The sequence below is a fragment of the Mesocricetus auratus genome, unplaced genomic scaffold (assembly GCF_017639785.1).
Source record: "Mesocricetus auratus isolate SY011 unplaced genomic scaffold, BCM_Maur_2.0 Super-Scaffold_100029, whole genome shotgun sequence".
In the NCBI taxonomy this organism is placed as follows: domain Eukaryota; kingdom Metazoa; phylum Chordata; class Mammalia; order Rodentia; family Cricetidae; genus Mesocricetus; species Mesocricetus auratus.
In genome coordinates, this window is record NW_024429210.1 from 8,805,847 (window position 1) to 8,877,935 (window position 72,089).

Genomic DNA, 72,089 nt, shown 5'->3' on the forward strand with positions numbered 1-72,089 from the left:
AGCCAGACGATCTTTCAAGGGACCATGATCACCGCAAGAGCTGATGAGACCCCAGTCATGGCACCAAGCCTGCCATCTCTATGAGGCCCACATAAGACCTGCGGGAGAAAGTGTTAAGATTACCTCACAAAAGCTGTCTGAAATGGTAGTTTTTAAGAGAAGTGTGAAACATGTACTCCAGAAGCAAGATGTGTTTAAAAACTAATTAACTCCTAAACAGCCCCATGGAGGAGGAGCACAATTGTTCTCCAGTGATTCAAGGACAGGAGCAGAGCCATTGAGGGCTCTCAGGCCCTACTACTGCGATTTACTCCTGCCCCTGGCACTCACTTGCACTGTGGAGTTTGGGGGATGCCTTAGCCACTCTTCATGTCAGAGTCTTCAGCTATTATCACACATATATTCTTTCTAGGCTTAAATTTGGGGAAAACATACATTAGAATGTAGTGCACACACTGACTCATTCAAAGATTTAGTTCCATGCGCCTTCTGCCTTGATGCAAACCCGAGGCAGGAAACTAAAGAGGGCAATGCCTGTCTCTTTCTAGATGTGTTGTTCATAAGTATCTGTAGGAACCAGGCTCTAGAATTTCTCCTAGCATCCTCCTGAAAAATGACCTGAGTTTCTCTAGAAGTGCATTCTGCCTCTGGCAGAGGAGACCTGTGAATGGGATGAAGTCTGCTGTTTGCCTTACAGCACAGTGACACTTGTGTTTAATGACTTTTTATTAGACTGACATTGGTAACAATTAAAGAACTAGAGGAGCAAAAACATGACACCGCCTAGCCCAAAGGGTAGCACAAATGCTCCACACAAACCTAAATAAAGAGACACAAACCTTACCCTGGTCTTTTCTCTCAGGCTTTCTCTATAAGCTGAGCTGTCCCCAGACAAAGGAGAGAACTGCTCATGTAAAATGATGGTCTCCATGGTGCTGCCGACAGAATGCATTCATTTTCCTAGAATGGAGTGCCAGCTAGGCCCAGCCACCTTCTGCTCCTGGAGAATGATTGCTCAGCCCAGCGCTTGGGAGGTGCTCCGGAAGCCAGCAGCAAGTCCATGCTCCCTGGGCCTGGGCTGAGCTCCTGCAGCCTCTCTCGCTCCCCTCCAGCGCTGGAAACCTTGGCAGGCCCCAGTCCTGAGCAGGCACTTCCCCACTGATGTGGAAACTGTCAGATGTTATGGTAGTTTAAGTGTGTTGCTGAAGCTTTCACCAAAGTGTCATGCTCCCAGCTCATGCTAAAAGAAGCAGCTGGTGAACGCTATGCTGTGGCGGCAGATGGATTGGTGGTGGCAGGCCCAGAGCTCACCACCTCCACCTAAACAGGTGTTTGACTCTGTGTTTTCCAGGTGGCCAGAAGGAGCCTGATTATTCAGTGAAAGTAGAAGCTATGTGGGACAGGGACAGCTCTCCAACATTGGCAAGAGGGAGCAGCCAGCCACCTGGCTCTAATCCATCTCTTCACATGGCGTGGTGGTCTTACAGCCAGAACTCTGCCATCGGAGACTTCATACTCACTTTGAATTTTAATGGTGAGGCCAGCAAGGGGATTGTGGTGTCAACCCCCATGCTTTATCAAGAGCCTGGTCTCATTGCCTTTGGAGGCACTAACTAGGTCACCAGAATTGGAGGCCACTGGGGTTTTCAGGCAGGGCATTGCGGCTTCATCATCCCAGCTACCAGGTGGAGCACGAGAAGATAAAGTTGCCACACCATGTTATATTTTTCCATACCAGGGCCCACCCTCGGAGATCCTCTATAGTCCCTGGGAGTGACAGGCACCATCAACAGCTAGCCACAAAATCTCAAAGCAAAAGCAAACAGCTGTGTGCTGGAAGGGCAGGATTCCAGAAAGCACACAAGCACCTTTAGCAACCAGAAGATTCACAAGTGAGATTCTGACACAATCAGGGTAAAGTGGATTGGAACCGCCTGTCTTTTTGAGGGTTGCCTGAGATGAGGGACAAGGGGCACTGAAGGACTCCTAATTGGATAAACTTTAAGGGGGAAATAGCATGATGTCACGAAGAACCATATTCAAGCTGAGAAATAAATGAAGATCAGAACAGTCCCCAGCAAAGGTTCCTCAACTAAACATGAAGAAGCAAGAAAGTCAGTCCATTTCCCTCACAGCTCAGGGCCTGCAAACCCCAGGGGATCCCCTGCACATTAACCGGGGCCTCCACACTCCTATACATGAGGAATGCATGGGCAGGAATACACGGCTCTCGATCCTTCCCAAAGACTTGAAATAAGTTGAGTCAATCTGTCATGACTTGTAAATGGGAGACAAGAGGGGGAATCAATCTTCTCATGGGGCCACCTGCCCCAGAACTGGTGCTGTGGGTGTCCCTGCTTTTCCCTGGCTCCTGTGACACAGAACATTGGAGGGGACAGGAAGACAGCTGACAGATTTCACATGACACTCATTGTTGGCAAAGAGACATGTCTAGCAGCAGCCAAAACCTTGTCATGATCCAATCAATCCCACAATGGTGGGACCTCTTCTGGCTAGTGGCGGGTCACAGGAGTGTGGGAGCTCATCTGACCCCCACATCTGACTCCCTAAATCATACTGCTTTCCCTCCAGAAAAGCCTGTGTGAGGAATTTCTTCAGCAGACCTTGTTTATACAATGAAGAAATGTTTCTGGGATCACAGGCAGGTGTCCTCCTACTATTATTTATTTATAATTCATAGCCTAACTTGCTTAGAAACGGATTAAGGAATAATAAAGCCATATATACTCATATAAACAGACTTGTAGTCTTTTTTTTCTACACCAGCATTCTTGAAATTCAGGTTCAGATGACTCTCATTTGGGGGTCCCATCCTATGAAGTGTAGGATGTTTACTACTTCCAGCTTCTACTCATTGGATAAACAGTACACATCCCCCGTCAGGGTGGCAGTGAGAACGGCCCCAGCCAATGTCAAATATTCCTGAAGAGATGTCCAAATAGTCTCTGGTTGAAAATTGCTATGTAAAAGCAAAGTGATATAATACAGAAATTAGTGTGTGAGTGTGTGTGTGTGATTGTGTGTGTGTGTGTGTGTGTGTGTGTATCAAGAATTGTGGAAAGAAATTGCAGCTCTAATTGATCTTACTCTCAGCAAGTTCCAAAGGAGCCCACTCAGGAACTTTTAAAAACCATCTTATTTTATGTACCAATCCCAGTTCCCTCTTCCTCATCCCCTCGCTCCTCCCACCTTCTCCCCACCCCATCCCCATCCACTCCTCAGAGAGGGTGAGGCTTCCCGTGGGAAATCATCAAAGTCTGTCACATCATTTGGAGCAGGACCAAGGCTCTCCCCCCTGTATCTAGGCTGAGGAAGGTATCCCTCCATAGGGAATATGGACTCAAAAAAGTCAGTTCAGAGGCTAAGGATAAATACTGGTTCCACTGCCAGTGGTTCCATAAACTGCCCAATCCTCGCGACAGTCACCAACATTCAGAGGGCCTAGTTCGGTATTATGCAGGTTCCCCAGCTGTCAGTCCAGAGTTAGTGAGTTCCCACTAGCTCAGGTTAGATGTTTCTGTGGATTTCCCCTTAACGGTCTTGACCTTTTTGCTCTTATTATCCCTCCTCTCTCTCTACAACTGGACTCTGGGAGCTGGGCCCAGTGCTTAGCTGTGGATCTCTGCATCTGCTTCCATCAGTTAATTGATAAAGAGTCTGTGATGGCAATTAAGGTCATCATCAATCTGATTACAGGAGAAGGACAGTTAAGACACTCTCTCCACTGTTGCTTAGATTCTTAGCTGGGGTCATCCTTATGGATTCCTGGGAATTTCCCTAGTGCTGGGTTTCTCGTTAACCCCATAATGGCTCCCTCTATCAAGCTATCTTTCCCCTTGCTCTCCCTCTCTGTTCTTCTCCAACCTCCTGAGTAAATTGGGAGCATGGGTGGAGGCGCATGGTAGGAGAGTGGGGAGGGGAGGAGAGGAGAGGAGAGAGGAGCACATGAGGGATCAGGAAGGTCAAAATTCCTTGAGCACTTTCTGGAAGCTAAGCTCCATGCCATGGAACAGAACAGATTCCATTTCACCAAGTGTGGTCTTAATGAAGGACAGACAGATATGCTGTGAGACAGGAGGAAGACACTATTATATCTATCAAAGCAGAAGATAAATATGATTAAAACAGAGAGATGATTCTGGAAAGAATGATATTTACAAAACTGGCAAAAGGCCAAAGGAACGAAAGATGGTTACCCAGTATCAATGTACAAGGTCACCAGCACTACACAGTCCTCTTCACTGAAGTCACATCATGTCTGTTAGACCCCACGCTTCAGTCCAGGTAAGGCTGCTACTGTGTCAGCTTACACAGACCACCATTTCCTCTGTCATTGCAGTGGCCTTACCTGCCACCCAAGCCTCATCTGCAGCAGGGCCATTGGTCCAAGGCAAAGGCTGGTGTGGGTAGTTTGAATGTAATTGGCCCCCATAAGCTCACAGAGTGTGGCATATTAGGAGGTGTGGCTTTGTTGAAGTAGGTGTGGCCTTGTTGGAGGAAGTGTGTCATTGTGGAGGTGGGCTTTAAGGTTCCATATGTGCCATGCCCAATGTCTGAGTTCACTTCCTGTTGCCTGTGGGTCAAAGATGTAGCACTCTCAGCTCTTTCTACAGTGCCATGCCTAGGTATACGCCACCATATCTACGTATACACTACCATGCTCCCCGCCATGATGATAATGGACTAAACCACTGAAACTAAGTCACCCCAATTAAATGTTTCCCTTTAAAAGAGTGGCTGTGCTCATGGTGTCTCTTCACAGCAATAGAAACCCTAAGATAACCGACATCCAGCTACCTTGGGCTATATAGTTCTAGTCACTAGCCTTTTCTGCAATTACCATCTTTTTTGGTTTTTGTTTTGTTTTGCTTATGATTTTACACAGACTTTTCAGAGAGGACTGATCTTCAGGATGAATTTGGTACTACAGCCTATGGGGGAGCTCACTGGAGCAAGGTGAGAGCTTCCTAACCCTTTAGACCCTAGAGGCATCAGTTGTCTCCTGATTTGAAGGTGAGCCAGTCTCGCACACGGAGGTATCCACTGATGCTCCCATCTGACCCCCACATCCATGCCCTCCTCTCTCAACCTTTGCACTTGAAATGGTGGCAAAGAGCAGACCCACAGGGCAGCAGCAGTGCAGCATGGGAAAGACGCTTCTCTGCATTGTCAGCAGAGCTGAAGAGTAACTCAGATCATCCTGCAGTTTAAAATTAATGGGTTCTGGGACAAAGCCTGGGGATTTGTTTCAAATCGGTAAATCCCCAGGAGAGGAAATCTGCAAAGCGGGCATGGGAGAACACATCCAGGAGGAGAAAGCAGTGGGCTTGTTTCAAAGGCCTAGGGCAATGGATTTCATCCCTGCTCAGAACTGTGCCTTACAGTGAAAAACCAAAGCAGGAGTCAAGCTGGAGACTGGAGCACAGGCAAGCCGCCCTCCAGTCAATCACTCAGTACTTGGAGATGAATGAAGGTATCCCTTGGGTCTTTCTACTTTGCAACTTTTATGTGAAGGCTTGATAAACGATGCCAGTGAAAGGTACAAGAAAGTGATTAAAACCAGTCCTTGCAAGAGCAGGAGAGCTACTCGGGGTTGGAGTCTTCTTCATTTCTTCAATTCTATTCTGAACCCCCAATCTCACCACTGTTTTGAGTTTTCCAGAATTTTTCTACACTCTTTTTCTTTGTATCCAGACATTATCTGCTTGCCACTTTTCCTTCATCCTTCCCTAATTCATGAGTTTGTTGGTGGAGATTGTTTTTAAACAATCAGCTGGTATTTAAAGTATTTGTTCAATGTGCTAAAGTGTGAATCCACTTGCTGCAGTGGTGGTATTTTCAGCATGGATTAAGCAACAAGATCCTGTCCCACAACCCTCACAAGGGATCTTTGTTGTTGGGAAATAACCCAATAACCCGGGGATCCTGTTAAAAAGCAATGGTCTATGGTTAAAGGAAACAGACAGACTAGGGATCCCTCTGAGCAGAGAAGGCAGCCGCTGAAGCAATGGTTCTCAACCAGTGGGTCGTAACCCCCTTAGTTGTCAAACGACCCATTCACAGGAGTTACATATCAGATATTTACATTACGATTCATAACAGTAGCGAAATTACAGTTATGAAGTAGCAAGGACAATAGTTTTACAGCTGGGAGAGTCATCACATGAGGAACTGTATTAAAGAGTCATAGAATTAGGAAGATTGAGAGTCAATGACATAAACAGACCAGGTCAGTCTCTGGGATAACCCATGGAAACTGCAGAATTTCTTTACGCTGTGCCCCTGGCAGCTGCTGTTCCAGGGGTAGGACAAGGCAGGGAGCAGCACAAATGACCCCTGATTTCCAGGCTTCGCCTTTGAGTTGGCTGCCTGATTCATCAACTCTACAATCAAGGTGGTGACCTATAAAAAGAACCAACCCCATCAATCGAAAAACACAGGGCTCAAGAAACTCCCAGACACTGACGTCTCATGCTAACTGGACTAAATCAGAGGAGCTGTAATCACACAGGGCTCCGTCCCCAAAGAGGCCCCAGATGAAGTGAGAAATATCTGAAGGCATTGAGAATGGCAGGGAAATGAATGGTGCTCAGAAACAGCTGCTCTCCACTTAGTCTCAATCTCACCTGCATTACTCAGAGCTACTGGGAGATGTCACCCTGCCCACTGGAAAAGATGAGGCTCCACTTCCCTCCGCCACACCCAGTGGCAGGAAATAACGCAGCAAAGTGCCAGTGAGGTTCTGGAGGGAAGATTAAGACACAGTCGCTCATAGTGTGTGTAAGCAGGTTATGAAGATGCAGCTAGGAATCCAGGACTAAAATAAGGAATGATTCCATTTCGCATAAACGTTCGGCTTCTCAGGAATCCAGCATCTCCTCCCTTTAACCCTGCATAAAACGAAATATGAGTTATTGCTAATAAACCATCCTTTTGTTTCTGTCCCATCTGTTGGTCCTTGAAGACCATCACTCTCAAGCCATGCCAGCATTTGTTACCTGGCATATGCCTGGTGAGTGAGTGTAGCTGAAACCACAGCTAGGGTTAGCATAAGTTTGTTAATACCAGTCATACAGGTTTTAGAGAAATACATGTTATAAGCTCTTTAATCCCTATTTACAACCATTCCTATAACATAGGTTGTTTTAAAACGAACTCAGTTATTAGTGGCATTGTTACATCTCTGTTCATGTTCAATAAGACTATGTAGGGAGAATGGGAAGGACAAGCAGACCCCCTTTTAGGGTGGCAAGTGACAAATGTTTGGACTAAGGAGATATGAGTCTCTTCTAACATGCAGGACAGCTTCTATCAACAGCACTGTGTATGGTGACGTGGAGAGTACTAACAGACAGGTCATATTGCAGAGCTTCCCTTGTTGGCAATGACAGCCGTCATTAATACAAACATCTATTGACTCCTCAGAAGACACAGGAAGTACTGGATGTTAGAGTGCAGAGGACCTGAAATACCAAACAATAGAGATATGTGGATCATGACCCTACTCTGCCCCAAAGACCAGCATGGCATGCATGAGGCTCTCAAAGGAAAATCCAAAGAAATCCTCTGGACGAACACTCTGGAAGCACAAGAACGAGCTTGGCAGTACCTACCTAGTCTCTGACCTTTCTCTCTTTCCTTTCATTTTTTTAAACTGTCCTTCAAGGGGGATGAAAAGCAATTTTCATGCTATGGCTCTAAATATCAGTTTATCCCTCTGATAGGGTTCTGGGCATGCCCAGTGGGGATGATTTAACACTGCACTGATGGCTTGCAACAGAAGAACGCCATGTGAAAAGGTAGTATGCCACAGCTAATGGGCTCTTGTTTCAAAGGGATGCTGTGTGTACATTACCAGTGTGGAGAAGGTGCGGAAAGGCCCAGGCAGCCATTAGGAATGGAAGGTTGCTGATGATGAAAAGGCACTTTGCTGGTGAGGGAATGGCGGGAGAGAGAAGGCTTATCTGTCTTTTTGATTAGAAATGCATGCTTCCTTTCATCATCTGAGCTGAAAAATTGGCTTCTGCTCTTGGTTTATGAAACCATTTTTCTTTTTCCTTTCTTCCCAGGTTTGCAAACTGCTTAATAAATTAGTTACTGTGAGGTGTATGGGTGCCACAATAACCTTAGAGGCTTTTCCCAAATGCATCCTTAATATTTTATAAGTATTTAAATAGATTTATTCAATTTGAAGCCGCTGATTTATTAATGTTGGCATTCTGGCTCAAAACAGGGGTTCTATGCAGATTTAATTGACCAAAAGAAACATCGAGGAGGTGTTTCTGGTGCATTGAAAGGTTTTAGAAAATTAGAGAAAAATGTTTGGTGCAACTAATTGAACAGAGTAATGAAGCGTCTAAAGCACAGACGCTTGAAATGAGTGTATCAAGTCTAGGATTACACATGTGTTCAGATGGTTCATTCATTTTCTAATGTGTTCGCTCCTCCTTGCATCCAACCTGTGTTGCAGAGAGTATCCGTTACTGGTACCCTTCTATCATTCTGTGAAACACAGCCTAAAAAATAATAGAACAAAAACATCAGTGTCTATTTGGCTTCAACAACAAAAGTCAAGTCACCATATGTACGTTTTCATTTCGAATTGCGTATAAAAAAGTAACCCACCGATCCTCTTCAAAATCTCCTAGTATACTCAAGATTTGGGGCTCCATTGGGTTCTTCTCTCCTGGAGAAAGACTAAGTCCATGATGGCTTCCTAGCAGTGGCCTGTATCAGAGGTCTGACCAGGCTGGCAGTCCAGACATACCGAGGGAGTCCATTGATCTCTCTACTGAGGCAACAGTGATTTAAGGACCACCTTGAGCCACTCATCATTCAGCCCGAGTTCAGGAAAATCAGATACCAGACTCCAGTGGCATCAGGCATTCAGACAGAATCCTTGCTGTGTGTCCAGGCCATCTGTGAAAGCTAAATTCTGTTCCATTAGACAATGGCCAACCTGAGGATATAGCTCAAATCATGGAGCTTCAAAGAAAAGTCTAGGAATTAAGAAGAACATAAGTCATCTTTTAAAAACATGTTTTTCTTATTTACTAGGTTCTTCATGCATAATACCTGTTGAGTATTAAATCTAAATAGTCAGACAGACAGTCCTAAAGAGGATGGAATATGCTGGAACATTCACAGTGATCAGTGTTTGCAGCTTAATAGATAATGCCCCCATGCTACCTAGGAGAGTATGTGAACAATTATGGTAATTATCCATTCTGAAAACTATTTCATAGAGATATGCTACAAAGGAAAATAAATTAAACCAGGGACTAAATGATCCGAAGACAGCAGCTCATGTGCCTCTTTTCTGAGGCCTTTTCTTTCCTAGTGTCTCTTTGACTAAGAGAGTTGAAAATTATAGCATTTGTGTTAGAATCAAATGCAAATGGAATAATTGTCCCTTCTCTAATCAAAACACATTTGTGGATTGAAATACCACATGGGGCAATTTTCAGTTAATCATGGATGTTAATAAATATGACTCTAAGCTCATAAACAAACATTACTTTGGATAATATAATATAGGAGATGATTGTTAAGCTTGATCAGACATGTAACAAAAACTGAACTTTACAGAAAGTCAGCAAATGAACCCCGAGAACAGAGATGGGCATCAACAGTAATGAAAGATTAGATTTAGCTATGATGCTTAGACTCGTCACACATTAGCATTAGGAAATGTTCAAGCTGGCTCTGCTAAAATTGGAAATATTAATATCATCTGAGTATTAGTTTCTTCAAAGAGAAAAAGCTAGAAGCTTTGCCATCAGTGATAGAAGGGACTAGAAAAATCATGTTTACCACCATTAAGATCACCGGAGCCTGAGTGGTATCAAAGACATTGTAACAGATGATAGTGCTCACAGGGAAAATAGGAATGTTCATACTTTCTTCTTCCACCATTGGGCTTGTAAGCCAATATTTGAAGTCATTTGCCACCCCTTTCTCTAGCCTATCCTAATATAATGTGTATGTTTATTTTGGCAACAAAATACCTCACTGGGGATCAAAGTACTTCAATCCCCTGTAAGAATGGGGCTAGAAAGACCCACAGAGCAGCAGAAGTGCACAGAAAAGCTTTGGAGCTTCCTGCCACACAGCTAAAGTAGACACACTGGCCCTGGAGAGACGGCTCAGCGGCTGCCTTTGCAGCCATGTTGTGTGTCAAAGGATAATTACTCCTCTTAAATAGAGCTCTCCATGCAGCTGGAGGCTCCTAACTTGTTCCTTCATTTATTCCAATATCAAGAAAAAGAAGAAAAAATTAAGTAGGCTGTATGCAGACAGGTCCTTTTCTGAACCCACTGGACTCCTTTTTTTTTGTAGAACTTGCTCAAGCGTTTATGAATGTCCATGTTTTCAATTCTAAACAATAATGAATACAGTGCACACAGGGCACTTCAGCCAGACCCCGAATCACTGCCTGACTGACAGGCTGAGGACTAGCTGTGATATGCTCATGCGTGTCAGAGCCTATACGTGGCTCTTTTTTAATATAACCAGGGTCCATCAAAAGCATTAGATGTTCTGAAGACGACTATTGGAAGCCCATCAGGAAAGCAATGAACTTTTCATGGCACAATATCTTTTTTAATTTATTTTTTAATTTAATTTAAATTAGAAACAAATTTGCTTCACATGTCAACCCTAGCTCCCTCTCCCTCCCCTCCTCCCCTGCCCCCCTTCAACCCTCCCCCAACCTCTTCCCCAATCCACACTCCACTCTCTAAGGAGCTTAAGGCCCTTCTTGGGGATCTTGAAAGTCTGTCATATGATCTGGGGCAGGGCCCAGGTCCTCCCCCCATGTGTCCAGGCGGAGACAGCATCCCTCCACACGGAATGGGCTCCCAAAGTCCATCTGGCTGACAGGGCTAAATGCTGATTTATTGCCTGAGGACCCAAAGGATGCTGAGACCTCCTCACTGACACCCACCTTCAGGGGGTCTGGATCAGTCCCATGCTGGACTCTCAGCTATCAGTCTGGGGTCTATAAGCTCCCCCTTGTTCAGGTCAGCTGATTCTGTGGGTCTCACCCACCAAGTCGTAACCCCTTTGCTCATCACTCCTCCCTCTCTGGGTTCCAGGGGTTCAATTCAGTGTTTAGCTGTGGGTGTCTGCCTCTGCTTCCTTCAGCCACTGGATGAAGGCTCTAGAATGGCACACAGGGAAGTCTTCAATCACGTTACAGGGAAGGGCATTTAATGTAGCCTCTCCACTATTAGCTAGCTTGCCAGTTGGTGTCATCCTTGTAGGTCTCTGGACATCTCACTAGTGCCAGATCTCTCTTCAGACCTATAATGGCTCCTTCTATTATGGCATTTCTCATCCTTGTCTCCTCTATTCTTCCCCCAACTCAACTTTCCTGCTCCCCCATGTCCTCCTCTCTCCTCCTCTTTACCCTCTCTCTTTCTTCCAGATTCATCACCCACTCTCCCTCATGCTCCCAATCACCTCAGAAGATTCTGTCCTGTTCCCCTTCTCTGGGTTGCCATGCATATCTCTCCTAGGGTCCTCTCTGTTTCCTAGACTTTCTGGCTGGAGATTGTAGGCTGGCACTCCCTGTTTCAGGCCTAAAATCCATATATGAGTGAGTACATACCATGTTTGTCTTTTTGTGACTGGGTTACCTCACTCAGGATGCTTTCTTCTAGTGCCATCCATTTGCCAGCAAATTTCAAGATTCCATTGTTTTTTTTTTCCACTGAGTAGTACTCCATTGTGTAAATGTACCACATTTTCTCTATCCACTCTTCAGTTGATGGGCATCTAGGTTGCTTCCAGGTTCTGGCTATTACAAATAATGCTGCTATGAACATAATGGAACAGACAACCTTGTTGTATGAATGGGTATCTTTTGCATATATGCCTAAGAGTGGAATTGCCGGATCTTGTGGTAGACTGATTCCCATTTTCCTGAGGAATCTCCATACTGATTTCCAAAGTGTCTATACGAGTTGGCACTCCCACAGCAGGAAGAGTGTTGGAAACTATAAATGAAATAGGTCAAGGATGAGGCCCATGAGTGGCTGGGGAAAAAATTCCTATTTAGTTTATACAAGTTTTCTTCCTGTCTGTAAGGATTCCATATAAGGAATAGTAACTATTCAAGCCAGCAGCCTGAACATATTTCTTGGTCTTATAATTCTCACAGTTACAGACATTCCAAGGTATAGGGTCATTCAAACAGAACTGCAACTTCTTGTGTATGTTTATTTCCAAAGTATCTTATGCATAGTTTCCCAATGAACTCATAGATGGAGGCTGCGGGAACACTAACTGGATAATTTTTCAAGCATTCTGAGAAGCAAAGCTCATAAAGAATTGCTCCGGGCTTATTAAGCCAAGTGTCGGAATCTAGTTGGGGCTTTCACTGTGAGGGTCACCTAAACTTTAGCGTTCATCTTGGAAATTATATTAGTGAAGGGAAGAGGGAAAATGCTGATGAGATCTGAAGAATCGCCTTCTCTGTGGTCACAAGGACAGCATACATAACCGATAGCCAAGGTGGTAGGGCAGGGTGGCAGAGGGCAACAAGAATTTGCCAGGAAGTCAACCATCAGCATTTACGTGTCTCCTCCAAATGCCACCCACTAGGCAGCAGCACAGCCATGGGCTTGTGACCATCACGTGACACGCTGATGTCTTCCTTGTCTTTGAAATACGATGGACAGACAATGCTGACAAGACATCCTCTATGGGGCTGACATCTCAAAGTCAAAATTTCAAAATTTGTTTCACTGTATGCACAATAAAACCAGGTAGCGTCTTGGAATGAAAATTTGAAAGGCAGACATGAAGACAGCCTAAAAGAAAAAACAAATCATAGCTGATTGTAGCTAACTCCAAGATAATGTGAAGAATGTCATCAAAAGAATTTCCTTACAGAGGTCGAATTATCCATGGGGAAAGGTGGTTTGCTGAAAAATCCAAGTTTTTTAGTTTTTATGGTTTCATTTGACCTTTATAAAACAGAAATACTCTGGGCGTTTGGAACACATAAGTGAAAAAGGGCAAATCCAGACTAGAGCTTCCAGTATAAGGAAGAGAAAACAAAGATAGATAGAAAACAAGCAAAGTATCTCCCTGAAGTCAGAAGCTGTTACACTAAAGGAAAGAGGAGTGCAGAGTCAGTGGGGCAGGAGTTTGGGATCTGGGGTGGCTTGGGTTAGGTTTTCCTGCTAAAACAAACCCTGCCAGAGTTGACTCCATTTAGATGACCGATGTCTGATCTATGCTACTATCAAGGAAAGTGAGCCCTGGTGGTCTGGAACAGGAGAGACATACAGACAGCATGACTCTGCTAGAAGAAGTTGCTGGACCAATCCATCAGGAGTAGAGCCCAGGGCTGTTTCTAAATCCAGAGACCATACTAAAATTCATAAAGCCTTCCTCGGACAATTAAAAGAATCTTTATGTGAGTATATCCCAATTTTGTTAATGCCAGGCTCTGACCCTTGCTTTTATTTTTTTTCAGACAAAACAATAGAAAACCACCAGGCATTGGTGGCACACACCTTTAATCCCAGCACTCGAGAGACAGAGGCAGGCAGATCTCTGTGAGTTCGAAGCCAGCCTGGTCTACAGAGTAAGTTCCAGGACAGATTCCAAAGCAACGCAGAGAAACCCAATCTCGGAAAAAAAAAAAAAACAAAGAAAAAAAGAATAGAAAACCATTGCTGTATTTAAATTAATTCACCTATTAACCTTAAATCCTGTCTCAAACAACCACAAAATTAAATTCTAGCATTGATGATAAAGTTCTTTTTTAGTTATCAAAAACTGGACTTGGAACTGGGGAGATGCCTTGGTCACCAGATAAAGCACTTGCCACCCAAACTCAAGAATCAAAGTTTGGGTATCCAGAATTCATGTAAAGCTGGACACTTGGTGGCAGACGTATGCTGTCCATTATCACTCTTACGATACAAGGGGAGGGGGAGCCAGGAGAATATCAGACACCGGCACATGCAGCTGGGAGCAAGAGAGCCTGTCTCAAACAAGGTGGAAGGAAAGGGCTGCCGCTTAAGTGAATGAGGCACAATTCGCAAAGGAAGGTCCCGGGGAAGAGAGCGTGAATCACAGCTCACACGTAGATGCTACAGACTTCATCTGAATATGGAGTATCTTCTATGTCTCAAGGTTTGGGGTGGGATTAAATGACACCGTGGAGCATACAAAGGGTATGGTGGATACTCAACAAGGACTGCTTGTCCCTGACCTGAAACAATGGAAGAGGGTGTTTTAACTAAACTGCAGTGAAACTAAGGAGTATAAATCAGTTTGCCAGTGGAGAAGGTAACCCCCGCCCATGCTCCATCAGCAGAGAAGGCTTCAAAAAGGCATTTAGAAGAAATGTAAAATGGTTTGGAAGAATTTCAAAACTTCATGTCCTATAATTTAAAACCAATTAAATTACAGGATTTGGGGGTAGAATTCCATTCAAGAAATTCTAGTGTCCCTCTAAATATGCAGATGCTCTACAGCACCCACTGAAATCTCCATTGGGTAAATTCTAGGAAAACAGACAATGACTACAAGAGATCTAGACTCTTAAATTGTTTGTTTGTTTTTATCTTAAATGCTTTAGTCAGAGAGGGAAGAGTTGTAACCTATGGGAGAAGATGAACTTTGAGGACTTTTGTTTGCTGTTGTATCAATGAACTCACTCTACCTACCCTCAGAGGACTCAACACCTCTAATACCACAGGAGTCATGGCAGCCCTTGTACCTTGGTTACTGTGTGCCAGGAATTTTCTCCGATAACATGTTTTGTACAAACTCATTTAAAGTCAACCATTCATACAAGAAGCTTCTACTACTTCCCCCATTTTACATACTAAGGAGTGTAAGTGCTTCTCCCTTAACCAGAAAGTAGCTCTAGATCCATTCCCTGTTACTAACATACGCAGTAAATTACCTACTTCTTTTCCTCTCTCCTCTCCTCTCACTTCTCTTCTCTTCCTTTATATATCCCCCAATTATTGTCCTTCTTCATCTTTTCATCTCCTTCCTCTCGTGTGTCTTTTCTTGAAACCTGAAATAAGGATTGGGGAACATGGTGTTGTTGACTGGTATATATGTAAGTCCTGGGAACAAGGCATTGTTGACTGGTATATATGTAAGTCTTGGGAACAAGGCATTGTTGACTGGTATATATGTAAGGGTTGTGAGTGTGATGTTGCTGACCAGCATATATTAAAGGGCTGGGAACATGGTATTGTTGACTGATATATATGTAAAGGTTGGGAACATGGTGTTGTTGGCTGGCATATCTGGCCTGAGAAAGTTTCCATGAGCTATTGGTCTCTTTTCCTTGTCTCCTGCACCTACTCCCTCTGAGCATCTGCACTGCATCTGCTCCCATCTCTTCAAATTGTTGACTATATCTATTTGAGGTACTCCAAAGAGCAAAGGCATTAAGCAGATGAAATGTGAGAGCACATTTATATGCTATAGCCTGCCTAAGTGTGTGTATATTTGTTGGTGCTCACAGGAGTGTAATGTAAAGCAACTGTTGTTATCTGTGAATCAGTTCAAGCCACAATATGGATAGTGATAAGAGCCCTTACACAAGGTGTCTCGCACCCCCACAACTGGGTCTATGGTCAGAGACCTAGTCTTGAAATCCAAAGTCAGGTGCCATACTCCTGGTTCAGCCATAATCAGACCAATTTTAGCATGAGCCACTCTACAGAACCTCACCCTGTAATCTCATAAGCTTGTGAGATCCAAGGTGAGAATTCTTCTTGGACAGAACTATGAGAGAACTACTTTAGCTGAAAGCAGGGATCTAGTGGAGCCTGAAGGCAATATAGCTACAACACTCAATTAGCAGAGAGGTCATTTAGCAAACACAATTCCCTTTATTTGATGTACTCTTAGTGTTGCTTATGAGCTGTATTCTGCTTAGGAGTATGAACTCACCAATTATTTACCTTGCATTATGAATCATTTATCTAGTCAATCTAATATTCTTCCCTTATGCATCTTAATACCTCAATTAACTATTATGAGTCATTTGTTATTTGTATACCAGAAAACTGTTTTCCAAGTTATTACTTATTGGTCATAATCAATTAGGGAAATTTTTTGACTGTGGCTGTCTCATATATAAATACACTGGTAAAGTTCAACTCCTACAATTTCTGAAAATTAAGTTGTTTTGTCACTTGGGGACTCTCATTAATCTCAACTTGTCAGCCTTGTTTATGCAGGTTCTAATGGGCTGTGTGTGTGAGTGAAATGAGATGCTGGAAGGCTTTTCCTCTTAACTCTTTGCTGAAAGTAAGATTGAAATACTTTATCAATGTGGTGACTTTGATTTGTAGAATCTGGAGAAACTGGACTAGGGGCAGTGACCTGTCTGTTCCATTTCAACCCAACAGAGTCCCAACGAAGATTTGCAATTAAGAAGCCAGAAAAACGCAGGCTGATCCCTTTAGCAAAATCTCTGGCAAAAATTAAGTTATAAAAGGCATCCGAATCAACCGTTTAGAAATCTGAACAGAAAATACAAGGGCTTTAATAAAGTCATACATCACTATAAAGGACATGGTAGGTGTTGCTGCTGCAATATGAACAAGCCTGTGGAGCTGTTGAAGAACGGGTCTAAAGAACAGCTTAGACACCCAAAAGGGCTGCTTACTAATCAGAAACCAACCCGAGAAATAACTGTGGGGTGGAGACGTCAGTTTCTCTTAAAAGAAAGAGGGAGAGAAGCGAGCAGATGCACTGCTTGTGAATTTTCAAGCAAATCCAGGTGGCCTCAGAGCCACTGATTCCATATGGTAAGGCGCCATGTTGAGAGCAATAGGAGGACAAGGTCATTGTTGAATAAAATATTAAACAACTTTGAGTCTTCTAGTGGTAAGTGTGCTAGAGCTGCTCCTGGAAGGCAAAGAAACCGCTGTCGTACAAGGAAGTTTCTCCAAGGAACGGAACCAGATGTCCTTCCCAATGGTTCGGATGCCAACATTGCTTCTTCCCAAAAAACATCAGCCAACTCCGAGTGCTTGCTCCACTGCAAACACTACATCACAATTGCATTCCTGGGCTCAACACCACTAGAAAGTAGAGATGAGCATTCTACACCGAAGGGGCAAATGCAGTTTCTATGACTTTCAGGAATTTAAGGCAAAGGTGTAAGCTCAGTCTTCCTGTCCAGACTCCTACTTGAATCCCCACCAGTTTAGCTTCATCTTTGAGCCTGAATTTCCTTGATGTTAATGACAGACCAATTCATCCTTCACCCCCCACCCAGGGAATCTGAAAACCACAATGCGGCTAGGGGATCTGTGGTACCAGCATCTTGTTTCCAGTCTCTCACAGTGGCTAGCACAGAGCAGATAGAAAAGGAAGATGTTGGAAAAGAGAGGCAGAGAAATTTCTGAGTTAGGCTGCTTATGTTAATATAGTGTGGAAGTCACATGATAGGGAATGCTGTGGAGTGGCTAGCAATGTGTGCTTAAGCAAATAATCTAGTTTATCTGAACATCTCTTTCTCCATCTATAAAACAGGAATTTGGATCCAGGAACCACTCTGAACCCTTACACAACCCATGTTCTCTGACTTTATATTCCCATTTTTGATGTGGGTTGTATGTGTGCATTTGTTCATCAGTGACCCTACTAAACTTTGTTTGCACTAAAGCTCCTTCTGTGTGCCAAGCATCTTGTATACCTGACCTCCTGCCATCATAACAAGGCTGTGAAAGCAGAACTATCATCCTCACTCAGAGGAGAGCATAAGGCATAGTGGCCTTGCAAGTCCAGCATAAAGCCCAGGAAGGGAGACCTTGATCTCTCAGGCACTCAAAAACTGACAAGTCTTCCAGAACTCTCGTATTTGTTGGAACTCTTAGCTAAATGACTTCTTAGAAGGCATAAACTGTGGTCCTGCACAGTTTCCAATATAATCTCAATTAACAGAGCCCAGAACATCAGAAAACAAGATCATCATCTAGTCATGATTTTTAGAATCCCTGTGTTCACAGTCACAGCTACGTCTCCAACCCCGGGCAAGAGTCTTACAAAAATATCAGATCACTGCAGACCTGTCAACACTTGGCAGTCTCAGCCAACTCTCCCAGGGCCAGGCCTCCAGAGCACTTTCTGTCTGTACCATTCAGTTGTCACTTAATCATACACTCCCACAGCTAGCCTGTTGCTTCATGTGCCTTAGTTCTGCCTTGCCAACACAAACACAAGTTCCTTGTGTCCTGAAACTGAACCTTAGATTTCCTTCCAGCAAGTCATATCTACACCAGGGAGAGACCCATTAAGTGTCCTTCCCTTTCATTAAAGCTATCCAGCACACTCTTGGTAAAGGTTAATCAGTGTGTTCTTTCTTTACTCAACTCTGGTGAAGATGTTTTAGCAAGCCTCCAAGCAACTGTTACTCAAGGGAAACCACATGGGAGGGTCTCCCAGACCACATCATGCCTTACAGTCTGGCATTTGTCCACCAGAAATAGTACGGTACCAAGATGAAGGCAGAAATGTTGCCCTCTTCTAGTGAGAGGTTTGAATCTAAGCTCTTCAGAGAATAACTAGCTCCCGTCCAGATGCCCACACCTCTTCTATTGCTAACAAAGAGCAACAAATTAAGACTTCCTAGAAATACAGATGATTAATTCTGGTCTAAGAAGTGTTACGTAGCAAAGTCTTTAAAAATTTCACAGATAAGACCCAAGTATTATAAGATTTGTTATCATAAACACAAATTTATCCATGTAGACCAATTTTGTCCTGCAAAAAAAATGGTCTTTATGCCCATTTAAGAACCTGTGAACTTTGGGAAACAACTATGAAAAGGCTACTTACAACTTGGCCCTGAAACCTGATTGTCATTTGCACTGTTGTATAAGTGACATGCTGTCTTAGTTACTTTTGCATTGCTTTTATATGACACCATGACCAAGGCAACCTATAGAAGAAAGCGTTAATTTGGTGCTTAAAGTTTCAGAAGGTTAGAGTCTATGATAGCCATGTGAGAAAGTTCCAGACCATCACACATATAAGACCAAATCAGAGTCCTTTATTGACCAGCAACTGAGATACGGCTCTTGGCACTGAAGCTCAGGGAACAGAATTTCTATAGAGTATTCAGTGCTGCCTAGAGTTTGAGCTGTATACTTACCAAAGTTTGAGGAAAGGGAAACAATTGCCGGCTGTCTCCAGCTGGGCTCCATTGAGCAGGTATCCTATGCCCTGGAGATTTGCTGCTAACAGCTAGGAGGTCAATAGAAAGTTGGTGTCAAAGAGGAGTTTCAAAGTGCTGACTTTGAAATGTCCTTTGAAAGTGCTGTTATTTGAAGACTTTGCAAAGTGTCAGAGCTGAGCAGGAATCTAGCTGGGAATAGTGTTGATGGAGTCTAGGCTGTCCAGATGTGAGGGGATCTAAAGCACTTAAAGAGGTGACAAATGTCAGAGGCTTCCTTTGGCCCCCTCCAACAACTGCCGCTGACAGTAGAAACTACCAAGGCAGCCAAATACCACAACCAGACACCCTCAGCCTTATGCCTTGTCTGGAGTCTACCAGGACCAATCAGGAGGGAAGACAAAGCAGACATCAATGACCAGAGTGGCCCTGGAAGCCTCAGATAAGAGCTGAAACATCAGACTACCCAGTGGTCTAACTCCACTAGGGAGATGCAGAGGTCCAAGCTATAGATTCCTCCATTTTCTCTCCAAGGGCAGAGGGAAGATATATATATATATATATATATATATATATATATATATGTGGATGGGGAAATGAATGGGGGTAGAGATGCATGACATGAAAGACACAAATAATAAATAAAAGGGAAGTTTAAAAAAAAGAACATTACAACTTCCTTTTGGAGTTCTGGCCAAATGTGGGTGAGTTAATTTATAAATCAAAGATATGTGGTCAAATCTAAAAATGTTAACTATCTTAACATCATTCCACACATACACACAGTAACAAAAATAGAAATTCTCATTAAGAAATTTCATGAGGTTGATGTCCAAGAGCATCTGGCAAAAACTGTAAGATATGAGTAAAGGCCATGACATACAGAATAGAGGTGTCATCGGGGTGACCAGGTACATTCAGCATGAGAAAAGATGTTCAAGTGCTCCCAAATCCCTCTCCAGTCTTGACTGCCTCTGAGGCCTAGAATTACTTCAGTGTCTGTGTACATCCAATGAACAATAAGTATGTCTAACATGAGCATCTTTGCATCTTTTCTTTTACCTCACCTTGAAAAGTGTATTTAACAGTCAGATGCAGGTTTGTATGTAAATACACATATTTGAAATTGTGATGATACTGAGAAATCTGTGAAGACACTATCCAATCTTTCAGGCCTCATGTCTATTACCTGTGCTCTGTCAATCTCTCTGTGACAAGTGGCAGAAAACATTCTTAAGATGAAAATAATAATAATAAAATGTGAGATTATAGGTAGCTAATAATCTCGATGATATTCAGTTTGATACGGCCCTAAACAATACCTGAAAGGTCCAGGTCTCTACTCAGTTAGACAGTTAGCTGCATTTGAGATGGTCAGTAAAATCCAAGCTCACTTTGTCACAAATCAAGGAAAGCATTTGGAGAACAAGTTAGAGCACTATGCTTCTTGGTAAACCAAAGCCAACTTGTTGAATTGCTTGCATTGTTAGCCATCTATGGCCATGAGATTGTTCTAATGACTAGTGCCTTACCATGGTTGGTATCTGCCTTGAGGGCAAGGAGGTCTTGGACCCCACAGCATGAAGAGCCAGTATGGTTAGAAAAACCATCTAAGGTTTGTTTTCATTCATGAGCTGTGGAGAACAAAGGCCTTTGCAGCATGACATGTTAACTTCTGTGTTGTTTGTATAGTGCTAATGACATCCAGTTTTACATGTGAGATGCTACTCCCTAAGGACTGCAGAGAAGAAACAAGATTTGAATTCTTTGTTTCTACCAACATTGTTTGTCACAGTGCATTGACCACAGTGAGTAAATACAGGGATGCTAATGGAAATTAACACATTTAACACACACATTCATTGACAATGAATGACTGACAGTTGAAATAGTTGATCTGAGAAAGAGATTAAGAGGAAAAATATGAAATTATACCACTTTCAGAATAACTCAAGAAGAAGACATAAAAGGTCATTTATTGAAATCCCTACCTTCCCAAAGAGATTGTTCAATGAGAGTGAGAGGACACATTGCTCATGTGTACCCAAGAACCCCACAAGGAAAATATGTTTGAACTGAGAAATAACTAAAGGGAAATTACATGAAATGAAGCGGCAGTGAATGGATTGGAGTGAAGAGGCTGTGTGACAGACATGGATTCCAAACCAAGGAAAGTGCTTTTCCAGTGTGTCGACCACCAAGACTTTGGAAGAGACACATCAAAAGTTCAGATAGGAAAATTCACAAGTGAAATCACCTAAAATGTCTTTCTTAATGATTAAATATTGTTTCCATCTGACCTTATGTAGAGAATGTCTTCCCTGGTGAGGTATAGAAAATAGATTACTTCTGGCCTTTTGGTTTTGGTTTGGTTTTTGTTCTGGTTTCAGAAATCGCCAATTTCACTTAGTCAGGACTACACAGCATACAAATGGATAAAGGGAATTCATTATTGCCTCATTTAATAGGTCTTGGATGTAGGATTGTAAAGCCTGGCTAGGACTGTAAAGCCCTGGGGTTCATTTCTGCCTCAAAATTTCTGTGAAGGAAGTTGAGGACACTGAACGTCATTGGGTCAGAGAAACATATAACAACATAGAATAAGATATGGCAAATTAGCAAGCAGGCCAGATTCAGCTTTGTTTCTTTAATTAGATTTATTCATTTTATGTTATGTGTGAGTATGTGCGTTAGTTTGTGTTTAGTGCCCAAGGAGGTCAGAAGAGGACATCAGATGCCTGGAAAAAGAGTTGTCAATTGCTGTGAACCACCATGTGGGTGCTGTGTGACTTGAAACCAGGTCCTTTACAAGACCAGCAAGCACCAAGCCATCTCCAGCCCAGCTTTGTTTGTTTGTATAAAATGTTATGGGCACACAGTCATACACAGTCCCATGCTATTGTCTAATGGCTGTTTTCTGAGCCTGATAGTGCAGAGTGGAATAGTTTCAATGATTGTATGGTCCACAAAGTTTAACATAGTTAGCACCAATTAAAGCCCTTTACAAAAAAGAATTCTGGTAATCTGTGGCATTTCAGCCCTCGGGAAACAGGAAGCCTTTCTTCCAGTTCTCTGTTAGGTATTTCAGTGCAAGAGAGTGGCACACGGTCGCCATCATTAAAGAGTAGACAAGGAGAGAGGAGGGCAGCTGGCTGCAGGAAGGAGGCTTACAGAGGAACCAAGAAGAGCCAGGAGGAGCCGCAGCAAGGTCCTCCTGGCGTCTCCCTGAAGGAGCGAGGAAAACAGCCCCTAAAAACATCCCGTGTCTTTGTCTGCCTCCAAGTATTCCTTACGCATGCCACTGCAGCCCATTTTAATGTTTTATTTCTTCAACCCTCGAAGCATTACCAAACAGTTATTATCTGAGCTTCTAACAAACAATTATTCCAGCTCCTAATTTATATTTCAATCATTTTAACTACTGATCTTATGATCACAATCCAGACGCTGATCACATTAGTGCCATTAACTATGCAGCAACCAATAAAATCTGCATGAGAGACTTACTCCGTATATACTCCCTTAGCACAATTTATTAAAATAATGTCGACTATTAACGTTTAAACTAAATGTAATATATATATTTAATATAAAATTTCTCATTACTGTGATTAATAAAATTTTTACTGTATGCTGATATTTAGTTAGAGAAAATGAACAAGTTAAGCCAACTGAAGTATTTCAGTTACATTAATTTAATTAAATATGACTCTTACATTATGTAGGACTACATATGTACCCCTGATAATTCTAGCATATTTAAGGAATCAAGAAACAGAATTCCCACTATCAAAGGCACAATTAAATCATCAGAGGTCTTTCTAGACAAAGCATACTGGTGCTCCCTCCTGAAGACCTCTCCTTTTCCAAATATGCCCAAAGGAATTACACCAGCTAACATGTAACACTGCTTGATTTTCCTCCCTGATATAGTCCCCTTGTTTTTAAATACGGGGTGTGTGTATGTGTGGTGGGGGTGGAGAGAGAGAGAGACAGAGAGTGAATGAGAGAGACAGAGAGAGAGAGAGAGAGAGAGAGAGAGAGAGAGAGAGAGGTTGAAACAGATGCAAAATGCAAAATAATTACAGAGCTGGCTTTCGAGCCATCTGCTTATTCACAGAAACATCTCTCACAGTGATTCCAATGTCTAGATGTCGTTCATCCACTTTCTTCCTTCTGCTCTTGCACTGGGACCTAAGTTGATATAACTTCCTTGCTGCTGCCTAACTTAGGGACCTTGGATACTTCATTTTGGCTTCTATTCCATCAGTAAAGTTGGAGCGGGAGGACACAACAAGCCAACCTTCAGTTGCTCCCCTCTGAGCTGGACGCCTTCACAGGGGCATTAGTGGTGCTTAGGATGTTACGTCTGCTCCGAACATGAGCACGTGGCATGGATGATTTATGACCATCTGCCTGTTGGAAGTACCTCCTCAACTGCCAGGGCCGTGTCCTATCATGCTGCTCTTTCCTTCTCTCTTGATGCTGTCTGTTCATGACTTTGTCCTAGCTCACATGCTGTCCCGTGGCCATTCCAGATTAAAGGCATAAGAGAAGGGACTGGGGAGGTGGCTCTGTTGGTAAAATACTTGCCACGCAAGCATGAGAAGATAATGACCTTAATCTGGATCCCAAAAACCCAGGGAAAAAGGGTACCTAGGAATTAGCACCTGTAATCCTAGCACAAGAAAGTAGAGGCAGGGGGTCTCTGTGGTAGGTACCATGACCTACTTGACTGGGTCCTGAAAGCCTCACTCGCTCAATGAGGGAATGAAGAAAGGACAGACACAGAACACCTAGGTTTGGATAGGCTGTGGAACAGCTGCAGGTTGCAATCATCCAGGATGAGGAAGCTATGGTTGACAGTTTCTGCATGCACTGTTTTAAATAAAAGTCAATCCATAGTAATATGCGTGCTTGGACCAGAAACAGGCGTTACCATTTCTGTGGATCTGAGGCTCTGAGATCCTTGACATGGCTGTTCTCACATCAATAATTAACATTCACTTAAGACTTCCTCAGTTTCCCACACTGGGACTGGCTGGCCACCTTGTTGTACTGAATTGGCGAGTTTCAGGTTAAATGAGAGATACAGTCTCCAAAAATAAGATAAAGTGAAATAGAGGATGATACCCAACATGAATCTCTGTCTACACACACACACACACACACACACACACACACACACACACACACACACACACACACACACACAAGTAAGTGAGTAGAGCACTATGGTAAGCCCTGGAGTCACAGCTTACTGACCACATAACTATGGGTAGATATTTAGATTGTTTGAGCCTTGGCTTCCATTCCTACCAGCGGGATTACCAACAATAATACCTCTTTATAAGATGACTGCAGGTATTAAATGATTGCTAAGGGCAATGTTCTTGGGAAAGTAGCCTACACTAGCATTATAACCACAATGCTCTCGATAATCAAGGAGATAGTAACTCAGAATGGAATTGCCATGCTGCTAATGTTTCAGTGGTAACCAGAACTGGGAAGCCCTACTACCAGATACCAAGAAATGTGAGTTCTCTGCAAAGAGAAAAGATGGCTTTTCCCATGCTGCTCGCTTCCAACAGTGAGATAAAAATATGGATCATTGACCATCTCTAACTCCCTGTCCATTCTTTGACACTAGCATGCTGAATGAGAGTGGACCCTCAGCCAACAACCTTTACCTGGGGAATCCACGACACCCCGCCTCAGACTCCATCAATTTGCTTTAAGATCTTCTGTTCGGTAATGGCTGAAGCTACACAATCTAGGCAGAAGCACAAGTTCACATGAAAGATGAGAAATCTGCCCTTGGAGTCTACTCTGAAATTGTACCAAGAGCCCTGATGATGGATAATGTGGTGCCGTGCTCCAAAGAAAGGAGTTTCTGCTGCAGAGAAGGGCCAAGGATGAGCTGAAAGCAAAACCCTACCATTGAGGCTGAGATCAGCACTAATTATTGTAGTTCTTAAACTGAGAGGCCAACCAGGACCCGGCCTGAATGATCACCCAATCTGCGTAATAGATGTGGGCAAGAAAATCTCAGAAAAGCTGCGACTAATAGGCTGGAACAGATATTCCCACACAAAATCCATCCCAATCAGGTGGATTTATCTGGAAAGGACGGCCAGGCTATAATGGGAGGCAATTACTAAGTGCAGCACTGTGAACTTCTGGAGGCAAAGAAGAGGCAGCGGCTGCCATTTCCCATCTTGCTATGAAGGCCTTTGATCATCTCACTGCTGCATCCACCCCTTCATTCAGCAATAATTCGAACTGAAGGCAGCATTGTTCAGGGAGAGTTCTGAGAACAGAGTCCTCTCCTCCTCCTTTTTGTAACGAACTAGCTAATAGCACGTGTGTCATCACCTTTGTTGGTTTCCCTGGCCCCTGTAACCCTTATTGTATTTCATAGTTATATTAGGAACCTCTAGAAAAGGCTTTTTCTTCTGCTATGTAACCCCCACCCCACCACCAGTCTCTTCTCTCTTTTCAACTTCACTGTAAAGTACTGTTAGGGGCGACTCCTTGGGACTCTAGATTTGGACTCCCTGATCTAAATTCTAAACCCAACATGGAATAACCTGGCAAAATACCATTAAGTTTTCTTTCTTCCTGGTTCTTACCTGAAAAATTAAGATCACACTGCCCTAGCTTCCTTCAGGGGTGAATGGTAGTGCTCTCACACAAATGCAGGGGCGAGCTCATTGTTCATAACTTGAACATGAATGAGATTTCAAAGCATTTTTGTAGCCATCACCATTATCATCATTTTCCTAGTACTTGTTCTTTACTTTCAGGATTCCTAGATTCCAACTTTACAGAGTTTTTTCAACAATAGTTTTTATTAAATTATTTTATATACTCCAATCCCGGTTTCTCCTCCCTCCTATCCTTCTGCTCCCTCCACCCCCCTCTCACCTCCCATCTGCTACTTGGAGAGTGAAAGGCTACCCATAGGAAGTCTACTAAGTCAGTGCCATCATCTCCTTGAGGCAGGGCCAAGGCACCTCTCCACCCCCACACCCCTGTGTCTAGGCTGAGCAAGATATCTCTCCATATAGAATAGGCTCCACTAAGTCAGTCTGTGCATTAGTGTTAGATCTTGACCCACTGCCAGTGACCTCATACAGTGTCCCAGTCACACCATTGTCTCCTATATTAAATGAGTCTAGTTTGGTCTTATGCAGGTTCCCCATTTGTCAGACCCGAGTCAGTGATTTCTCACTAGTTCGGGTCAGCTGATTCTGTGGGTTTCCCCATCACGAATTTGACTCCTTTGTTAATACTATCACTCCTCCCTCACTTCAATTGTACTCCAGGAGCTTGGCCCAATGGTTAGTTGTGGATTTCTGCATCTGCTTCCAGATTTTACAGAGGTCTTTTAAAGAAAGATCTCCTGCATTACTGCAAAGCCTTGTGTTGGTTTATTTAATGCTGAGTGACTTTTTTTCTCCCTCTCACTCAGTTTAGACTTACTTTTATATAATCATGCCTATATGTTATTTAGCTTCTAGCTAACAGGTCATTTCCTCACATACCCCTCCTCCTCTCTAATTTTTAAGTACAGTCTCACTTTCAAGTATAGAGTGAGAATCTCAGATTTATATTGGTTGCCCCTACTTCTACATGAAGCATCTGCTTAAGTGTGTAAATGTGAGTGTGGTGTGTGTGTGTGTGTGTGTGTGATTTCATTTCCCTGTTTGTGCCCCTTTTAGTGATATGGTTATATAATTTCCAGTTTGCTTTTTCTTTTCTTAAGAAAGTGTAATCATGTTTAAGTTCACCTTACAAAATAACCACTGGCCTTTAAAAACACTGAAATTTAAAAGAATGTATGTTCTGAAAAAATCGCCATCATAGCATTATAAAACTAACAAGGTTCTCAGTAGATCTTATATTGTTTTCCAACGAACCGTGCTCAGTCAATGGCATATTTAAGGGGTTCTTTATGGATATGGGTGACACTAGTTGTGACTGGAAGCATGTAACAAAGATGAGATAAGGTTTGAGACAGCACAGATCAGGGCCACAGAAGTAACAAAGAATAAGGTGTCTTTAGCCAGTCAGAGGTCATGAGAAGAATTAGCTATGTGGAAGTTGTAGAATGAATTTTCGTGTAAGTCTATGTTGTTTTATTTTTAAAGAAAATGTTGTTTGATATTCAAGTGTGGTGGCTGCATACACCTATAAACGTGGTCACAGGACCCAGGCAAATGAACCCAACCCTCATATCTCTTAGACAAGCCTAAACGTATGGGTGAGGAGGTTGTAAAAGCTTTGAGAATGCAGCCAAGGAATTGTGATGTCAACCCAGTACCCAGATCATAAGCAGAACTGTTTGAAGAAGCCAATCTCTATTCATAAGGGAAAGTTCTGGAGAAAGAAGAATTAAGAATCTTTAGTAATGGGTTGTGAAAGGAGAAGGTTTAAAGTGGGGTGTGTGCCGAAGACAAGTAAATCACCTTGAGCTAATAAGCAAGGGATTTAAAAATTGATCAGAGGTGGAATTCCAAGCAAAGCTTACTTTTGAATGCACTGTGCTACCAAAATCAGATAATGGTAGACCCTCAATGTGACAAGAAAAGGTGCCTATGTCTTGCACTCAAAGCCCACCCTTGGATCCACTGCCATGGACCTGTGGTGAACTGGAATATCCTGACAGAGAGGATGCAATGGGGCAGAGCTTCTCAGTTCACAGCACAGAGGTAGCAGAGGGCAGTAGAAAGAATAATTCAGGGCAAGATACAGCCCCCAGTAATATACTTACCTTGTGACCTGCTTCTCTAACTAGGCCTAACTTCTGTAAGTTCCCATCACCTTATAATACTAACATCCAACTATGAGTTCTTCCCTACATCAATAAACTGTGTGGTAGTTTGAATGTAATTGGCTCCCATAATCACATAGGGAGTGGCACTATTCAGAGGTTTGGCCTTGTTGGGAATGACTTTATTGAGGAAAATGTGTCACTGGGGGCGGGGGCTTTATGGTTTCCTATGCTCAGGATACTGCCCAGTGTGTCAGTCACCTTCCGGTTGCCTTCAAGATGTAGATCTCTCAGTCACTACAGCACCACGTCTGACTCCATGGCACAATGCGCCCTATCATGATAATAATGGACTGAACCTCTGAAACTAAGTGAGCCACCATAATTAATGTTTTCTTTATAAGAGCTGCTTTGGTCGTGGTGTCTCTTTACAGCAATGAAAACTTTATCTAAGGCACACTGACTGGGTTAAAGCTTCCATAACCCAATTACCTCTCAGTGATTGGACCAAACCTCAAAACACACACTCAAAAACCCAACACTTAGACGAATTTTTATATTGACTTTGATGGGATACTGATGTATCTAAAAGGACCTAAAACCTCCGAACTGACTGGAATAAATTTGGGACTTACAGTTACACCAGAGTAGGTGAAGCAAATTTTCACACAAATGTAGGAAGAATCTATTGCCTTTCAAAGAGGTAGGCCACAGAAAGATTAGTTACCAAGATGGTAAGAAATAGTGACAAGTCCAAAAGTTAGCAGTTGGGTGAGGAATGGTGGCTGCAGGGAACCATGGAGTTTGCTTGGCCTCGCTGCCTTGAGAGGCCTGCGTCTTAGGTTTTCAGGGTAGAGTCCATGGCTCCAGGGGAACAATGTGCCTTCCAGCTCATAAGACACTGGTTCACTCCCTCGGGCAATGAACCATTCAGGCCACTTTTTGTTCCTCTGTGTGTCTGTCCCCTTAGTAGTCAAGGAAGCATGGAAGCTTGACAGGACAATTGGTCTCAGATATTAATCTTGTGTACCCTGTAGGACTTGCAAGCTTCACGGTATCCTGGCAACTACAAGAGTATTGATCCTAGCAATTGCCACTATGTCTGTTTCTGGTAAAAGTATAAGAAGTCTAATTGTTCTCAATAAAATTGTCACAGTCTCAGTTAGGCTGTGACCCATCCAGCCTGTCTTGATTGCATTCCTTGAAACCATATCTGGTGAGCTTGGCCTAATAAGCCCAGACACTTACAGGTGGCAACTGAAAATAAAATTTAAAAAACTAGTGGGAGGCAAATTATGATTATAAGCATTGGGCATATAAGTTACTGCATCGGAGCATTTAATAAAAAATGTCTAAGTCACTATTTTGCTTTTAAGATTTCTTTTTTGGTTTTTCGAGACAGGGTTTCTCTGTATTGTTTTGGAGGCTACCGGTCTAGCCCAGCCTCGAACTCACAGAGATCCGCCTGCCTCTGCCTCCCGTGTGCGCTTTTAAGATATTTAACAGATAGGCATAAACAGATAAAGTACAATTTAGAAGGAAAACTCTAGCAGCAAAATGCTTTATGTTTAGCTAAGATACCTATCACCTAGGACATAAGAGCTATTGATACAAATTAAAGAAAGAAATGTTATGTTTTGTATTTAGGATTGGCCAAGACTTTTATTTCTCATCTGAATGAAGAATTAAGCAGAGACATAGAGAAGGATTAGTTTCCACTCTTTAAAACTTAACATGTTTAAATGCAAATCCTGGGATATTTCACGTGCAAATTGAGACCTTCAAATTATCTTCAAATTGAGAAGACAAGACAGTGTTCTTTCTGCAGTTTCCAGTCACTTCTCCCAGTGTTCAGCGGTCTATTCCCTTTGCCACAGCACCAGAGCTGACACCCTGCTCTGCTCTCTCTTGCTCCCAGAAGGCCCTAGTTCTCATGTTCAGATATGATTTCCTATCATCTTAAGAAGCTATATCGCGTAGTGGCCAAAGCTTTCAGTTTGGTTTAAGATACCTGACTCTATAAACTCCACAAACTAGTGCCAATTAAAGGGAACTCAAAACATATGTCTTTCTCATGGTGAAACATAATGAGAAATTAGTTTTACTGTATCATATCACAAGGCCTGAATATTCTTCTCCGGTCCTTTGCACATTCAAATCAGCCATTCAAAGAACGGTGTCTACATACCAGGATCAGGATTCAGTAGGATCTGTCTTGGCCTTGCTTGACTATGTGGCAGCTATTGTCACTGTCAAGACAGTCACCAGCACATAAGGTAGCAAGTGTCCATCTTTCTGTTGCTGTCTCACTCAGATTTGTGTCGCCAAGGTAACTTTATCCTCTCTTAGGTCTTAGAAGGGAAATGCTTCATTTTTGCTCAAAATTTCAGATTACAGTGTGTCAGAGCGGGGAAGTCTGTGCTTGGGAACTTACAGCAGGTAGTCACACGACATTTGCAAGCTGGAGTGTAGAGAAACAAGTGCACACGTGTCTATTGTTCAGCTCTTTCCACATTTAGTCAACTGACTTTTAGAAGCTACATATGATGTCTGCACAGTCTTGCAGGACAAGGCTTTGGGCTACCAGAAAAAGAGGGGTCCACTGCACAAAGTGAAAGAAAACAACGGGATCTGTTTCAGTAATAATTAGGCTCCACCTAAAATCAAGTCAGTTTTCTGAATGTACCAGAATGTTCTGAGATTACAGATCTGGTTGTCTATGGCCAATTGCTCCATCTGCCAGCCTAAAGGCTACGGGAGCACTTTGAACTGCAGTGAACCAAACTGGTAGATCTCACCCTTCCTGATGCTGAGACACTTGAATACAGTTCTCACCCTTCCTGATGCTGAGACACTTGAATACAGTTCCTCATGTTGTAGTAACCCTCAACCATAAAATTACTTTTACTTTAAATACTGTAATTTCACCTGACATGTAGAACATCTAATACGGAGTCCCCAAAAGGGTGGGAACCCACAGGTTGCAAACCACTGATCTAGACCCAAAAAATGCCACCAAAAGTTCTCTAAGGAACGTCACCTTTGTGCAATCACAGCTATAAACCCAGTCTAGCTGATAGGTTGTGCATAATCTAAGTCTGAATAGACTAGCTCCTGGGAAAGTCTTCACCATCAAAATCTGAGTCGAATGCCATAAAATGACAATTGTGGTTTCTTCTACTAATAACTGAAAGTGTGGTTTCTAAAACAGTAGAAAATTTTGCTCATCCTGATTTGGTGTTTGAGGATGAATTTTGAAAAGCTGTGCCTTTCGATTCTACCCTGAGTCTAAAATATGGTGCACCTGGGCAATCTGGTGCTCTCCAGGGATTGCACTAACTCCGGAAGTTTTATGAATCTGAAGTCCACCATATGGAACAACAGTGCCATTAAAATGGGCATTAAAAAGATTTGTTCACTCGCTAGATTTAGGCAGATAATAATACTTGGCACTTACATACTGCTTTTCACCTGTCTACCTTAAAGTAAGCAATTTGTAAACACGTATTGTTGCAAAATTCTTCTGAGCCAGAGATGTGCTAGTTCCAGAAAGCAGTTCCTGCCTACTACACTATCAGTGCAAACCGAAATAGAGAAATGATGGAAATCAAAGGATAACGAGGTGTGGGAGAGCTTTTTTTTAACATATTATTTCATGCAAGCAGCAACCGGAGCTCTTCTCCTTGGGGAGAGAAAAGGAGAGAAGCTGAACATCCGGCATGTGTTTGCTTTGTCTTATCTAGCTTTGGATCCACAAACACAGGATTTTCATAATAAGAATAATATTGTTACTTAAATTAACTGTGAATGAAATTGGTTGAGACCTCATAACCATTTCCGTGCTAGTAATTCAGTCTTCTGATGATGAGAATTAATAGGATTTCTATGCAATTTCAATTAGCTTTTCTACGAATGTGATTTCGCTTACATGTCTAATTTTTATGTCTATTTTCAGTAGATCATAAACTCAAAGCAATAATTCATTGTGTCTTCTAAACCGCTAGCACCTTTCACAGCTTAATGTATGTATATAATCTTATGTGTTTCCCCCTCCCCATCATCTGACTACATATTGACTGTGTCTCCTGTATTACCACCTCTGTTTTGTGATTTCTTTACGTGTATAGCTGAAAAGATTCTGGGGGAATGAATTTTACATGCCCAAGACAGAAAGTGATCTTCCAACTGCTTATCACATAACATCTTAATATCAATTACCAAAATTTATGTTTAAGTAAAGCATAACTTAAAATGTATTCTGAATAATATGTGTACATATGGAAGTCTGTTAATGGGGTAAGACAAAGTCCACATCATTACATTCAGATACTAAGTAGATGAAGTATGCCAATCAATTTCACACTACATGAGGAAACAGGAAAAGATTTCTTTTAATATAGTCAAGTATTCTATTTACTTAAGTAATATCTTAGTTAAAATTCTATATTATCCAATTTCAAATTTTACTTTTTAAAAAGGCTGTGTAGTCAAGTATTCTATTTACTTAAGTAATATCTTAGTTAAAATTCTATATTATCCAATTTCAAATTTTACTTTTTAAAAAGGCTGTGTATCATCATCACAGACTTTATAATGCCAAAGAAGGGGATTGAAACTCAAATGATTACATGAGCTAGACATGTAAATAAATGAACCAAATACTCAAATGTATGATAACAAGGAATTCATGAAAACAATGTTATGATTTGTGTCTAAAGGGAATTATTTCTTAAAGCACATAAACAAATGTGTTTAAAATTTATACACAAGCATGATGAGATGTGTGTAGACAAGTATGCTCATATCTCCATGCCCCATGATTTTAGAATCTAGTGTTACCCTAAAAACTGAAAATATACACAAGCCCTGGAAAGGGGCCATTGGCTCTCAGGGTTAAGTGTTGTAATTTTAAAATGTAGCACATGAAAAAAGGACAAAAAAAGACACCATGTGTCAGAGGTTGGGTGAAAGTTTTTTTTTAACTGGGGGAAAGTGAATGGGAACGAGGGGAGGGATGAGGGGAGACAGGCCTCTGGGGTCAGGAGCAGCAGAAGAGAAGAGAAAGGCAGAGATGGACAAGGAGAAGGAGAGACAGAGAGACAGGCAGAGAAGCAGAAGGGGAGGGGAGGATGAGAGTTGGGCAGGACCCTTTTAAAAGGGAACATAGTGAATGTGCACAGGTAATGCTCTTCCTGGATGTAGCTGAGAGCCTATCCTGTCAGAACCCCAGGGAGAGGCCAGTACAGATGCCTGAATATTAACACTAAGCAACTATTTTCACACCCCAAAGTAGACCAAGTGAGGACAATTTCTTACTTCTCCATAGAAACTGAAAGTTTGAAGTATTTTTTTCCTTTTACCACCCCCTTTTTGTTTCTCATTAGAAAACAAACAGGCTTCTAATTATAGTATAGTATAATATGATAATAAGAGAAAACAAAAACAAACACATCAGAGTTGGACAAGACAAATGAGACAAGGAGGAAATGAGTTCAAGAAAAGGTATAAGAATCAGAGAGCTTTGAGCTCTGAATGTTTGATCGCAATTTTTAAGACCTCCTGCACTTCAGCTAATTAAATCATCCTCACTGGCTCAAATATTGTATCCTCTAGTGTTCAAATAAAGCTTGTTTATTTTGTCTGGGAAGAAAATGATGTGTGGCAGCAGGTGGGAGCTATAGATTGTTTCAAATTTAGTTTCCAACAACGACAAACATATTTACAATTATATAAGATTATTATTAAGAAATTATTTTGTCTCTTGAAAACTGTATTTGTAAATAAGATTAGTCCTAACAGACAAATCAAAAAAATCATGGTAGCCACTAAGAAAAATGCCATGGAATCTGTGGGAAATGTCTGAGTAAATTTTATGAACAAACAAATACTAAAAAGAAAAGGCAGGTGATTATCTAACATAGAAAATTTGCTCAGTTCCAGCATCATACAACTCAAATTGAAAATTGATTGAAGATTTTGAATATAAGTTATATGCTAAAATGAATACAAATCATGCATGTAGGAATTAATCCCACCTATATGTTTAAGTTCAAACAGAACGGAACATTTTTCATTTTGGGGGATGGTAGTAGACTCTACCGCTGTAGATGATAATAAGATAAAATAAATGGAATTCAACCATGTGTCACATAAACTGTTAACATATGACATCAATGGCATTGTATAGTTGTCTGGTCTTCATATGTCTTTCCATCACATACACATTCACACACATATACACACATACACATACACACACCAATCCATGTCCTGCATCACACTGGGAAATCAGTTATGAATATGGCATCTGTGATGGTATTTGTTTCATCTGGTCTCAATTACTGATCCTTCCTGGGAGTTTAAGGAAAATGTGAGTCCTACTTGCACAAGACTGAATGTGTGAGAACTCTAGTGAGTTGTTTTGGCTTGGGGGGATTGTTTTTGTTGTTAGTTGTTTGTTTTGTTCTTTGCCATCCTGACCAGAAACCTCCCCATGTGTCTGCTTTGCATCCTTACTTTGTGAGAGCAGAGAGGTCATAGACTTTGCCACCCACTTGGGAAGTGACATGTGCTCTCTCCTTATCTTAGACCCTACCTGTAAGTATTTGGCATGGCTTGAATGCATCTCTCCCAAGTGCTTAGACCCATTACCAAATCAAGCGGTAAACAGGCATGGAAACTCCCAGAAGTTGAGACATTGGGGTACATGACCGTAGCTGTCAAAGACAAATGAAAATGTAACAGTGAATAATCAGAAGCCAAATCAAAATAATATGATGTCAGCAGGCCCAAGAAAAGACACACAGCAGCTGATGAGAGATCCAAGTACTCCTTAAAAGGTGCCACTGGGCATGGGCCACTGCTGAGCTTAAAATAGAAACTTTAATAAAATAATGGAAGCCAAGCCTAGGTGGGGTTTATTGGCAACAAATAAATGCGAATAAGTGGAGGAAAATAGGAGATTGAAAACACATGTGCAATTTGGCTCTCATATGAAAATCCACTAGGAAAACAAAACAAAATAAAACAGGATAGTCCTGAAAAAGAAAGTGAGGAGAATCAACACATCTTCCTGGAAATAACGTCTCATGACATCTCGAACCTTTAACAAGTCTTGAGAGGGAAATAGGTAGGCAGGTCTATGCTCAGGATATACACATATATACATACATGCATACATATATGTACATGTATATATCTTCAATACACACACTAATATGGAAACACTTAAACCTACATTGAGTGAGATATGCTACACACTAGAATAGTATATACTAATGACTTTGTTTATATGAAATCTTTTTTTTTTCTTTTGGTTTTTACGAGACAGGGTTTCTTCGTATTGTTTTGGAGGCTATCGGTCCAGCCCGGCCTCAAACTCACAGAGATCCGCCTGCCTCTGCCTCCTGAGTGCTGGGATTAAAGGCGTGCACCACCACCGCCCGGCTTGAAATCTTAAAACATGTAGAAAATATTCTATAGCACAAGAATTGGAATTGTTATTGTCTGAGAAAATCACACTGTGAATAGGCATGATGAAGCAGAAACACTGGTAATGAATACGATGAACCTTTCTCATACCATGAAACTATAATGTATCATAATAATTGGTAGGATATTTTACATAGAGTATACATTTAAATTTATGCAACTATCACCTTAACTATAAAAAGAATTGAGCTCAATTTAATAGTATTCATGAAACAGTGAGCAGAAACTTGTTGACTGCAATGTACTTTGAAGGACAGCAAAATATAGTAGGTGAATAGGCAAATCTCTGCTAAGGAAGCACCATAAAAAGCATTAGGCTACAGTTTAGGTGATGAAAATGTGTATTCATTGTCCATTTCACTTTGAATTTTTTGAATTGACATGTTGGAGACAACAGAAATAGCTGTTTATGTGGTCCTCTTTTAGGGCTCTTTACTCTGCTAGAATGTTTCTTTATTTCATTTATTTCTAAATAATTGAATCAATACCACAGTTTCTTGGTTTTTCCATTCTATATTAGGCTTTCCAACAAATGTATTTTGACCAGTTTTAATCATATGCTTAGTAAGAAGTTTTAGCAATACACTGTAGATTTTCACATTGTCTACAAGATTTCACTGTGTGGATATTTCCTGCAAATGGAAGCACTGACTTCAGGAGAGAGGAAGGAGGTCCATGAGGTTTAGGAAGCTAATGAATGTTATGAAACTCACAGAATTCACAAAAACAAGAATCTTAGGAATTTACAAGACTCAAGAGGCCTTACCTAAGGTTGTGTAAGCAGTCACCTATTGCTGGGGGAGAGGACACTCTTCCACAGAGCTGCCCATAAGTGGTACAGAGAACTTCAGTGATACAGGCTGCTGCAGTGATGCAGCTTTCATAAACTGCCTCCCATGCAGGGGGACTTTTGTGTGTGAACTATGAGTAACCTCTCAGGCATGCTTCTGTAGGTCACCCCAATAAACTCCTTGGATCACCAAGTTAGACGGGTGTGATTGTTTCTCTCATGAGTTTTCCTATCTTCTGTGAAGGAAGAAAAGTCATGCCACTGGTTCTGACTTAAGTGAATCTACAGGTCAGTCTGAGTGAACCTAGCATCGCTTCCATTATGGTGTCCTCAACTTGCAAACAGGCTATGCGTCTCCGTTCCATTAGAGTTCTGGTTGTTTTGACGATGTTCTAAATCTTTCAAAGACAATCTTGAATACCTTTTTAGGATATATTTGCTCTTTCAAATTTGAAATTTTGTTGTTGTATTAAAGTACTGACAGTTTGGAGGGCTCCGGGCTACAACTACAGCCAGTGGTCAAAAGCAGTGCCAGAGAGACAGCCTTGGAGTACAAACTGTCTGTGTCCTCTTTGCTTCACCTCTCCTGCTTGTGCCGTGACGTCAAGATGGGGCATGGGGAGTCAAACTTCCATCCTAACTGAGACCTTGTCTTGCTTTGGTAGGCCCTCCTCTAATTGGTCCTTAACTTTCAGTCATCTTCAATCACATGCCAGCCACAAGCCCATTTAAACCCATGAAAACCTATACATACAGCCTCTTAGCCAGCACCTCACTTTCAAGGAAACAGAACCAGATTTAAAAAAATGTTTCCCATATATTTGATCTCAATAGTCAAACTGTCCTGAAAAAAATCCTGTTAATAGTTTATTGCTGTTAGATGAGCATGTCAAAATACAATAAGTGGCTTTCTAAACAAATTTAGAAAGTATTAAAACTTTTTGCATGTCTTTTAGAATCACTGTATATAAAAGTGCATGCATGTCTATACATACATGTGTGCCTTTTAAGTCTACATGTGTCCCTCTCTTAAAAATAAAAGCCAGTGTTTGCTATCCTCTCGTGAAACTACCCATTGACTTCTTCAGACAAATATAACTTGGAAAGCAACATGTCTTAATCCATCTGTAAGTACAGCATGTTCCACAACACCACTGGAATGCAGGCATCTGAACTTCAAATGAGCACAAACAAACATAAAGTTAACATTGGTGGGGCCCTGGCACTCAGTCTGCACTGGGTTTGATACCTTCTTACTTAATATGCCCTTCCACACAAACAGTTTCATAGTGACCCCTGATATGGTGCTTCCTACTGGCTCAGTGTTGAGTTGTTTAAAGGCACTAATTAGCAGCTTTAGAACAGAAAGGAGTGTGTGTGTGTGTGTGTGTGTGTGTGTGTGTGTGTGTATGTATGTATGTATGTATGTATGTATGTATGTATGTATGCACCCTTTGGGTCCTACCATTTATTTGTGAAAGAACTCATTAGAAAATGTACGATATGGCTAATCACAAGAACTTCCAGGAACATAACCACAGAAGAAATATAAACCATATCTTTCTAAACAAAAGAAGTACGATGAACCTCATTTAACCCATGTGCGGAAGCCACCACAGTGAGTAGATGCTTCCACGCTGCTCCACTCACTCGTTATAAAGCTGTGTCACAGCTTTATACACATCTTGTTGGCCTATATGTATTGTGTTCAGTTTTAGCCCAACTGCAACACTTTTATTAAGACTTCACTTATTTCTGTATATTCCAACAGAACAGGCATCTGTGCATATTAACTTAAAAAATACAGTAAGTGATTTTCAAGCACTGTATACTGCTGTGAATTACAGAGAGTTTTTAATTTCCAAAGAATACAGGAACACATTCTTCTCTAACCTGTATGTCCACAGAACCTAATTACTTCTTTTAAGTAATTTGTAAAGATAGCTATTTATAACTTTAAGAAGTGTTTTTCTTTTTTCCAACTTTCTACATACCTTGATGAAAAACTTCTAGTTACTATTTACTACCTGTAAATAATTATATCCTTGAGTGCTTTAAAATTATGCTAATTCCTACATTAAGGAAGGAAAATGTTTCTAATTTTTGATGGCTCATAAGTAGGAGATATTAATTTCTGGATGGAATTATGCATAAACAGAGGAAAGCTTTTGTACTCAGGTAATATTTAACCATAAAATGTTAAGTATCTCAGGATTTACAAATAATTAAAAGCAAATATGAGAATGTGATCGTACTGTATTTGGATTGAGAGACCCTCTCCAACACATGCAATTTTCTAGTTCCCAAACAAAGGGCATCTTTCCATTTCAAACTTAGTTGTCAAGACAAATGGTTTGAACAGTAGCGAAGATACAAAACCAAAATAAATAAATAAATAAAAGAGTGCACTTTACTTACATGCGTCATACAAATGAAGATAAATGTCATTTCTAACTTGTATAACATGCAATAACATAAGCAAGAATGGATCTGTTTTGTTTTTATTGTTAATAGTAGTCATCTGCACTGACTGCTAATAAGCAGTGGAATTTCAAAAGCAAGAATTCAAAATTTGAATAAATGTAACCTGTCGAGTTGTAGTTACCATTTATATTATTTACTAACGTAGTGCTAATTGTACTTTTCCATTCTGACTTCATAGTTTTTTAAGATGATAGTGGAAGGATAGAATTGTCCCATTTTCTGTAAAGTTCCCACACATGGATAACGTCAATTCTTTCCTGCTCTATACAATCAAAAAAAAAAAAAACCTCATGATTTGCTGTGAATGTATTTCTTTTTCTCCAGAGGGATAAAGTGGGTTGAGCCTGGGTTAGTTGTCTCTCTCAGTTCTTTCTTTAGATGTTTTATGTTACAAGCAGGGCTGGCACAGTGCACTGGGCATGCTGTACAGTGTCCCATGAAGCACAAAGAGCAGCTCCATGTCACAGTGCCCTGACCCTTGATGAATAGTTGTGTTGGGAGCGTGTTCACACCCAGCAGGCCATTTAAAGGTAGTTTCTACATGCAGGAGTTATAAGAGTCCATGTCAACATGGGTGATGGGTGACAGCAGTTCTTAGTAAACATGTTGCAATGGAATTGGACTAAGACTGCGAAGAGTTTGGCATAGAGGAAAAGGCATAATCTCTAGTTTATAGGCTGCAATGTTACATTACATGACCATTCTACTAGCTTCATAAGGTCATTACTACAAAGTACAAACTGGGCAGCTTAAGAATGATTATTACCTGGACGGTGGTGGCACAGTACTGGGGAGGCAGAGGCAGGCAGATCTCTGTGAGTTCGAGGCTAGTGTGGTCTACAAGAGTTAGTTCCAGGACAAGTATAGCTACACAGAGAAGCCCCATCTCAAAAAACAAAGCAACAACAACAACAACAACAAAGAATTGATTATATCTAAGCTCTGGGATCCCTAGGACAAAAAGCTAAATGACCATAGGACTCTGTTCTCCCTCTCACACAAACTGGAGGACCCGCCACTCCTGACTTTGACCTCTATCAACCTCGTGTTGCAGCTGTGTGGCTCTAGTCTCTGATCTCCAGTCACATAAGACCCCTTATCTGTGTGTCTTCACACAATATCCTCATCATGGGATGGTGAATTCAGGCCGACCTTAGTCCAGCATGGTCTCATTCTGACTAAACACATATATGATGAACCTCACTCCAAATAATCCCACATTCAGACATAGGTAGGGTGTCAACATACCTTTTTGGAGCAGACACAGCTCAAGCCACAGCTGCCAATTTACTGGTATCCAAAAGACACCTGCTTGACATGCAATGCTAGTGACTGTCTTTCCCTAGTCCTGTTTTCTTTTCTTTGCAGAGTTCCAGTGCCTGAAGATGGATTCACAGAATAGCCACCTTCCCACTCTGGACAAAAGAAAGTTGGAAGGAAGTGAGTACAATGGAGACAGTGGGATTGCTCAGAAATCCTCCTACCCTCTAGCACCCACAAACACGCAGATGTGAAGGCATGTTAAATCCTTCGCTGTTGCTGTTGTATTTTAAAGTCATTCGGAAAATGTTAAAATGGACTATCAGGGGGCAAAAAAGGCAGCTTCCAGCCACACGCTGCTAAACACTCCTTATTTCTAGAAGGGCAAGCTTACTGCACAAATACTTTCTTGACCCTCTAGGAGTACCCCGCTCTTGTCATCTCCACCAGGCAACACAGTAATCTGTAGTCGTGGGCATCCTCCAATTCACCAGGGCCAAGAATAACATTAAAGAATAGAATAGAATAGAATAAAGAGGACCAGTGCGATGGCTCAGGGGGTTTAAGCATTGGCCCTCAAGCTTGGTGACCTGAGTTCAATCCCTGGGATACACATGGTGGAAGGGGAGGTCTAACTCTAAAGCTGTCCTCTGAACTCTACAGGAGCACTATGTTATTCACACGCCACTCCCTCAGTATCATAAAATAATGATTAAAAAAGTGATCACATGGTTGGAGAAAAGTGAAGGCTGGAATGGGCTTAGAGTAGCTCTACCGCCTACAGCTAAGTTGGCTGCCTTCGAGACCTTCCTGCAGAACACTGAGGTGCACCTGCCTGGCTTTCCTTTTGCGTTTCTTCTTGTTGGAGGGAAGAAGCAATCAGCAGGATTTTTGAAAGGGCTTAAATCAGGGGTCACTTTGAACAGATGACTGGTAAGGCAAGATAAACTTTCATTTTCCAGCCATCACGACAAACACGGACTGCTTTGCCTGGGACTCTGAGAACTTGTGGGAGCTGGGCACTGATTGCCACTGCTGTGTTGGAGCAAAAACTAGAGAAGCAGGAGCAGGAGAAGCTCAGATGTGACCATGGATTGCTCATCCCTAGCGCCTCACAAAGGCCTTTCATTTCCACTTGGAATGAATGTATGGAAACCAAGACAGGCTGGCCTCTCTGTCACCAAGCAAAATACTGACTCTTGACATTTGTCTAATTATCTTTTCTCATCGTAAGTCATCTCTTGAAGTCTCAGCTTCATTCACATGCCAGGTATTTCCGAAATTAATCATGTCATTGAAAGCGGTATCTTTTCATGTGAATGAACTCATTATCTGGATCAGAAAGCACCCCCACTCCTCTGAACAGGGGGAGCCCATTTGCAGGAACATGTTTGAAATCTGACATGGTGCATCCCTAAGAAAGAGTCTTAGTGTTAACCTCCCAGTAAGCAGAAGGAATTCATCACTCTAAGCCTCTCTGTGTGTGTGTGTGTGTGTGTGTGTGCGTGCGTGCGTGCGTGCCTGTGTGTGTGTGTATGTGTGTGTGTGTATGCATGCACACAACACAAGAACAACACACATGCAACCAACCAAGAGCCTTGGGATGCCTGCATATTAATTTGCCCCATTGTTTCAGGGTGACTGCCTTGCCAGTATTTTGGGACAAAGCCTTTTTTGCATAAGCCCCTTTGGACAATTATTTAACGTGCGCTTCCAGAGCCTTCTTCCCATCTTTATTACAACTATATTAGGGAACGCCAGGCTTCTTTGTCTCCTTGTAAGGCCAGGGATTACAGACAGGATTTACCATGTTATCCAGCATACTCCTCTTTCATTTAAAGACATTTCACAAATGTTTGAGGATCGTGGGCTGGATCAACAAGTGGCCTGGCCTGGCCTCTGTCTAAAATCAGACATAAGAAGAGAAAGATGCTTTCTGAGGATGGGATGAAGTACATCAAATGCAACTTACAAGTATACAGCGTTTGGCTTATAAAAAATGGGCAAATGAGGACTGGAAAGCAAGAATTACCAGTAGGTAGAAGTCTCGCTGGATGTTAATAGGACCTGGGAGAAGCTCGTTCATTCAGCTTCCCAGCCCGGGTTGGGGTGCACTATCTAATTAAGAAGTGGGTGGGTGTACTGATGGTGGATGACCTAGAACACTTATCCCAAGGGCCCGGCCTCTCCTGAGTGTGCAGTGACATGCCACATGGGGACAGTTCATTCTGTATCCCTAGATCTCTTTTCTTTTACTCTGTGCTTAAAGAAGCAGGTGTTGATGGGCTGGTCTCCCTCCGGGAGGTGCAGAAAAGAATAACATTAATTACTTACAACCTTCTCTCCTGCATGGAAATAAAATTAATGTTGTGACGTAAACTGACAAAAACCAGGAAATTAAAAATTAAGTCTGAAATCCCTCTGTGATTTCTCCTCCTTTTTTTTTTTCTCTTAAATTGGAAAATGAGTTTAGTGAGAGTAGTTTGCTTGGGGAAGACCTGATTTTCAAGAAAGAAAAATCAAATGTGCTTTTTAAAAAGAAGAAGACCCTTTTCCCTCCCCCCCCCCCCCACTCCTTTAGGTCAAGGGAGAGGGGCGTTACTTACCTCCACTTTGCAGATGACACACTTCATTCCCCTAAGCCTAAAAGCTTCCTTAAACCAAAGGAAAACAAAATCCTCCTCTCCCTACTCTTCCAAGTAATATTTCTCTCAGGCTTCATAACAAATCAATACGTACTCAAAATTTTTTTAAAAATCTAAGTCAAAATTTATAAAAAGTATGGATTGTCTGGAGTTGAGAAACACTGCTAAACAGTGCTCCTTAATGTCAAAGCCCAAAGAAAAACAAGAATGAAAAGCATCAACTTTTGAGACGCTGTGTTTAGGAAAGACCTCAACCCGTCCATTCTCCCTGGTGTTTGAAGATAAGCCAAAGGGGAGAAAAGGGAGTGTGATCCAAGGAATGAATTTCCAGGCTGGGAGCCAGCAATCCTGCACATCCATCTTCCCCTGCCCTGTTTCTGGGCAGGAAGTCCCACAAGGGAGCAGGGAGCTGCGTTTCTCAGAGTTCCCTTGAACCGTAAAATGACTGCAAGCTCCTTTTCCTTTTCAAATCTGTCTCCTTGTGCCTGCTCCTCTGTGCTCTTGCACCCTTCGGTTCTGTGGTTGCAAACATACATGGTTTCGTCTGGCATGCCGCCGCCAGCCTTTGGGCTTTGATATGTCATCACTACTGTCTGTGTCTCGTTCTGGAACAATACCACCACCTCCTGGGTTGCTCACGATTTCCAGAGCTTTCTGCACAACTTAGGGAGCTGTTAACTTCCACACAATGCTGTGATCCCGAAAACAAGCTCTTACGGTTCGTAAAGGCGGGCTTCTCAGATACAATGACAGTTCTTAACACATGTCAAGAAGTTGGTCTGACACACTGTCAGTGAAGGGAAGCTTTTAATGTACAAAATTCCTATGGAAAACAGCATAAAGGAGTGAAATCTGAGTTAACCAAGTTCAGGACACACGGTCCCTGTTCTGGCATTGTCTCTAACTCCAAGCTCAGTAGTATGAACATGACCTTAGCAGCCATCAAAAGGAATTGTGAGGTCCACAGAATAGCTCCCTCGCCCACAGAGTGGCTCTTTAGATATTTCTCAGGATGTGAGTTAGACATCTACCTGCCTTGCTGCTCTGACCAGGTTGATGCAAACAGAGCCATAAGCTTTGCTCAGACTCTCATCCTCAGCAAAAGAGGGGCCATCTTGAAATTTATTTGTATTTGTTAGGCTCAGACCAAGATGGAGAGACTTATGAGTATTCTGTTCATGAGGGATTCTAACACCTAAAAAGTTAAGGAGGTTGCAGCATCACGGATAAAGAGATAATAGGGGGAGAGGTCATGACAAAAGGTACTAAATAAGCTTAGTGTAAATGAGGGTTTGCTTTCTTTTTGAGATACAGTCATGTTATGTGACCAAACTGTCACCTTCTTCGTTCCCCAGGATGCCAGCTGTCAGTGTAGTGGAGTACCTGGAAAATTCAAGGCGGGATTTGAAGCTACATTGTCTCCAAGGAGATCACAGGAGACAGAGCAGAGTTTGATCCTAAATCAGTGGTCAACTCCGTGATTCCACACGTGTTCTAATCTGTAGGTCTGTGACTAGAGAGGCTGTATAGCGTGGAAAGGGGCTCCCTGTGAAGGAGATGTCTACAGAGACAGGGGCCTTCCTCTCTGGGACATTGGAGAGGCCATCTTGTGAAGCCAGTGTCTACAGAGATGGGACCTTTCTCTCTGGGACTTTGGAGAGTAGATTTTTTTCTGAAAGGTGGTGTCAGACAAATAGAACTGAGTGTTGCTGATGCCATCATTTCAGCTGAAGCTTGAGGACCCTGTAGTTGAACTGAACAACTATTGCATCCCTCTGCCTCCCATCGCTTGCCTATGTTGTCATCCTACCCTGTTTTAAAGTTATTTTTTTAAGCTGAATTATAATTCCTTAGAAAAGCAATTGCCTCCCTATGCAATGTTTGGCAACAAGCTACATCTTACAGAGAAAAAATTTCTAAGATGACTCCCATTTCTAAGAGAAGGGCCCTGGCTTACTGCTCAGCCATCCTGACACCCGTAATTCTGTGCTTTCAAGATCCATCTTAATTTATATGTATCATTCCTCAAAACCCAAGGCGTGGCTTGCTTTATAAATTAAACCAATCTCAAAAATAATCTCTGAAATTTATCCTGTCTTCCCACCAAATCTATTTATCTCAACCCTGAATACTGCTGGAGTAAACAAAATAGTTTTCCCACATCTAAAAAAAATCTTCCGTGTATTGCAATCAGGACCCTATACCATGAAAACGGACCCACGTATGAAGCACTTCCCACCAGAGGAAGGTGGAACATGTACCAGTCTACAGCTTGATATAGATTTATCTGTCTTGCATTTCCTTAAGAACTGTGGAAGGGAATTATGTAATTTAGAAATTAGTGTATTCTAGGTCAGTGGTAGTATGCCTTAGATTTTTATTCTGAATTATCATGAATTTTAGAAATCATAACTGTAATGTTATTCTAAATAATATCTTTGTTGCTGTGAGATATCAATCACTTTGGATTAATTTACACAATTCATCAAACATCTCCTAATAGGTATACGACTGTGCTATATTTACTTTTAGTAAATAGTATACAATAGGTACAGGAAAGAGATAGGGGCCAGACTTCAGAAATATATGCTCCTGAGGAAGAACTGTACACGATAACATACACATCCATACATGCACAGACAAAGGAACATATATACCCACATGCTCATTTGTTTATCTCATGACTTCATCAATGCAACAGTCTGGCATGAGTTCAGGTTATGACCCCCCAGAACCAAGCTACCCTCATTCCAGACAACTCCATGTCACTCACTAGCTATAAGATGTTGGACAAAGTTATCTAACATCTCCAGGTCTTATTTGCCTCAAATATATAAGGAATATTTGATATTAGATCAAAATGGACCCATGAGCATTCTGGAGAGCAACTTGTACCTTTTCCTTGTGATATTTATCCTAAGTCTTTGCCACTTCTTAATCTGCACCAACCCCCAAATGTGCTAGCTAAACTTTTCTCTCACATATTTTTTCAACATATTCGTAACTTAAAATAGTTTTGAGCATTAGCAACTTGCTGGCATTCAGTCAGAAGGAAGACTCCAGTGTTTCTGACTAGATCATTGAGAATGTTAATTCTGTTAGCCTAGCTGAATAAAATTTGCTGTTTAGTATTACTTATTTTTCTTTCATTAACAAAATGCTTTTCAGTTATTAGTTACTGTGTACAAAGGGAATGCTACCCACCCCCTGCCATTTTGGCCTGTAAGTAATTCACATAGTGCACTGCACAGCCCCACTGACTCAGCCATGGCCCAGTAGACAGCTGAAGTCGAACCACAAATCTTCCTGCCCAAAGTGGCAAGGAGCCAGCCCTTGTTATCCAGGGAGCAAAGAATGCAGGCATGCAGAGCAGGCCTGGCTCACACTAAATGTGACTTTCCAAGAATACGTTGGCATTTCCAGAAGGTCAGAATGGGCAAGATCCAAGTGGGGGAAAATGTGAATGTGTTTTGTTCACAATTTGTAGGTTTCATAGCTTAGCCTTGATGAACGTAGAAGTGAATCCAGCATCAGTAGCTAGGATCAATAAGTGAGAAATGGGTACTAACGAGGCTAACTCAAAGAGAATATATGACCACACACACCAAAAAAAATCAACAAAAGTGCTGCCTACATTGGGAAGTGAAATTTATAAAACAAAGGCAGATATAAAAGAAGAAATTGTTTATTTGCCTTTACATAACCCATTTGGGAGAAATGTACATAGATGCACATCCGTTATCTGGCTTGTCCCAGCTACACTGATGCTAGAGATGTCCTTGGTTAGAAATTAATGTGTGTAATAAAGTTTTACATTTTTCATACGTTTTGAAGTATATGAGCTATATTTCTTTGGACTGCATAATTACTTTTTGTACACAAGAAAAATGAGGTGCTTAGTCCTAAGTAAATAACCTCAAAACAAACAAGAATAATAGTTACGTTCTTTTCATCTGCTAGGCTGCATACAATAAATATTTACGGAAACTTTTTTAAGTTATGTCATTGTGACTTTAAAAATACAAACTTGTATTGAATCAGAGCTGAGTTCAAATAAAAATATGACTCATTCTCATATTGATACTTTTCTGTGTTTGTTAAGAGTATCTACTGACTATAGATACCAGCATTTTCCCCTAGCATATTTTAATTTCTCGTGTGCTTTCGTTTAGATTTTTGAAGATTGCCCTTGGAAAAGTAAGATAATAGATATATAACATTTAGCGTGGCTTCTCTTGGGGAGGAGATCTTTTATTGACTCCTAAGTTCCTTCTGGGGAAGGGAACTATCATCAATAAGATTATCTTCAGCATTGACTGCGGCCACTCTTTCTCAGATAAACTATGCATGTAAGGCTAAAGCATTTGCCTGCTCCTAAACAAGAGAACTAGCTCTGACGTTCACACCTTACAGGTTTTATGTATGCAGAGGCTGTAAAAGCACAAATTGGAGGAGAGGAACTAGTGCTATGATTTCTAATAGACTGACCGCAGGTTCCTAACCCTTTCTGTCAGCTGCCTCCACTATAATCCTCGCCTGCCTATTTTCTCCACCCTTCCTAGTAACACTAATTATGACTTGGTTTTATTTTCATAAAAAGCACATAGTATCAAATATTGTGAAGAATCTTTAAGTTTTGTAAGCTTTAGTAGACTAGGAAAACATTGATATTTTAAGTTGCTTGTGATTGATATTATACAAGAGATGCTTCAAATCCATTTATTTTTCTCTTGTCCAGAGTGATAGTCATTATGGCATATGCCTTAACTAAACATTTTTATAGTTCCCTTTCTCCAGTCTCCAGATCAAATTCTGGATGTGAGTGTGTGCAATCATGTGCAAACAAATAGAAAAACAGCCAATCAGACACCATGCATACATGAAATAATACAACTTTGTCAAACAATAATTCTATATGATTTCATTTTGTATTTTTTCTGTTTGAAATACTTCTGTGATGGCTATTATTTTAGTATAAGGAAAACTATTGATTTTTCAAGATTAATCATAACTTCCTGGTAAGATTCACAAAATAAGCTAGAAAGAGATTTAAGTCTTTTTGCAAAGTGTCGCCTCTCACTCTACACCTAGAGCAGGGAGCCCAGATGGGGGAGAAGTAGTGAGAGGAAAAATAATCAAGTAAGAAGCCAATGGGGTTTGCACAGACCACGAAACTTCAGGAAAGTTGGTAGAGAAAGAATTGATATATGTTGTATGGAGGGCACTGACCTGTAGATAAATAGGAAACATACTTAGAAAAAGATATGTGTGGTAAGATGATGATGCTTCGTTGCTTCTGAAAGCTTGTCTGCTTGTGTGAGGACTCGTCGTAGGGAATGCTAATGCAGTTGCAGCAGTAAATACTGAAGGAAGCCAAGACACTCTTGAAAAGTAGCATGATCTCAAGTTTGGAGGAGGACCACCCAGGAATAGACAAAATGCCTTGGGCATAGCCATCATTCTTCCAGTGGGGACTGCCCATAACGGTAGTAGTTGTCCACCACGGCTGTGGAAGCACTCCATCATTCTGAAAGCTGGTAGGTGATCAATAGCCAAGTTGTGTTTTGCCCACCTTTGCTTTGATAACGACATGTGTCATTGGGAGGGGTCACACAGTTGTCTGGTCTATATCTCTTACGCAATCATCTTTACACATTGGTTTAAAAGCCCTCTGTGACTTACTGTTGCGACAAGAATTAATCACAGGTTCTCTTCTTGCTGTCTCTTTTAATAGCCCTATCCATTGTTGCATGCAGACTCATCTGAGTTAAGACCACTTTCATCTCTGCATTTAGCATCAATTTCTCAAAGACTACAAATGCCCTCCAGATATTTCTCACTTATCTGTTTTGTACATCAAGCCAGAAACATTTTTCTGGATTCATCGGATACCCACCCTTCAAATGTCTATTGAAGACCCCCAAATCCCTCAGCACACTAAAAAGTCCTGTCCCCAAACTTTTGTAAGAAAATAGCTAAGCTTCCTCTATGAACTTCACCATGCCTATAAAAACAACAACAACAACACACGGGTTATGGATTCCACCCATGAATCTATCAATGTGAATGACATGTGGAAAGGGAAGTCTTCCTGCTTCCCCCATCTTTATGATATTGCCTCCGTGTAAGAGAAGCAGTACATCCTTCTAGAAATGTGACCTAAATGATCACATCTGCTGACTAAACTTCCAGACTACATCTCTAAAGCCTGAAACTTTATAGGGGAAATAAGCCCAGACTGTCTGTTAAACAGCTCTCTATTTCTTCATTCCTCTTCCTACCTCTCCCCCACCCTGCCCCATCCTTCTATCCTGCTGTAATCAAGATTTGTATTAGTTTAATTGGATAGTGTCCCTCAGGTCCTGCCACAAGCAAAAAGTAAATAAAAAAACTCCTCTCCATGCAGAGATAACTTTCTTATTTTCCTTTTATTAAGAAAAGTCAAGTTCATCCCTTCAGGTTTGCACAGATGGCCAGAAGCCAAAGACAGAGGACAGAGGACAGGGGTTTCAACATAACTCGTCTCTTTATAGATGCATAGCTGAAGCTGGAGCTGCTGGGCAGTGACTTGCAAGTCTGGTATTATTTATATAAGTCACATAATTTCATAAGTTTTGAATATAAATTATAAATGTTTGAAAGATATTGTTTCTAAGTTTCTGTAGTTTATAATATGCCTGGATATTTATTTTGGACCATCACCTCTTTTCATGGAGAAACAAGGTGGTATCTGTGCAGAGATGCATGCAGAGTAGGACATAATATTGTTGAGGAAAATGAGGGCATGGCTGTGAAATACAAGTGATGTGGGATGTTCATCTATACGGTGCAAACATGTGTTGCTATTATTGGTTGAAAACTAAAGCTGCTTTGGCCTATGGCAGAGCAGAACATAGGTAGGTGGGAAATGCAAGCAGAGATGCAGGGAGAAAGAAGGTGTAGTCGATGAGATGCCATCCAGCGGCCAAACGAGAAAGATGTCCAAGCATCACCAGTAAGCCACGGCCATTTGGCAATACATAGATTAATAGAAATGGGCTACTTTAACTTGTAAGAGCTAGTAAGTAACAAGCTTGAGTTACTGGCCAAGTATTTATAATTAATATAAACCTCTGAATGGTTCTTTGGAAATGGCTGTGAGACAGGGCAGGATACAGAAAGGCTTCTGGCTATATACAACAGTAAGGTCTCCCTCAGGAGAGTGGCATCTTATGGAGAGGAGGCTGTTGTTCTGAGACAAGAAGTTTCAACACTTGCTTCTTGAAATTATGAAATGTAGTGGAGAGTGCATGTCCTCCAGACTTACACACAAAAGATTTGGGCACAAATTTCAAAAAAATGACCATTGTCTTGGTCCATGTTGTTAAAAATCAGATCTGTTCATCTACCCCTTTAGAAACAGAGTGTATATCTTCATCATTGAGTATTTTGATATCCTTTGGACAATAGAACACATCAGAGGTTCATCGTATATGTTGGAAACACATGACTCAAAAGACTTTCTAATTTCTGTTTTCAGTCTTGAAGCATGGAGCTCCTTCTGTGTGAATAGTGTGGTTAATCTGCTAGATGTTGAGGGACACATTGTGCCTCCTCTCCTACATCAGAGGAGAGGTGTCTATCTGACCCAAGTCTGACAACAGATACATGGGTATGTCCAACCAAGACTAAAATACCATGGAGCAGAAAGCTCAGTCCAAATTGCAGGCCCATAAAATCACAAACTACCCTACACAGGTGGTAACTCTCTCAGAAGCAACAGATTACCAAATAAAAATCCAAGTGCTGGATGTGGGCTAGGGCTATTGGTCAGGGGTTCCAAAAGTCCCCGAATAATACAGGTTAATGCCACTGCTCTTGGTTGCCCACTGGAACTTGATAAGACTCTATTGCTGAAGACATCACACACACTTGACCACAGGACATGAAGAAATGAAGTTGATACTGAACAGAAAGCCTTCCCCCTGCCGCCCCGCCCCCATGCTTCTGGCTAGCTTTCATAGTACTGGAAGGTTCTATGTAGGCTGCAGAGAGGAAAGTCATCAACAGACTTACCCATCTGTGAACCTACTGAAATACAATATACCAGCATGTCAAAATATGCCCATGGGTTCAATAGAGGCACAGATGTTATAGGGGTAATCAACTACTTTCTGATTGGATTTTAGGCACACTGAACAGGAGGAAATATACATTAGGTACTATACATTAGGCTGAGAATCTATGGTTGGAGTGTTCACAGGCCCCAGGGGTAAACCTACTACTATTATTTTGCTAAATGAGCATAGTGCTGTATATTCATATCTCTATGACCATAGATCATCACTGTTCTCAGACCTCATCAGAGAAATTTCTTTGTACTGTGGACAGAAGCTATCATAGAAAACCACAATGGGTAAAGATGCAGAGAATAGGTGTCAGTGGAGTGCTCATCCACAAGCGAGACGTCTGTATCATCCATAACACCAAGGCTCTGGGACCATCACAGAAGAGGAGACAGGAAGATTATAATGGCCAGAATTCAGAGATGATCAGCAGCATTACACATTGTCTTCTGAACACGATGAGACAGCTACAGTGACGAACTCACAGCAGTTATTGCTGCCTGCACAATTGCTGCACAGGCTTAAACCATGGCAGGAGGAGACACCCAAAGAAAAGAACAGGAAATAGGAAAAATAGAAATGAACTTCAGTTGGGGGAGAGGGGAGAAAGGTCAATATATAGAGAAAGGGAGGGGGTTGAGGGAGAGTGGGGGGTTAAATAATGCTAAGCCATAGGGAATCATTCTGTGCTTACCTAAAGTTACATATAGAATATGTGCATGAGCTATAACACACACACACACACACACACACACACACACACACATGTGTTATATAGTTTCAGGGAAGTTGTTCCACATAGGGTAATAATCCTCCCTGCTTGGGCCACAGACTAGCTTACAAAAACTGCAATAACAGGTATGAGAAACCTCCTTTAGAGGTCAGGGGAGTCCAAGAGACATCCCAAACAAGAGAGGCTATTTGCTATTGGCCTACCTTTGGAATTTAAAGGCAAGTCACCATTGCTGAAGATATCACACACCTCAGACACAGGATTTGGAGATATTGATCTAGATCTGACCTGACAGCCTCCCCCTTGATGACAAGATCACATATTACCCAAAGATGCTATGAGAATTACCAAGAGAGAAAGGCAATCAATTATTCCTACCCATCTAGATGACTACTAGGCCCCAATGACCATCATGATAAAATATCCCCAAAGATACAATAGTGGTACTTAGATCATGAGGCAACCAACAGTTGTCTAATTGGACTTTTAAAGCCCTGTGGCTGCTGAAGGCATGCAACCTAGAAGAAAACCTACTACTGCCATTTTCTTGTAGTATAAATATAACTACATCATAAGTATATAACCTTTTCCCCACAGACAAGTGTGGCTCTTACCGATCATATCTACAACATGAACCCTAAGGCTCACAGAACATCAGAAAAAAGGGATGGGAAGATAGAAAGAGCTAGAGGATCAGGATGTCTGCTTTCAGACTGTTTCTTAGATATGGCAAGGAAGCTACACCCATGGAATCTCAACAATATGGTTGCCTAAACAATGCACAAGACTCCACCCCTAGATGAAAAGCTACAGGAAATGAATGACTGCTAAGACAGGGAGATGCAGTCTTCTACAAGGGTGATCTCTTCAATTGGTTTTCCAATACTAAGTGGTCAGCCCTAACATCATACATGTCTATGCAATGCTAAATGACCTCAGCGTGTTGTGTTTATATATTTATATGTATGTGCACATAGACATATGTAGCAATGCTAATTAAAGAAAAGGGGGCCATATATTTGAGAGGAGGAAACATGAATAGTTGGAGGGAAGAGGACAAAAATGATGTAAATGAAGTTGTAAATATGAGATAGTCTTTAAAATGTAATATTTCAAAAACAAAATCCTCTTCGAGTGATAAAACAGGGTTTGATTTGTTTCCCACTGCCTTTGTTTGTTTGTTTATTTCAATCAAGGATATTATGAGTTGTTTGAGATGCTATGTTGTGTTTTCCATAATGAAAATAAATCAAGTGTGACATAGATACCAAGTTTTACAACTCATGTCCTATGTTTATTGAACAATAATACTGATATTTTCCATTTATTTGGAGGATGCTCATGGCATGTCACAGACCACAGTAAAGAGGAAGCAAACTATCTGGAGAGTTGAGAGCACTCTTTTACCTATCTGTAAAAGTTGCCCTGTGCCAACCTGACTTAAATCTGAAGAGATACTCATGCAATGCGATGTTAAGATGAAGTCTGGGCACATGCTCCTCACATGCTGCAGCCCTGAGCAATGCAGTGAAGAGAACTCGCTGGTGATTCACTAAACATGGACCTAGGCTCCGCTCCCCAGAATACCTGTCAGGTATAAGCAGTTACGTCACTGAGCTCTAGGCAGCAAAATGTAATTGAAAATGTCCTCCTGCGGCAAAGCCTGGTTCATAAGATCACGGAAGGTACTCACCTATGCTCTTTCCCTTCCTTCGGCTAGATATTGATATTGCAGCAACCCTACGGGTGCATACTAAAAATAGCACAACCTCCATCAGTCTGGGTCACTGGAAAACAGCAAGAAATAGAACTTGTGCTTGCCTAGTAAATTAAGATAAAAGTTCGATCATGTTGTATTTTGTACAGAGTTGGAGAGGATACTATCTGAGGCCCAATGTCTTAGTTAATCCTAGAGGCCTCTCACATTCTGCTGCATTGTCTGTATCAAAATAAACCCAGAGGGAACCATTCCTCAGTGGCAATGCTAAGGCAGACAGATGTGGTTGAAAGAACTGTGCAAAGTGCCAGTGGTGGGAACTCACAGACTTAGACAGACCAAAATACCTCATTTCAAAACAGGGTTCAGAACTTCTGCATCAATTTAATCCTCAATGGTTAAAAGGGTGTTGATCCAAGAGCAAGAACTCAGAACTATTCTGTGAGTGAGTGGAACATGGAGGTAGACCTAATCAGTGTTAGCAACGTCTCCACTGGGGCATGGCTCTGTGAATTTACGTATTTCTCCTTCAAATATTGATGTTTCTTGTAATATTATGGACTTGGTCTAGGTTTCTGCAAACTGAGAAACTCTGAGTCCCTTTCTAAAGCTGACCAGTCCCTTCTCGTAGCTAAATTAGTAAGATGTAGGCTCTAGCTTCCTGTACGATCATAGTTGAATTTTAGTTTGAGCTCTCTTTTTCTTCTGGGTTATTCCAGTCCAAGAACTTTCAAATAACTCACAAAAGCATGCAATTAAATCTTCAAGACACCCTAGAGAAGCATGTAGTCGACACATACACATCACAGGTGAAGAAAATTAGACCCCTAGAGGCTCAGGCACAGGGTCAAGACTTCCAGCCGAGGCTGGACCCTAGGATTCCTGGCTTGAAATGTGGCTTCTCAATTATTCCTATCCTTCTCAATTAGACACACTGGACCTCCTCCACATTTGGCTTCATCCAGTCTTACAATGATATCTAGTCTTCGGAAAAATGCAAGAACAATTTTTTGTCTTCATGTTTGACTGATCTTTAAATTATGCTATCCGACACTTATCATATCCTTTCTTGTCCATTACCTCTGTAGCAGGCCTGGAAATCAACTTCACTTTCTGGTTTCCTTTGTGACAGGAGTACTAAATATGATGCCACATTAATTGTAAACTTTGCGGCAGGTGTCCTCAAATTGCTGTCATTACCATTTTATTTGGGGTTTTGGAGGTTTTTACACCAGGATACACTGCTGTGTAAGCTTCTCTGTGTCAGATTTCAGTGGGTTGATGCAACCAAATGAACCTTCAGATCCCAAGACACAGATTAGCTGTGACTGTGAAGTTAATGTGGCTTTACTCAGCAATGTAGGAAATCTGCAAAAAAAATCAGCCTGGGACATACACAGCTGCTGAGCCTGTCAGGTCCAAGAGGAATGAAACACTAGAAGAGAGTCAAAGACGCTGAAGATGGATGTGGGGTGCAAATATGGACCCCAAAGAAGTCACGAAAACAGCTGCAACCAACTCACTCACTCAGTAAGTGGGAGAGCCATGCCAGGACAGCAAAAGTCAAGCAGAAAAGAACAAAAGTCAGCCTGCTCTTGAGGGTCCCACTGTCTCGCAGGCTAGAGTATTAGATATAGCCTAACAGCACATGCACACACACACACACACACACACACACACACACACACACACACTCGCACACACAAAGAAACATGCACACACTCACACACACACACTCACACTCACACACACAGGCAAACACACACTCACACATACATGTGCCAATCAAAGCCACCTGAGAAACACCAACAACACATTACCAATATTTAGTTCAAAGTTGGAAGTGCAAATTCTATAGTTTTACCATTTTAGATGGTAGTTTCCCTATCTTCTGTGTTCTACTTGCTCATTCATGTAGGAGGCTAAAATGGCTTTGTCTCTCCCCTTTTGCATGGGGCTAGCCTTTGCTAACATCCCGGTAAGCTAAACTTCATGTATACTATTACCCTCTTTCTTACTGATATTCTTTCTACTTCGAGACAGTCACTTTTTCAGTCCTCTGTCAGGAAGTCCCAGGGAGGCTATTTTCGCTAGTATTTTCTGGAAGTACCAGGTGGGGCTCTAAGAGGTCAAATTCAAATTTGAAGACTGCCACAGGAACTGGAACCTCCTCACCCGCTTGCCCTCAAACTTGTCCACAGTGGACCTCCCCCAGCATTTTAATGGCAGCCCAGGCTTCCCGCCTCAGCACAGCTTCTGCAGAACATCTTGCTCTTCCAAGGTAGGAAGGAGTCTCTGCATTTGTCACTCTGATTATGGAGACAGAAGACTGCCTCCAACCACACTTGTTGGGGGCTCTTAAAGAGTTGGGGGGTTGTGTATAATTTTAAAACACAAAATACACATCCTTTGCTCCCTTCCATCTCCTCACTCAACCCCTGCCATGTACTCCCTCATCACTCCTCAAATTTGCAGCCTCTTTTCTTAATTGTTATTGGTGCATGCATATGCAAATCATAAGCATGTGAAAATAACCTGCTGAGTTCATTGAGTGTTGTTTGTATGTATATGATTTCAGGTGTGACCACTTGGTATTGAATAGCAATTAGGGGACTAATCCCTAGGGAAGACTAATTCTCTCTTAGTAGTCACTGGTTGCCTGCAACATGAATAAATACGTGAATGACCCAGAGACTGATATTGAGGTACAAACTTTACACTGATTATCAGAAAAGCAAAGCAGCTGGTCCCTAGATTCTTACCTTTACCTCAAGCTGAAAGGACTGATCCATGCATGAGCTGTTCACCAACTCTCAAACTGCTGCCTGGAGAATGAATGCCTCTCTGAGACCTTGCTTCTGTCTTACCCACTTCCCTGATGTTGGGATTAAAGGTGAGAGCTGTCATTCTCTTTTAGACTGATTCACTCTTGTATAGATCTGGGTGGTCTTGAACACACAGAGATCTGTCTACCTCTTAACCCTGAGTCCTAGGATTAAAGATGTGTACCACTGCCTCCTAGCTTCTGGCTTCTGGGATTAAAGGTGTGTGCCTGATTTCTGTAGCTTGTGGTTGACTTTGCTTTCTGAATCCTCAGGGAAGCTTTAATAAATCGTAAACAATGTATCACCACAATTGCCTGTAGTTCTTTGTCTAGGGGTAGTGCCCTGTGTTAATTCCGCCTTTCACGTTAGCATAGAGAGTTGTCTATTTAGTTCTGTACCCCATTTTTTGATTGGATCTCTAGGCCTCTCTTCCAGGATGTTTCCTGAGCCTTGGTTGTTGATTTATATAGTGAATGTACTAGTTAGGGCTGGGCACTCCATAACCAGTTTTTCTCTGCATTTCATCAGTTGTGGCTTTCTGTAAAGAGCTGTTGATTTTTCAGTTGTATACCTTTTTATCTGTTGTTAAGATGGAATTATGACAACCAAGCTCTTTACATGCTGGGTTATAGAAATTCCTTTTTAGCTGAAATAGCCCTTTCGGTAAAAAGAGAGAGACACTGGGCCTGAAAAGCCAGTCTACCATGTAATGTCAAAACCCAGTGGCATTTTCTATTTATTTCTCACTTATGGGAAATTCATTGTGCTTGTTTGAGTCTAACTTCCTCTCTTGCAAAAAAAAGAGTATTAATATTAAGTTAACACCAAGTACATACATGTACATTCTCAGTTCAGGATCTGGTTAGTTACAAGTGATTAATACTTGTTCATTCCTTTCAAACCCTCCTCTTGTCAGCTGCCATAATAAATCAGTTAATCTTTGTAAAGCTGTTTCACCATCTTTTAGCTGAGAAGACAGCGACAGGGGCCTCCCTGGAGCAAGCTGGCTAGACAGACCCATTATCCTGCACACCCCAGGTTCAGTTGAGGAACCTTGCCTTCGCAAATGAGGTGAATAGCCATGCAGAAAGCCTCTTGATGCCCACTTCAGGTCTTCATATACATACACCTGCACACTTATGTGCACACACACACACACACACACACACACATGCATACATACCACACACATACACATGAAAGAGTAAGAGAATCTCAGCATCGTTCTAATGATTATTATCATTATAAATGTTCAAAGCTGCATCTAGCCCAGCTGCCTTTATGAAACTAAAGAATAAAGCACAAACGTCTGATGTGACAATCCAGCCTGGGCAAGTTTCCAACCAACCTTGTTATCTGCATGCTTTGACACTTGTTTTCTACAATAGCCAAACTTGTGCCTCCAAGAATCTACCAGGAGAGTTTCTGTTCCTCATCCTGGGTTTCATTATCCAGTTTTGTTGGTGCTAAAACCTAAAGTTGCAAGTTCTCTCTTTTGTTCATAGACACCATCACGTTGCCCGCCCCTTGTCACCATCACCTCAGAGTGACTTCATGTTGGTGGACATATGGATGAATACATAGCAGGGAACAGTATTCCTGAACAGCTGGAAGGCAGGAAGGAGCCTGAAAGCCACCCAGTGTCTTTCTCCACTATGCCCATCTTATAGATATCTACAAAACACTCCACTGAGTATCTTTACCCTACCAGGCTTTACTCCTAAACCTGTCATGTGTAGTGTTGTAAGACCTAAAAATAATGTATCTTACCATTTAATCGCTTTTCCGAAATATTCTCTTGAAACCCATGCCCTTGAGCTTACCAGATTATGTTTTTCCCAACAAAGGTGCTACAACACAACCAGGAGGAATCTCCCCCATGCCTCCCTTGTGTTACTTCTACGGAAAGGCCTCACATCATCAAATGACGCGAAGCATTTTACAGAGTTACTTGTCACTAAATCATACCCATTGGGTTGGATTTCTTTTTTAAAGAATGTTCCTTACTCTTGGATCTCGTAGAATCAGCAGTTTTCCTTATGGCCTTGTCCATTACTGTCCTTAAAATAATCCCATGCACTAGAATGCCTCCCTGGTACGAACGTTCCTTTCTTCCTCAGATAGTTGGCTTTCCACTGTAGCTGCTGAGTGGCATAAATCAATGCAATGCACACCATAAACACCACAAGTGCTAACCCTGCCAATTGGCTCTCTTTAATTGGTTTCAGCTAAAAACCTGTAAAGCCATTTGAAGGGGAAAGGCAGACAGATCAAAGGCAAGATGAACGACCTGGGAGACCTTGCTGAGCCAGGGGTTGCTAACACCAGCATGGTGTTTTTCATCTCTTATGTGGCTTGCTTTTTTCCCCATTTCTTTCTGCTATGGTGCTGTGCTTCAGCGATGTCCACATTTGTGCTTGGGAGTGTGAGTTTCAGTCATTTGTGCTTGGGAGTGTGAGTTTCAGTCATTTGTGCTTGGGAGTGGTGAGTTTCAGTGACTGCACTAACAGACAAAACTACTTAAACAGAGAAAGTACCCCCATAACCAGTGCTATATTGGCGAGTTCTCACGGCTACCTTCCCCACTAACTCTACAGTCTGATGAACTCACATTCTGAAGCGTTTCCCTTCAGATGCCATGCACAAATGGCAGGTTACCTGTGGTTTTTTGTGTCACATGCTGGGCTTTTGTCTGTGAAAACCTGGAGCTTCCATTGTTCTGGATTGTCCACCAGAGCTAGGTGATACGACCCTATCACCGAAGACACCATGCACTTTGGATATAGGAGAGAAGCAGAGAAATCAGTCTGGGACTAAGCAGTAAGCTTCCTTCCTGATGGCTAGAAAACACAATGCAGGCTGTCAAGAGAGAAAACACATAAGGGGTCTTGCCTAGCTCTGTGTTCTGTGGGCCTGGCGATGCAATAGCATCATAACAGCTTTAAGAAATAACCACCCTCTTTCTGATCTAATGCCAAATTCACAGGAGGAATACACTCCTAGCAATATAAACCTGGTCAAAGGTCTATGGCTGGGTGAGGTCATAGGTCTTAGTAACTATTGCTGTCACTATTGCTAAATGGATATTGTGTAAATCCTACCTAAATACTAATTTTTATACCCAGAGATGTGTGCTGTACCCAGCCTGGGGTAGGGAGACTGGGTTTTGGTTTGGCGTTTTGCTTTTTTTACAGTTGTGATGGTTAACATGAAGGTTCATATCTGGCCCTCAGGGACATCTATTTGACTCCCTGCATGAAAGACTGAAGCAGAAGGGGCAGAAAGAATGTGAGATCCAGAGGATGGGCGGTGAGCTATGAAGTGCTGCCTGGATATTACATGACTGTGGCACTCATGAACTCACTGTAGTCATATTTACTTGCATAAGGCCTGGACAAGGTTGGACCTTTCAGTATTTCATCATGTAAAGGCAAGGAGCTATCCCACAATCTACCAATGTCCAATAAACCAGTGGTAAAGGAAAGGTTCCTGGGAGCTCCCTCCCTTTCCATGATTAATAGTTATTAAGGCCAGCCTTATATGGGCTAAGTGCGGATGACCACAGATGTGAGTTAATAATTGCACTTGTTGTGTCCAATCTAGAGGATGGCATTTTAAAGGACTCACAATATCTTCATGTTCTCAAATACTTCACTTCTGCAGTGTTCCTGAGTGGTGTTGTAAATGTCGTACTTAGAACTGAGCTCACAAAAGTAACTTCTCAGCTTCTTGGAAGCCATGAATGTGAATTTACTACTGTTGGTTGGAAGGGGCAGCCTCTCTGGTTAAAAACCGGCACATCAGGACTTGGCCTAGCCTACCTGATTTACAAAACTGCAATGAGAGAGCCCATGGCTATAACTCTGACATCCACTGTGACAAGGGTGCCTCAGGGCTTCTCAGTTGGTCTGTCCCTTAGAGGAGGCTAATGCAGGCAACTGGAGGAAGCCATTTTCCTGTGAGACCTGAGCCAAGGATTGATGGGCTATTTTTTAACCTCTTCAGCCACTAAGATAGGACAGCCTTCTGATCACAGCTGCCCAGCACAGAGGGTGCAGCCTGACACCAGGGCTGACCTTGACTGGATACCGTCATCATCACTGAGTCTCACGTCTTGTGCGAACACCCATCGCTGCTAAACTGTCTCATTAGGCAGCAAAGGAGCAGCTTCATTCCCAACGGTGGTCTTTTCAGAACACCATCCAAAAGCTGTATTCAAGGCACAACAGTGGGGTGGCATTTTATCTGTCATAGACTTTTTCCCGGTCTGTGAAGTCACTGCTGTGCAGCCGGGAGTAGGGTGGGTGATGGAGCATTAGAAAGTGTGCCTACCAACAAACAACTGGAACATTCCAAAAATGCTCCGTTTTGTAGCCTTTTTTACAAATTTGCCAGAGATGTGATTTAAAATCTCCCCATCGACCGTCTTGATGAGCTGAGCAATGTAAATTCTACTGCAAGGAGAATGGCCGTGGGTATGCCATGACGGGTGTGCCTGCGCAGGCACTCAGGGAACTTTCAGTGGCCTTTAGTAGTGCCTGCATCACGGGCATGGCGATGAGTTGAGCACAGAATCCCACCCACCCCCATCCTAGCTCTCTCTTCCCCAATCTCCACCACAAAATGTGAAGAGCCAATTGTCTGGTTTTGGAAAGTGATAACTTGACAATCACTATCCAGTTGCAGGCTGGGGACATATTTTCTCCCCACTGTCTGTGTATATGACATCCTTCCTTCTTTTCCTTTTTTCTTTCCAGGGTTTATTCCAAATTGAGTACTTAAAATGAAGATGGCAAGTATTTATAGGAAAATTCCTTAATGTAAGTATATAAATTGCTAAACATTGCCGTAATGAAAACTTGTAGATGGCTAAATAGCTTAAGTACTAATGTTCATTGGAAGAAACTCAATGCATAACTGCAATTGGAAGAATGACCAGTTTCTAGCTCTAATTAAGCTTTTGTTATACCATGGATCCTTGAACTTGAACTAGTACACCTTGCAAAGGAATGAGCTAGGGGCTTGTGTTCAGAAGGTAGACTTGGTGATAATGTATTCAAGCTGCCATTCTTGCTAACGGGTCCCATTCATCTTTGTACACCTTGTACTTTCCCAGAAGAATCAAAACAAGCCTACGAAAGTGCACTCTGAGAGCTAGCATTCCCAAACCATTAAAAACACCTGCTTACACACATCAGCACATTCTAAACAGAAGCTCCTTTAGAATTCTAGTGTGTCCTCTCCTGTCTCCTATAACTATGAGTTGTCTTGCAGAATTCTGTCTACTTCCTCTTGTAATTTCTTCAGTCTTCTCCTGTGTACTCCATCAGTATGGACATCACCATGAGAAACTACTCCAAGTATCGTCTCCCACCAGTCCCAGCAGTGAGTCCTTCCCCAGTGCCCCACTGTCACTCAAAATATCAGCACTACTCATGCCCTTCGGTTGTTTGCTTGGTTGGCTGGGTGGCTGTTTGGTTTCTCTGAGATAGGGTCTTCAGAGGTAGTCCAGCCTTGCCTCAAACCTGAGATCTTCCTGCCTCTACCTCTCTAGCACTGAGACTATAATCATGAGATATACTGGCTATCTCCATGCACTTTGAAGTTTTGCCTCCTCATAGTTGAACTTGGAAAGTGTCCCCATGTCTCTTACTAATTCTCGCTTTGTCAGAGAAACTAATAAAAGATTTGGTGTAACACTATTATCCCAGACACCTTCCTGCATGTGGCTCCATTTTTTCATCAACCAAAAGTTTGATTTCAGTTTTTAATAACAAGAGTCCAGTGAAAATGAGATTGGCTAAAACTCTGGACAAAACTCCCCAGTGGCTTCCAAAATAAACGCATCAACATTCTTATTTGGTACCATCTGCAAGAAAAGCCTATAGTCAGCATTCAGGTTCAATAATGTAAAGATGAAAATTATTAGCTGGGAAATAGGTTTCAGCATCAGGTCTATGGAGGATATTCATAAACAACAGGAAAATCCTCTTGGAGTTTGAGTCTTCACAATACCTTGCCAGTGTGCTATATTTAGAATGTGTGTATTAGCTAAATTCCCTCCTTTGAATCTCAAGTACTCTTTTAAATCAAATAGCTTTCAAAGACAAACTCAGTTTTGTGAATTAGGGGAATCTATTCTCGGTCAGACTTTCCTAGCATGTTCCTGCAGAGAGCTGAACCTCATATAAAAGGATGTCAATGACTTTTCTTAATTCTCCCAAGAAGGATAGAATGTGGCACTGATCCAGAGGCAACACCTTAGTCTGTGAGATACAATGGATAGATACCTTGGATATGATAACTCAATTCTCTCAAAATCATGAGAAGGATGCTAGATGTTTCAATGAGCATAGATATGTCAATGCAAGTTCAATTGATGTGGATGTGACATTTCTCTTTGTAACTGGATGTTTCTCTCCCACCTGTCAGTTCCCAAATAACCACTCAGAGGCTTAATATAAGTTATAAAGGTTTGGCCTATTAGCTCACGCTTATTATTAACTAGCTCTTTCAAATAAATTTACCCATTTCTACCAATCTGTGTACCACCATGTGACTGTGGCTTACTGGTAATGCTCTGGCATCTTATTCCTCCAGCAGCTACATAGCATCTCCCAGACTCTGCCTTCCTTTCTTCTGTATCTCTGTTTGGATTTCCCAACAAGCTATATTCTTCCTGGCTATTGGACAAATCAGCTTCTTTATTAGGCAATGGTAATAAAAAATATTCACAGCATGCAGAGGAACATGCTACATCATTTCATGTCCCTAGGTAATGCTATCACAGCCTCAACTATAAGAATCACCTGCTAGTCATTAAAGTTAGAAGGCTAGATTCTGTGTACTATGTACTAGACACTGTTAGTCATGTAAAAATCACCTAATTGTTAAAGCAATAAATCATTGCATGAGCTAAGTTGTTATTGTTGTTTTGCCGTTTCACAACTAAAGAGCTGACTGAGAGGTGAACTGGAAAAAGCCAAATTTGACCTTGGTCCTGTCTGCCTCTTAACTGCCAGAAGGCAGATGGAATTAATTTTCCTGAGAAGGTTACCAAGGTGTGGTTGGGTTAGAAGGCTGATGGTATGAAGGCTCTATTCACCTGCTGCAACAAGCAGGGGAGGGGGAGGTTATGGGAGAAGTTATATTGGTTAACTGTCATAATGAAAAAGATTGGGTCACAAAACGGAAAGAAATGCCAAAAACAGGACTGGGACCCCAGAGCCAATTGGGTTCAAAGCAGGTCCTGAAACTTCCTGAAAGGGTGACTTATATCAGGGCCTCATATAAAGAGCCCGGTTGGAAAAAACACAAGAAAAAAATTAATGGTAAGTAGAAGTAGTCTCTTCCTTTGAAAGAATGCATAAAATCATAATAACTAAATAAAAGTCAGAACACACTACCCCAATATCTATGGCATGCTGTCATACTGACTGTTTTGAGCTGACATTAACTGAGGAAAAGCAGACGAGGAGAGGGCTCGCTGACCTCCAGTTTACTACCTAAAGCAGAGAATAAATATCCCAGAAGGCAAGTGTCATCTCTGTACCAGGAAGAGACAAGAGGTTGGGGGAGACAGGAGTTCACAATGAGATGAATCTACACCAGTCTCCTGCAACACCCCTATCTTGAATTAACCTCCGTCCATGTATTTCGTAGAACCATTTCATAATTTACTGCTGGTATCCCAAACACCAGTTCTTTTATAGACTCATGCCTTTCCTTGTTAAAACGATATTTAGCCTGTTAGGTATATCCACCTTGAGAAGGAGTCTTCATTTCCTGTAAATGGAGGCCCCTCTGTACGTGTGAAATATTAATATCAAATACAATTCATAAGTCTTTCTTCCTTTACTGTGTCATCTTGGTTTAATCCTTGGGCACACTACAGAAGCAAGGAAGACAAGGACAATGTCTCCTCACACATACAATCTTCTCTCCTTCCTTTCTACTGCCTTCCCCAGTTTTCGTTTAATACTAAAAAATAATGTCTACAACATAATTTCATTGTCAAAATGACATTAGACACATTGTATAGTGTCTAATGAAAAGAGTAAGAGAAGACATTTAAAAAAAATAACCATTAGTACCAACATACTGTGGATTTAAAATTAAATGCCTGCCATTGAAACCAGTGTCCATAACCACAGTTCACAGCCACAGGCCCAACCTGCCCTTCGTGCTTCATAGTTTCTTGTCTCAGTTTTTCCTCTCCATGGTTTTAAAAATCAGTAGAAATTATCTAATTTCAAAAGAGAGTAAGCCATGTTGATGCTCTAAACTCAAAACAAAAGACTCCTTCAGGTGTCAAACCTTTTAATGTAGCAACATGACATTGTCATTTACATAATTCATGTTCTAAAAAAGCAACCAATTGAGTTACCAAAAAATAATCACAGTAAAACCTCACTAGAATCAGCCTACATATATACCAATTGATGAATAAAGAAAATTGGTATATATGCACCATGGAATTTTATTCGGTTGTAAAGAAAAGTGAAACCATAAAACTTGAAGGTAAATAGATGAAACTGAGAGGAAAAATTACACTGAATTGAATAATCCAGACACAGAAAGATAACCACTAAATGTTCTCCCTCATTTGTAGATCCAAGTTTCAAATTATTTGACTTGTGTTTGGCTTAGAGTACTTAGAAATGCCAGGAAGTTTGATGGGGCCACTGTTTGGGAAAGGGGGTCAAGCCTACAGGAGGAAGGACAGTAGACTCAGGCAATAGGAAGGTAAGGGTTAGGAAATACTGGGCTGGAAAGATTTTAGAAGAATAAAAGTTTGGGGAAATGAGGTGTTTGGGAGACAACAGTTAACCAAAACAAAGGGTATACGAAAAGCCATGTGGAAACCTCTAATTTTGTATGTCAATTTTTAAATATAAGTTTAAAAAACTCTTGTTTTAAGTAAGTTTATGACTTTATGTTGCATCACAGTCATAGCTAACTTTTGACCACAGATTGGACATATCTGCTATATAAAAACATTCATGTAAAATACCTCCTCCATCCAATTCTAGATATATTACGAATATAGACTAGGCATTGGCCCGGAAAGATGGCTCAGTGGGTCAAGTTTTGTTATGTAATCATGAGGACTCCTCACACCCAGGTAAAGAAGCTTGGCAAGGTGGTATACACCTGAACTCCCAGAGCTGGAAAACAGAAATGGTAGATCCTGGGGGATTTCTGGTTGACCAATACAGCTGGAACAGCAAGCTCCAGGTTCAATGAGGTACCCAACCTCAAGAAAAGAAGGTGGAGTGCCATCGAGAAAGATACTCAAAGTCTATCTCTAACACTCATATATATATCCACAGGTGGACACACACACACACACATACACACACACACACACACACACACACACACACACACATACCTTACCCTAATATTTTAAAAGCTGATTAAATATTTTATGTGCTGAAAGAGTCTAGTTGAACATACTTAAATTTCTGCACATTTGGGCTTGGAGGCGTTTGATGTCATAGTATTTTTCGCCATGAGTAAGATTTTATTGGATGTTAAGACTTCACAGATCATAAGGTGCTTCATTAATTTAGATTATCAATACAATGGAATGGGTCTCCCCCAACCCCCAAAAAAAGAGCAGCTGTTAAAACAGTGAGCAACCACCAACCTGATTTCAAGTATCTCAGTGGAAGGACGTGTATCAAAGAAAATGGAATAGGCCAATTTACTGTCCTTCACTGTGCCGCCGATAGGGTCCATATGTTTCTGGGGAGATTTGCAGACTGCCATATTAAATTAGGACAGCCCCGGAAAGTGACATAACACTACCAGTGCTTCTCCCTGCTTTGAGTTAGTTCTTAGGGGAGACTCAGGGACTATGGTCTGTATGGATAGACCCGGTCTTGTATAAACCCAGGGACCCTAGCATATCGGGAAAGAAAGCATTCCGTCATGTGCCTTCTCAGATTAGAGAGCACTTCTGAGACCACCCTAAGGCAGCAGAGCCCCTGTGTTACCTAATACATGCCACGTCCTGATAGTAAGCATCTGGGGGGGGTTGCTAAATGCTAGTCACAGAACGGAGGAAGGGACAGCCAGATTAAGTGACTTCGATGATCAGTAATCTTGTCAGGAAACAGTGGTGCTGCTGTGAGGAAAGTCGGCAACGTCTGCCTCCCAGGTCAATATTTGTCCCTTCTCCGTTATCACTCAGGTTTCCAGAATGAGGTGCCTAGTCTAAAGCGTCCACCTGGTGTTTGCTTCCTATCTGGAGACTGGGAAGCACTAGGGATAGCCGAACTTGGTCTCCGAGACCTGCTCCTGTGTGGGTGCCCTTGGAATGAATATCTGGCCCTGGCTCTGTGTACCTCTTGTCTTCTCTCCAATGGAGTTCCCCCAGATCGCCAGCCATGGAGCAAAGGGAAGCAAAGCTACGGGGTTAGGAGGGTGTATTCTCTGCTTGCGTGTTCTCTGAAACACACACAGTGTTTCGATCAAAATGCATTTCACATCTTTGAATACTTGTTTCCCCATGTTAGAGAGCAAAAGGTACTAGTGACCTAATGAACTTTGTGAGTTCAAAATTCCAACCTGCTTCCCTTTCTGGAAGGGAAAAAATATTTAAACGCATCCTCTTTTTTCTGCTCTCTTTGCCACTAGCATATACCAGAGCATTCCACGCACACAGATTTGGGGAAGAGTGCTCAAGTTAATTCTCTCCTAATCCCTTTCACCTCCCGCATTCAGATTTTCTAGAAAATGCAGAAGATGGATAACTTTTCCCCAACGTGGTGTTGGGCAAGACTGAGCTTGCAGGAGCTTCACCGACATGGCACTGTCCCATTAAACAATAAAATACACTGTGCAGTTTCACAAATCCTCAGACCCAGGGGCATTGACTGGGGCTCATCAAGCAGCATCCATGTGGAAAGAGATGAATACATTTTTACCTGGCACATACATATTTCCTCTGTGGCTGCCTTACAAGCTTGACTTCCCAAAGCAGACAAAAGAGAGGGAAGAGGAAACTGAAAAGGTAGATTTTCCAAGAAATCCAGAGAAAGGGAGAGTTGGGAAGCCCCTAGATAAACCATTACACAGAATTCTTAAGCATGCGCTGCTTTTAGTTTTGTCTTGTCTTGTTCACACTTATACTGTGCATTTTTAAGTAATTTCATATTGGTTTTTTACAGCCAGGCTTGGAGCCTATTTCTGGTCTGTTAATTGAAATGATAAAACATATTTTATTTTTTCATAATTTCATTTTTCTTCAATTGTGGTACAAAATCCCTGAAACCTTGCTGAGACTCTCATACTGAAGTTAAACAAAGATAAAGCCATGAATTCCATTGCAACACCCACTAATTGTCAGACTCCACAAAAGATTCTAATTAAATCCCGTGGGTTTGGGGGGGCACAAAGCAGTGGAAGACAGTGAAAAACTAGCCATTTCAACAGCTTAGCTGAGCTTCAAATAGATACAGAAAATCCTCCTAAAAATAGTTGTGTGCCGGGCTTTTTATTTTGTTTTCCATTTTCCCAGTCAAGGATAAGAAAAATCAGGAACAGAGAAATGTTGGGCTAGATAATGATATTCTAAGCATTTGAAAGGTAATGTCTATAAAAACTTTATGAGATGTGCTAAATTTATTCCAGACAAAAATCTTCATCGACTGACTGCCTATTAGATTGTCTTTACTGTCTGTCTTTCTTTATAGAGCTGTCACAGGGAGATCCCTCATGCTCAACCAATCATGGAAGATTCTTTAAAGACCCCAGAGAAGAGAGAGATTGGTACATCAACCTAATTCATGTAAATGAAAGCCCCTTCTCCAGTTCTAGTGATAACAGCTACCAGAGAATTAAAATTAAATAAAAAATAATGTCTCAAGAGACAATCTCAGACAGAACAAATGATGTATCTTCTTCCCAAATATAAAACTCTGTTCTTAAAAGGTAAAAGCACTAAATGTGGACCACAAACTATTTCTGAGATTAAAGAAAGAGATGGTGTATCTTGACTGAAAGACAAATGTCACAGAGTCAAGTGTGAAAGGCATGCACATTCTTACTTGGATGCACCAAGATTAGTGAGGTATTTTTACACGTTCTGTCCCCAGGCATGAAAACCCACAGTGCCAGGCATCTCTCCAAGGTCATTCTCAGTTCAGCCCTAAGGAAAAGTCACTGAGCTCTTACTTCTTTCCCTACTAAGGACCTGATACTTCACAGGTGGCCAGGACATGACAAGGATGATGAAAGGAGAGCTGGGTTAAAGCAGCATTGTTCTACAAGCTTTCATGTGCCCAGCTTCCCTAAAACAGGAGCAATAAGATTTTGTTCTCGCAACCCATTCCCTGTGACCAGAGCTTGTCCATTCTTCCTGGGCATGAGTTCTCCCTGTATAGTTAGAAAGCAAACCAAGCCCTCCAGACAGGAAGGGCCCTGCCTCATAGCTCTACCAGTCATTTCTTCCAGTATCAATTATTCCCTCCTTCAATGAGACCTGCCTGAGAAGAGACCCTGCTTCCCATTGGGGACTTCTACTTGTGGTTCAGTCTCAGCAGGGGCCATGACTCTCTAACCACACCCTCTCTCACTGGATTATTCTGTCTACTTAACACTTTCCCTTCCCTATATAACTATACTTACAGATTGTGCCCACAGCTACATTGCCAAGCATCTCTGAAAGGCTATATTTCTCGGGAGACCTAACATCCTACCCAGAACTATGTTTTACAACTTCTTGGAAATGGTTGTTCATCTCAAACAATCTAGCTGCTGTTTATGTTTAACAAAAAGAGCCCCTGCTTGGGTCAGCAGTGCCCAGGTACAGTAAAGAACTGTGTGCCTTCCTCTTTCTTGCCCCTTCTTCAAGGGTTTGACATGGTGTCCTATTTTCCTTTAGGGAAATCTGTCTTGTGAAGTCCACAAACTCTTCCTTCCTGTCTCTCTGTCTACTCCTTTGCTTCATTGGACACAGCTTAAAAGACAAAGCTGTCATCAAGCTACCTTCTTTTTCAAGGACCTAAAATCACTCAGAAGGTTCTGTCTTCTGCCAACCCTTCCATCTGGAACATTCATTAGGTGTTGAGTTCTGTATATCTACCCTCACTCTCCTTTCTATGCTTGGCCTTCCCATGATCTGTGTGCAGCCACTCCCCATCTGTGACTTCACTATCACGGTTTCTACTATGTATTTATTTATGCTTCAAATAATTTCCAAAGGAAACATGCACCCCATTTCTCTAATCATCTTAAAATTAAGATAATCTATAACCTGGAGAGATGGTTTCACAATTAATACCACGGGCTGCTCTTCCTGAAGCCCTGGACTCAATACCCAGCACCCACATGGTGGCTTCCAACAGTCTGTTCCAACTCCTGTTCCCGAGAAGCCATCACTCACCCATGGCTGGTTCCCACAGACACCAAGCAAGTGCACAGTTCATGAACATACATGCAGGCCAGACACACAGATGCCCAATAATAACAATTTTTGTTTTCAGATATTCATCCAGGAAGCAACATCACAATAATCTTTCTTAAGGTACCATTTTGATTGGGGGAGTTCAAGAAAAGAAGTCAAATAATTCAAGTCTTTTAAGTTTTCACTTATCACAAAAGAAATGAGGAGCATGCCCCCACATAAGCCATGAGGCAAATAGAAGTGACCTGAAATTGTCCGAGCTGCACGTGTGCTTTCATGAAGTTATAACATCACTGCATTTTCAGATAAGTCTCTGTGCCTGCTTTTCCCTGCATTTTTTCAATGTATGGTGTATCAAATCATGTAATAAACCACGTATGTCACAAGAATTCTCAAGTTCCCCCATGATTTATCTTTGAATACATTGTGAATCTTTTTCCACCTAGTCTGAATTCATTAAGAAACTGGACCTAAGAGCAATGAGAATTTCTATGCTAAGACATACAAGAAGTGAGACAGTGGACATTTCTAGTATAAAAGAGGCACAATATCCATTTTGTGTTTAGCAAGGATACTGGTGCTGGAAGCAAGGACACAAAACGCCCATTCTTGATGCTGTTCCCCATCTAGCTGTGAGCTCTCAATAGACCATCTCAAAATTTGGCTTAAAGAAAACAGGATCTGCATGAAAATTAAGATACAGGGTGCTATCCAGTGATCTTTGGTTCAGGAACCCAAAATGACGCCCTCACATTAGCTAGTGAATTTCAACAAACATGCCTGATTTGCACTGTCTACATGTAAACACAGGTGCACCCCTATGACTTCTTTTAACCAATGAAATGTGAGTGAAAATGGTTCCGATGGAAGTCATAAGCCATCGTGTGTAATTCACATTATCCTATTAATCTTCCGCCATAGCCATCAGCAGCACTACAAAAAGGCTGTTTGCAAGCAGGAGTCCTGGGATGGAATACTACAGAGAAACACCTCCCAGTAAATCTGCAAAGAATGTAGACCATAAGCAAACAGGTCTTTCTTCTTGGCACACAATATCTGGCTCTCCACTGAAAAATATTGTACCATCATATCTGGCATCCTAAACCCTACCTAATAAAAAACTCACTTGGTTTGTGAGCCTGGAAAGTCTAAGAACATGGTTCTAGTTTCTGGGCCTTCACATGTCTTCCTATGAGGGGACAAGAGTGGCAGGGGTGTAGAAAAATCGCTTTCTGTCTTATGGCTCATTGTCCGTACCAGTGCCATTGTAGCTTTTGAACTTTGTCTTCTCAGCCTTTCAAATGCTCTATTTTGCATAACTTGTTTCTTATGAGTCAAGTCCCAGCTATTGTCACCTCTCCTGGGAGGCCTTCCATGGTTGCCTACCTCCATGGGCTTGCTATCCTTTCATCACTACTGGAAAGTATCTTTCTTGTCTCTCTGCTTTTATGTATCTAAGTTTATATTTAGACTTGAATTCCCTAACAATGGTCGTCTTTTTCCTTCTGTTATCTCTTTCTACCCAGTAGCTCGAACAGCATCTGGTATATAATATGTGTCAAATAAACATTCGTGATCTTGCTCCTTATTCTTTGTGTATGAAGGTACAGACAGGGGTTCAGTCTATAAACTGAAATGCATAGAGTGGCAAGCAGTTGACATGAGGTTTATGAACCTCACACACACACATACACACACACACACACACACACACACACACACACACACACACACAGTAGTTTTTACTCCTCTCATTCACTCTTTCAAATACTCAATGCCTATTCAAGGGTTACAGGATTTTCTCTATTTATTCCATTGCTTGCTTCAGCTACTAATAATGGTCCCTCCTGCTTAGCCAACAGTTTTCCTATATGACACCCATTATACATACATAGTCTGCCACAGCACTGAGAAAAGAGGCTCCTGCTCCTGGGGTGGTTGGGTCATGTGATCACAAAAGCAGATTTTGCTAGTCAGAAGTATCCATTAAAAATGGGAAGATGCTTCCTAAATGTCTGTAGAAGTCTGTGGTTTAGTTCACAATATCTTAACAGATTCCGATAATGCAAAGAGCAGATGTATTCTGTAGCAAGAAGACAAATGTTGGGCAGAATTAAAGTTATTCATGTGTAGTCACAGTGGGAATATTTGCATGATATTTCCTTAATTGCACCAAAACATAACTTGTAAACAATAAACAAATGGAGAAAAAGCTAGCAAAAATTAGCCTCCTTTTCTTTCTCTTTAAAACCACTGATGTCTTTCTTCGAGTGCTCATATCTGTGTTCTGAAAGCCCAGTTGTGCATTCTGGTCTCTGGAGCAGTTTGTGGACCTGTCACCTCTGTGGAGGCACTCACAGTTTACCCTTGGTAATGAGATATCCTTCAGAAGCATTTGTGAGGCCTTCTCTCCCTTCTGAGGCTCCAGATTTGTCTGTTCTGGCTTCCCAATGATATGATCATGTTGGTAATTCACACTGCTTGAAAACAGCTTGCATCTGTTGAGTTTTCTTAAAATATTTCAATTAATTTGCTCTTGTTGATATATTCTTCGTGTGTTATTTTTTGTGAGCCACTGTAACAAGGCAACATAAGCTGGAGAGCTTCAGCAACAGAAATGGATTTCATTGCATTGAAACAAAGATAGTCACGAGGTA

The 72,089-nt window shown here is 41.6% G+C and overlaps 1 long non-coding RNA gene across 1 annotated transcript; it reads right to left on the bottom strand.

The window, feature by feature from the left end:
- Nucleotides 1-11,884: 11,884 nt before the first annotated feature.
- LOC121134671 lies at nucleotides 11,885-42,957 on the bottom strand. The gene is made up of 3 exons (XR_005871786.1): nucleotides 42,600-42,957; nucleotides 39,982-40,148; nucleotides 11,885-12,836 (listed from the first exon to the last, which is right to left on the bottom strand). It is a non-coding gene; the product is annotated as an uncharacterized LOC121134671 (long non-coding RNA).
- Between the last annotated feature and the right edge of the window lie 29,132 nt (nucleotides 42,958-72,089).